The following is a 52,914-nucleotide window of genomic DNA, read 5'->3' on the forward strand; positions in this document are numbered from 1 at the left end:
ATATGCTTGTGTTGCATTATTATTGATATAGTATTGGTCCATAACAGATTGTGAATCTGCTGTGTTTGGACTTTGAGCTGTGGACTCTTGGCTTTGGGTGTTAGCTTGCAAGGTAAGCTTTCGTGTCCTCGGTTTAGCCATGTTGTGGTTCCACCATGTCCCATAGGGGTGTGGTTGTATGCATGTTGTGTTACATGCTTTGAATATTTGAAATGCTGTTGAGCTTTCTGTGTAATGGCTTTTAATATGCATGTGTTGTTCCATCTTGACGGTAAACCTAAGTATGTAGCGTCATACAAGACGGTGATCCGGGGTGGATGCAAGTAGCGTCTTGCACTAGTGTGGGTATTTGGCGTATGTAAATCCTGCATTTCTCTAGCCAGTAGAAGAGAATTGACACTCATGACATGATTATCTGCTGCATTGCACTATTTTTAAACTGATGATGATATCTGCTTTTAAACTTATATTGCACATGTAAGTGAGCTTGGGGTGGAAGATCATTGAGGACCCCTTGTCTTACTGAGATTTCTTGTTTAGAGATCTCACCCCATGTTTGGAGAATGCTTATTTTAGGTTCCGGTAGTTTGGTGACTGATGCCTTTGGCGGCAGGAGGCCAGAACTTAGTTGATGATATTATACTGTATTGCTGCCATGACTGGATATGGATGCTGTTTATGTTTTCCACTATTTATGCTTTTGTTGTTGTTGAGATTGATGTTGGGCGTGTTGCCTTATTTGAGTGAGCATGGGGATTGTCCATGACACATTATGTTAATGCTTTAGATTGGAGTTGTATAAACTGTTAGATGGTCCGGTCTACGTTGTTGTAGTTCCGTGACTAGAGCCACACTTTTATTATATATGTTATGAGGTATTTCAGTTAGCTGTTTTATTGCAATTGGATACAGGCGATGCTTTATTAATTGATTAATAAGCAAGTTGGTAATGATAATGACATCATAAATGAAAAGAAAAAGATATTCCGCTTTTTTAATTAAGCGCTGCTTAATACGATAGTATGATAACATTACCGGATATATACAGGGTGTTACATTTATGGTATCAGAGCAATGGTTCGAGGGAAAAGCCTGTATGTATTGCAATAGCTAGGATGTTTGGTTGTGTGTGTCTTGTGTGTTTACTCCGTCGAATTTTATTATGATAATGCATATGTAATCACACTGTGTGGGCCTGATCAACTCATAATTTGTGTAACTTGTGCAGAGTCATGGTAAGGTCCGGGAGAAACACGAGAGACTTCTGAGGATCAACCCGATCCTATCCTGACTGCATTGGCTGAGATGCAGGCGGCTAGGTTAGCCGATCAGGAGGCCACTAGATTGGCCAACGCGGCAATGATGGATGCTGTTCGCGAGGCGAACCGGATAGCCGCAGAAGAGGTTCGTGAAGCGAACCGGAGGACCACTGAGGATGTCCTCGAGGCGAACAGGATGGCGAACATGACGATGATGAGAGTCATGTTGGAAGAGATGAGGGCTGGTCCTGCTGTAGGCCATGCACCACCGCCACTACCGCCGCCTGCACCTAGTGTTCAGGATAAGAGCCTGAGTCACATTGGCAGTGCTGCTCATGTCGCTGAGACGAGGGAGACTCTTGTAGAGCCTACTGAGGATCGTGATGTGATAGACCGCCGGCTGAATGCTTTCAGGAAGCATAAGCCACCTGTGTTTGAGGGGTCTTTGGATCCTATTGTTTCTGCTAGATGGCTGGAGTCGCTGGACAAGATATTTCGGGTTATGCAGTGTACAGATCCGCAGAAGCTGATGTTCTCGACTTACTTGCTGGAGAGCGATGCCCATGAGTGGTGGACGAACACCTCTCGTGCTTATGAGATGCAGGGTTGTGTTTTGACATGGCCATTCTTCGAGGAGTGTTTCTTGGGCAGATACTTTCCCTATGATGCGCAGGAGAGGAAGCAGGGGGAGTTTGACAGATTGGTTCAGGGCTCGATGACTGTTGACGAGTACTTGGCCAAGTTTAATGAGCTGGTGAAGTTTGCACACTTCAGGATGGTTCCTCCTACTCCGATGTTTCTGGTTGCTAAGTTCCGTAGGGGACTTAGTGAGGTGATTGCTGAGCATTTAGCTGGAGCTGCTTTGAGAGACTTTGGTACACTGGTTCAGCAGTGTAAGGACATTGAGGATGTCTGCATAGCGAGTAAGGCCAAGAGGGCCAAGGTCGACGAGGCCAAGGGGACTATTGGTTCCACTCCTGTTTCTACGTCCTGGAAGGACAAGAGGTTTGCTGGGAAGGGCAGGCGTTTGGCCAGTTCAAGAGGACTGCTTCACAACAGGGGAGTTTTGCTTGGCCTCCTTCCACTCCGAGATGTGCGGGGTGCGGGAAGAAGCATGTGGGACGTTGTGCTTCGGGGCAGTTGGTTTGTTTCCTGTGTGGCAAGGAGGGCCACTTCTCTAGAGACTGTCCGTCGTTGACGGCAAGAGCTGCAGCTGTTCAGGCAGTTCCTTTGCAGATGGTTCCGATGGCTTCTACTTCGGCACCTGCAGTGCCACCTTCTGTTGGGCGTGTGTACACCTTGGATAGGCAGCAGTCGGACCGCGCTCTGAACCTTGTTAGAGGTACTGTGTCTATTGGTGGTATTGTTGTTGATGCATTGTTTGACTCCGGGGCTACGCATTCGTTTGTTGCTACCCCGATTGCTTTGGGGCTTGAGTTGCCCATGTTTGTGCTTTCTCCACCGTTGCGGGTGACTACCGCCACCGGAGAGATATGTGTTTCTACCACTGTACATCGCGATGTAGCGTTTCAGTGGGATGGCCGTGAGTTCTCGATAGATCTGATAGGATTGCCGATGGCCAACCTTGAGATTATTCTGGGCATGGATTGGTTGTCTAGAAACTGTGCACTGATTGATTGCTGTGCAAAGCGCGTGGTGATGTCTCCGTGTGATTCCACAGCTAGTTCCTCGCCATATATTTCATTGCTGCAGGCTAGGATGGCCTTAAGAGCAGGGGCATTTGGTTATGTCGTGTTGGGAGGTTTGGTGAGTGGGACACATGAGGATATCACTGGCATTCCTGTGGTGGGGGAGTTCCTTGAGGTGTTTCCTGAGGAGATTCCTGAGTTTCCGCCACAGCGGGAGATAGAGTTCTCCATTGACTTGTTGCCTAGTGTGGGGCCGATTTCTTTAGCTCCATATCGGATGTCGCCACCGGAGTTGGCTGAGCTTAAGAAGCATATTGAGGATCTTTCGGCGAAAGATTTCATTAGACCGAGTGTGTCTCCTTGGGGAGCACCGGTTATCTTTGTGAAGAAGAAGGACGGGACAATGCGATTGTGCACCGACTACAGGCAGTTGATCAAGGTGACGATCAAGAACAAGTATCCCCTTCCTCGGATTGATGATCTGTTGGATCAGCTCAGGGGCGCTTGTGTGTATTCCAAGATTGATCTCCGGTCTGGATGCCATCAGATTCGGGTGAAGCCGGAGGATGTCCCTAAGACCGCGTTTCGTTCGAGATACAGTCACTTTGAGTATTTGGTGATCCCGTTTGGACTCACCAATGCGCCGGCAGTGTACATGGATTACATGAACAGGATTTTCCAGCCGTATCTGGATCAGTTTGTGATTGTCTTCATTGATGATATTCTGATCTACTCCAAGACTGAGGAGGAGCATCTGAGGATAGTTCTGCAAGTGCTGAAGGAGAAAAAGCTTTATGCTAAGCCTTCTAAGTGTGAGTTTTGGCTCAAATCAGTCAAGTTTCTGGGGCATGTGATTTCACCAGATGGAGTTGCAGTGGATCCCAACAAGATTGAGGCCGTACGGGATTGGGAAAGGCCCAAGACAGTCACGGAGGTGAGGAGCTTCTTAGGTTTGGTAGGTTACTAACGGAGGTTCATCAAGGGTTTCTCCACGATGGTTCTCCCTTTGACTCGTCTTACCCGAAAGGAGACTCCATTTGTGTGGACTCACGAGTGTGAGGCGTGCTTTCAGGAGTTGAAGGAGAGATTGACTTCTTCACTTGTGTTGATCCTTCCTGATCCTGAGGAGCAGTTTGAGCTTTACTGGATGCTTCTGGAAAGGGGCTGGGCTGTGTGTTGATGCAGTCTAGTAGAGCTGTTACTTTTGCTTCGAGGCAGTTGAAGCCTCATGAGGAGAACTACCCGACTCATGATTTGGAGTTGGCTGCGATTGTGTTTGCTTTCAAGATTTGGAGGCATTACCTGTTTGGCATGCAGTTTGTGGTGTTTAGTGATCACAAGAGCTTAAAGTATCTGTTTGATTAGAAAGAGCTGAACATGAGGCAGAGGAGATGGATGGAGTTTCTGAAGGACTACGACTTTGAGTTGAAGTACCATCCTGGCAAGTGGTAGTTGATGCTTTGAGTCAGAAATTCGTGAGTCTATCCAGTTTGACGATGGGTGACTTCGACCTCTTAGTGAAGTTTCGAGATCTGAAGGTTACCACCTTGTTTGGGGGTTCACTTCTCGAGATGGAGACTGTGAGAATCAGGAATGAGCTTATGGAGAAGATCGAAGAGGCGCAAGTGCAGAGAGAGTGTCTCGACTACGTAAAGAACCAAGACGGTGTGTCTTGGAATGAGGATGGACTCCTGTTGTTTCATAAGCGTATTGTGATTCCTCGAGGTCCCTTGACCGAAGAGGTTAGGGCGGAAGGCCATAAGGGGCAGTTTACTGTTCATCCTGGAGCTACAAAGATGTACCAAGACCTGAAGAGAAATTTCTGGTGGCCAGGAATGAAGAAGGACATAGCTGTGTATGTGTCCAAGTGTTTGATCTGCCAGAAAGTGAAGATTGAAAACCAGAAGTCGTCTGGTAAACTTCAACCTCTTGAGATTCCAGAGTGGAAATAGGAGAGCATTTCCATGGACTTCGTTGTGGGTTTGCCGAAGACTCAGGTCGGCTGTGACTCGATATGGGTCATTGTGGAAAGATTGACAAAGTCTGCCCATTTTCTTCCAGTGAAGGTGAGCTTCACTACAAAGCAGTTGGCCAAGCTTTATGTTCGCGAGATCGTGAGGCTTCACAGGGTGCCCGAGAGTATCATTAGTGATAGGGACCCGAAGTTCACATCTCAGTTCTGGGAGGCGCTGCAGGGAGCTTTTGGTACGCAGTTAAGACTGAGTACAACCTATCACCCTCAGACTGATGGACAGACTGAGCGGACTATCCAGACCTTGGAGGACATGTTGCGGGCTTGCACGTTGGAGCAGGGCTCGACATGGGATAGGTACCTTCCATTGGTGGAGTTTTCGTATAACAACAGTTTCCATGCTAGCCTGTGCATGGCACCCTACGAGGCGCTCTACGGTAGGAGGTGTCGTACACCTACCTGCTGGTCTGAGGTTGGGGATCGTGAGTTGTTTGGCTTGGACTTTGTCCAAGATACCACCCTGCAGATCCAGATGATCAGGGAAAAGCTGAAGCAGGCGCAGAATCGTCATAAGAGCTACTACGATGTCAAGCATCGACCACTGGAGTTCAGTGAGGGTGAGCACGTGTTTGTGAGACTTTCACCTGTCACCGGTGTTGGACAGGCACTCGGAGTGAGGAAGCTGAGCCCGCGGTTTATTGGGCCATACCAGATTCTTGGTAGAGGAGGACCTGTTGCCTACCGGCTTGCCTTGCCTCCGAACCTGGCTAACATCCACGACGTGTTTCACGTGTCTCAGCTTCAGAGGTACATAGCAGATCCGTCGCATGTGGTGCAACCGGATGATGTGGAGGTTCGGGAGAACCTAAAGACTGCTGTCGGACCACTAAAGATTCTCGATCGTGGCGAGAAGCAGCTGAGGAGCAAGATCATTTCGATGGTCAAGGTGCAGTGGACCGGAAGGACTCCTGAGGAGTGTACTTGGGAGCGTGAGGACGAACTTCTCCGGCAGTACCCCGAGTTTCGACCAGGTATGTTTCTGATTTTGAGGTCAAAATCCTAAAAAGGTGGGGTGAATGTAAGAACCCGCACTGTTAATTAAGGAATTTAATTAATAAATTAGGAGAAAATAGGAAATGATTCCATAATTGACCCTAATAATTATTATGTGACTTTAATAATTATAGTAAGTGAGTAATAATGCTGAAAGTCGTTTTTCGGAAGAAAAGTGCAGATACTGGTTCTTCTAGTCGGTATAAATGCGTACCGAAAAAGTATCCCGGAAAATTATAATAAGTGCATGATAATTACTAGAATGATATGTAGGACTTGTAAAACGAGTTTCAAGTCCAAATAATGAGAACTGGTGCTAGAAACCGGTACTGGCTTTGAAAAGCGCGTACCGGAAAAGTGCTCAGAAAATTATAAGAAAAATATGATAATTCTTGTACTATTAAGTAGGTTAAGAATCCAGAGTTTGGGATTAAAATGCTAAGCGTAGCAATTAAAGTTAATACTGTGTGTTAATCTTTAAGTGGGCTATAAATACTCTTCTTAAGGGCACACAACCCCAGAAAACTGATTCCTACGTGAGTGCATTGGAGGCTGGTCAGCTGGTGCTCTCTCCTTGAGTTCTCTTCTCCGTTGTGAGCCAAGTTGTCATCTTTCACTTGGTTTCTTCCTCTTTTCTTGGTAAACACTTGAGGGCTATCATTGTGAGGGTGTGAGAGTGCATCATCTGGGTTTGTGACCTCTGGTTGGGGAGTGTTTGTTGCTGACTTTGGGGGTTGAGAGTGTTGAGCCACTGTGGTGGCATTTTGGAGCTCAAAGGAGCTTCCTTGTGGTGTAAAAGAACCACCTTTGTGCACTATTTTCGTGTACAGTGAGAGACAGAACCTTGGAGCTGTTGTGTGAGCTCCAAGAGCAACCTTTTTCTGAGTTTGAGCTTTGGTAAGCCTCATCACCTTTGATCTTGAGTCTTTGAGCTTAAAAATGGAACCTTGATGCATGTAAAGGTTAAAAGATGATAACTTAATGTTGGGGTTGGTCAAACACACCTAGAAATGCATGTTTAGGTGTTTAAAATCGGTAAAAACCCAACCTTGGAAGGATATCTTCACGAAATGCAGTTTCTGCATTCTGTCGTTAAATATCCAGATATCTGCCCGAGAAATATCCGGATATGTGATATCCGGATATGAGATTTGGACATCCGGATATTAGATATCCGGATATGGGATTCTGGATATCCGGATATTGCATATCCGGACATGGTGTAACGACCCGAAATTGAAAAAATTAAAACAATGGAGTCGCCACCAATTTTATTTACTTTGGAAAAATTGGAAAACCTTTATTTTCAAACTGGTCTTAAAAATTATAAATCGAAGGTTCGGGAGTCTAATTATGCGCAAGGAAGGGTGGAAACTTAATCCCACTGCACCCTTGACACATCCGTTTAAAAACGGTTACCTTGAATTAATTGTGCGAATTATTAATAGCTTTTAAAATTGTTTGCTTTATCCCTTAAAAATAAATATGATTGTTTAGGGAGTAGAAAGACTAAATATTAAAATTTTATTTTAGCTTGACGCAAAAGAGTTTCGCTCCGACGTATCCTCCGGTACAGTGAGGAATTCAAAGCTACGTCGTTCTTTATAAAAAATTTGTACATTTACTGATTTTAATTTTGAAAAATTCATTTGATTATATTCGGTGTTCCCGGATTATCAGGTTGTCCCAACCAAAATGATCCAAGCAAGATGTAGGACTAACAAGTTATCTCGACTAAGCTAATTCTTTTATTCAAAATCAAGAATCTTTGATATTATTCTTTAATTAATAAATAATTGTAAAAATTCATTGTGATTTTAACCAATTTATTTTTTTAGGGAAAATTTGGATTATCAAATTATCGTAGCCAAGATAACCTGACACAAATTTTACAAGATTAACAAGTTGTCACGACTCAGCTAACCTTTATTGTGTTTTGATTTATTTGTTTATTATTACCAAAATATTTTAAAATCATCGGGCTGTCACAGTCGAAATGATTCTATAATTAACAGGATTAACAAGCTGTTACAACTCAGCTAATCCTTCTTTTCACTACAAATACATCTCGTGATTTGTTTTCGTGATCGATTACATGATTGATAATTAAATAATAATAAAATTATAAATCAGATTGCCTAATCGCATAAAACTTTATAAAGATAAACATTAAACAACAAATTTTTTAGAATAAAAGAAAAAAAACGATAATTACCCAGCCAAATGTTCATCAATGATACTAAAATTCAATTAAAGGTTACGCAACATATTCACCATGTTATAGACAAAATAAATAACGAAGACCAAATACTATGCTGCCATCGTTATTATGATATAAAAAGGAAAAGTGAATTGAGAAATGGCAACATTATTCCAAGGAAGTGTAGGGGCATAGACCTAGAAAGGCTGAAGTTTTACTAACCTATAAAATACTCATCTAATCTTTCATAAAAACCAAAAAGTGAATAGTGCGGCGTATATTTCTAAAAAAAATACTACATAACTAATCGACAGGTGTGCATAGTGAAAGTAATATCACATGACAGCGTTATTATCCCTTTTGGATGGACATTATTTTAATCATTCCTTTAGCACCTGATATTTTCATATTAATTAACTCTACCGTATATTATAAATGCTAGAATAAACACGAAGGACAACAACGACATCAGTATATGACCTTCATAAGGTAGAATAGACCAAAAGCACATACACCCATACTAATATACGGTTGGGATCAAAAGATGAACGGTTGGGATCAAAAGATGATAGACTAACAGCTATGTGATCCAAAAGATAATACTAACAGCTAAATGGTTCAGAAAATAGTAGACTAACAATGATATGGTTCAAAGAATAGTACCACGACTATATGTTTCAAAGGGTAATAGACTAACAGCTATAAAGTTCAAAGGATAATATTAACAGCTATATGATTCAGAAAATTGTATCAGTCAACAAGAGATACAGTAATGGTATTTTAACATAGTGCAACTCACAAGCCTTAAGTCGTATGAAGGTCGCACGATGGTGACAACAAGGTGATATGTGAGCTTTGAGCGATGAAGCACAACGATGGACGGTGGAGTAGACAGAGTCTAGGTGGCAGTGAACAACCTTAGAAACCCTCTATATGGACATTTGCAACGATTTTCTTTTATGACAGTAACAGCTAGACTTGCAGTGGTTGGTGACTGAGTGTAAAAAGAGCTATAGTGGTGCGATAGATGGCAACAGTAGAATTTACGGCAAAGCCTTTTTCTGTTCTGAGAGGGTACTATTTTTTTTAGTTAGTCTTCTCTTTTTCTTTTTTCATAACCTGAAGTCCGCTCACCAAAAAAAACTCCTTCCTTTAGACGAAAAAAAAACAACCCCCTCAATCATCGAAGTCCCCTTTATTTATAGAATAAGCGTCCCTCCTCTTTTCTGGCCATCCTCCTATTATTCGATGGGTTGAGAGAGAACCTGGGTTCCTCCATAAACCCCCCGGTGGTCTCTTTAAAGTTGTCCTTCATGATCTTTTCAATCTCTGCCAAATTTTAGCTCTTCCTCCCGTGCCAATCTTGGTGGTCTCTCAGAATTCCATTTTTGTATATTGCTTCTTCTACCCAACAAATCAATCTCTGACTTTTTCCATTTTCATCCTCTGCTTTGGCTTCTCCCTTCTCCCCAATCTCTGCAAAATTCCATGCTTCCTTGCGTGAGATAGTGTCATGACAGAAACCTTCCTTTGAGCCGTGTGCCAGGTTGCGTGTCTGCACAAGCAACATCCACTTGACAGCTAGTCTTGAAAATGAAAGATTGGAGGTACACACGATGCAGAGGCCATTTTTTCCATTGATATGTATTGGGTTGGTTTCATTTGTCTCTTAGAAGAATATGGGCCAATTTTGGCCTTTGTATCATGGATCAACCCATGATATGGATTAATGGATTGAGTTGTGGTTGAAAGATAGATTTTTTTATTATATATATATTTATTACTGTTTTATTTTATTTTATTTGGGACAAAATAGGGTGTTCACAGTTGCCCCTCTTTATTTGTTTCCCGCTAGATAATTTGACAAATTGTAACTGGCATATTATCGTTGTAAAGAACAAATAAAGACATGAACTCTAATTTTGTCCCAAAAGAAAATACATGTAGGTAAGATACAACCTAAAAATAAAAAAAAAATTAATACAGTTAGCCTCTGAGCTCATAACTAAATAACATGAATTCGACATGCGAGGCCTCTAAGCCTAAAAATTAAATACAATGAGCCTCTGAGCTCAGAAATAACATGCACTTGAAACGCAAGGCCTCTGAGCCTAAAAATTAAATACAATGTTCCTGTGAGCTCGAAATTAGATGATAGGAAATTAAAGATGCAAGGCCTCCGAGCCTGAAATTGAATGCAATGAGCTTTTGAGCTCAAAATTAAGTGATAGAAATTTAAATGTGTGGCCTCTGAGCCTATAAATTAAATAACGGCGAGCCTCTGAGCTCGAGAATGGATAAATTTAGGATGCATGGCCTCTGAGCCTGAAATTAAATGCAATGAGCCTCTGAGCTCAAAATTAAATGACAGAAATTTAAAATGTGTGGCCTCTGAGCCTGAAGTTAAATGCAATGAGCCTCTGAGCTCAAAATTAAATGACAGAAATTTAAATGTTGGCCTCTGAGCCTGAAAATTAAATTGTAGTGAGCCTCTGAGCTCAAAAAAATAAAAAAAAATAAAAAATAAAAAAAACAAAAAATAAATAAATAAATAAATAGATAAATTAAAACACATAGCCTCTGAGCCTGAAATCATGAGCTCGAAATTGGATGCTTGTGAGAGAAATAAAAAATTTATAATGATGACAAAAATAAGGTAAAATTGTTAAGCTTTACTTAAACGATGAGAAAATAAGCTAGAATCAAGAAACTTTCCATTTTTCGAACGAAGCACCAAACTGACGACCAAAAAGAACTAAAGCCAATCAAACCCTCATTCGTGAGACTTTCATCAGGTCTCAACACCTCTTGTGAACCCATTTGTCCCATCCTTTTCGCCTCTTTGATCTTCCTGCCTTTTCTATGAAAATTCACTCCCAACAACATGATTATACCACTCCCTTATGACTTATGTTCTAAATTATCGGGTTCCACGATCAAGACCAATAATCGAAGAATTGCTACGAGCAATGTTAGTCACGTTGTTAAACTTAAATTACGTTACTCGAGACATAAACTTGATAAATAAATATGCATGCATGAGTGGAAGAAGGAAAGAGAAATAAAAATGATGAGATAAGCAAAACCATTCCATTGATATGAAAGTTGATTGTACATGAAACCTTTCTGGGAGGAGATATTAGGCACGAAAAAAAAAGGAAAAGGACAAGAGAAATTTTGAGACCCCACGAAAAATTTGCCCCAGTATCAGTCCCTTGTCATTCGTTGAATTGATTCTCTTCAGCTTTCTAGTTGCATCACCAATGAAGTCATGGTCTCTTCCGCGGTACAATCCTCTGTTTCCTTTCTGGATCCTGCCCCCGTGTGCGTTACTTTCTTCAAAAATCTTGGGCAGTTTAGTTTCGAGTCTTTAATGTCCAAGTTGCACTTGCGGGTTTTCAACCTAACTGATTTTGTCTGCCTAACTTTGCTTGAGTGACCTTGTCGGGTTTTCAGCCTAACAAATTTTCTTTTTATCTGTCTTAATTTTTGCTTAGACCGCCCTTCCGGGTTTTCAATCTAACAGGCTTTCCCTTTTTTTTCATATTTTTTTTTTTTTTTTTTTTTTTTTTTTTAGGCATAGAATCTTTTGACAGCATCAGTATTTATTGGTCTTCGTAACTCCTGCCCTTCCATGTCTTGTAGAATTAATGCTCCCCCAGAAAAAGCATGTTTGACCACATAAGGGCCATCATAATTTGGAGCCCATTTTCCTCTAGCATCTTCTTGATTAGGCAAGATTTTTTTTAAGACCAGATCACCTGATTGGAATTCCCTCGGCCGGACTTTCTTGTTAAAGGCTTTAGCCATTCTACCCTGATACAACTGCCCGTGACAAACAGCTGTCAATCTTTTCTCTTCAATCATGTTCAGTTGTTCATATCGTGCTTTCACCCATTCGGACTCTTCTAATTCTGCCTCCATCAAAACCCTTAATGAAGGAATTTCAACTTCTATCGGAGAGATAGCCTCCATTCCATATACCAAGGAGAAAGGTGTTGCCCCAGTACTCGTACGTATATTGGTTCGATACGCGTGTAAAGCATAGGGTAACATCTCATGCCAATCTTTATAACTCACAACCATCTTGGCAATGATCTTTTTGATATTCTTATTGGCTGCTTCAACTGCACCATTCATCTGAGGTCTATAAGGAGCTGAGTTGTGATGCTTGATCTTGAAATGCTCACATAGTTTTCGTACTTCTGCACCGTTAAGATTAGGAGCATTATCTGTAATTATCCTTTCTGGAATCCCATATCTGGAAATGATATCTCTCTTGAGAAACTTGACAAACACCTTTTGTGAAATGTTGGCATACGATGAGGCTTCTATCCACTTGGTAAAATAATCTATTGCTACCAGGATAAAGCGATGCCCATTCGAGGCCTTTGGATTGATCAAACCAATAACATCTATTCCCCACATCGAGAACGGCCAAGGAGACACCATATTGTGTAATGGAAAAGGCGGTGAATTGATACGGTCTGCATACATTTGACACTTTTGGCACTTTTGAACATGTTCTACGCAATCTGCCTCCATGGTGGACCAATAATATCCGCTCCTCATAATCTTGCGCGTCATCATATGTCCATTGGCATGAGTCCCACAAATTCCCTCATGGACTTCAATCATGATTGAGTGAGCTTCACGAGCATCTACGCATCTTAAAAGGGTGCCATCATGACTTCTCTTGTACAAAATTTCTCCGTTCAAGAAAAAGGCCATCGACAACCGGCGAACGGTCTTCCTATGGGCTTCGTTTGCCCCAGTTGGGTATTCTCTGTGCTGAATATACTGTTTGATATCAAAGTACCAAGGTTTACCATCTGGCCCGTTCTCCACACTAGCGCAGTGAGCTGGTTCATCTCTCATCTCAACTTGGATAGGTTGGACATCACTGAGGATATCCAGCTTAGTCATTGCAGCCAACGTGGCTAGAGCATCTGCAAATCGATTCTTGTCTCTAGTTAAATGCGAGAATTCTATTTCTTCAAACTCTGCAATCAATCGAGTCAAGTACTTTTGGTAGGGCACCAACTTCGCATCTTTAGTCTGCCACTCGCCATTCACCTGGTAAATGATAAGAGCTGAATCCCCAAATACTTCCAACAGTTTCACTCCTAAATCGATCGCAAGACGTAGACCGCTTGCACAAGCCTCATATTCTGCAATGTTATTGGTGCATTCAAAGTCCAGCTTGATGGCCACCGGGTATTGCTTGCCGGTTGGTGAAATGACCACTGCTCCTACACCACTGCCGTGCATATTAACTGCCCCATCAAAATACATTTTCCATGCACTTTTCTCAATCTCATCTTCTTCTACTGCCAGTATTTCCCCGCCTGGAATTTCAATTTGCATTGACTGGTCGTCTTCAATGGGATTTTCAGCTAGGTGATCTGCAATTGCGCTTCCCTTGATCGACTTCCGAGTCACGTATTGGATGTCAAATTCTGACAATATCATCTGCCATTTTGAGACCTTTAAAGAAATATGAGGGCTTTCAAATATATACTTCAAAGGATCTATTCGAGATATCAACCAGGTGGTGTAATACAACATGTACTGTCGTAGTCTTTTCGAGCTCCACACTAGAGCACAACACGTCTTCTCGATTGCCATATAACGAACCTCACATTCATTGAACTTCTTGCTAATGTAGTACACAGCTTTCTCTTTCTTACCAAACTCATCATGTTGCCCCAGCATTGCTCCCATGGAGGTGGGCAGCACAGTCAAATACAAAATCAAAGGGCGACCTGGCGTTGGCGGTACCAAGATAGGGGGGTTCAACAAGTAAGCCTTTATTTTGTCGAATGCCTTCTGGCAGTCTTCATCCCACTTCCCTGGTTGATTCTTCCTCAATAGCTTAAAGATAGGCTCACAAGTGCTAGTTAAGTTTGCAATGAATCTAGCAATATAATTGAGTCGTCCCAAGAAGCTTCTCACATCTCGCTCTGATTTAGGAGCGGGCATATCTCGTATTGCTTTTGCTTTTTCTGGATCCACCTGTATTCCTTCTCTACTAACAATGAAACCGAGCAATTTTCCTGAGGATGCGCCAAAAACACATTTGCTAGGGTTCAATCTCAACTGGTACTTTCGGAGTCGTTCGAACAACTTTTGCAGGACTTTCACATGACTCCCCCCTTCTTTTGACTTAGCAACTATGTCATCCACATACACTTCAATCTCCTTGTGCATCATGTCGTGGAATAATGCAACCATAGCGCGCTGATAAGTAGCCCCTGCATTCTTTAGTCCAAATGACATCACTCTATAACGAAATGTCCCCCAAGGAGTAATAAAAGCAGTTTTTTCTTTATCATCAACATCCATGAGAATTTGATTATACCCCGAATATCCATCCATAAATGAGAATGTATGATACTTGGCCGTATTATCAACAAGCACATCGATATGAGGAAGTGGGAAATCATCCTTCGGACAAGCTTTATTTAAATCCCTGTAGTCTACACACACGCGGATTTTTCCATCCTTTTTAGGCACAGGCACTACGTTGGCTACCCAATCTGGGTATACTGAGACTTCTATAAATTCTGCCTCTAACAACTTTGTCACCTCTTCTTTAATTTTCAGGGATATATCTGGGCGCATCCTCCTTAACTTCTGCTTTTTTGGTTCAGCATCCGGGTACAAGGGAATTTTATGTGATGCAATCCTTGGATCTACTCCAGGCATATCTCGGTACGTCCATGCAAAGACATCTAGATACTCTTTGAATAATTGAATCATCTCTTCCCGCTCGGGATTATCAACAATTTTCAATTCTTTCTTCTCTTCCTCAGTGCCCATATTGATCAACTCAAACACCTCATCATTCAAATCAAATTTCTTTTCCGAGCCTTCTAACAACTTTGAAAATTCTTCTACTATTTGCTCCTCATCAGACCCCGGATCTTCTTCATTGATAGCCACAAGAGAATCAATCGGTGAGTTTTCAAGGTCCCTTTCATGAGGCAAAGTTTCAATGAGATCAAGATTCCTGGAAAGTAATTTATGTGGAGTTGGAATACAACAGATATAATGGCACAAAAGTAAGAATGCAAGGAATAATGAAAGGATGAACGTGAGAAAAGAAGAAGAAAAATGATAATAATAACGCTGGTTAAAGAATTTAAAAAAAAAAAAAAAAAAAAAAAAACCAAATTGGATGAGAAATAATTAAAATTACTGAAAATCCATACAAATTCATTTACTTAATTAATGTCTCGCGCAACATAACATAAGTTTCAAAATGGCTCAAACAGCTGCTAATACAAATCAACTAGACAATTACTTCATAGCAATCACATCAATAACTGGCTCTGTCTGCCAATTCTTCAATGCTTCATCATTAGTGGACAGACGAATCGTGCTGCATCCTTCTAGGTCTTCATCATCCAGTGCATTGATATGTGGGAGATGAACGACCTCTTCAGGCATAATAACCTCTGCTGGCACCGGGAATGTTTCTCTTAGATGGGGAATTTGTTGCGTCTTGCCCTTGTTGCCTCTTTTTCTCTCAACTTTTTCCTCAAACGACCCTTCATACCCTAAACCAAATTTATTTGATTTTTCTGGAACCATTATAGGTGATCGGCTACCTTGCAGCTGCGAGCCCAAACCTTTACCCACCTTATATCCACTCTTGGCCATAATTCGAGCGATTATCTCATTCACACCTTGCCCCAGTGATTCATCTTTTTTGCAACTAGATTCAACAACTTCAAAACTATGCCACCCATTTCCTTCTATGGGATCTGTGTTTTCAACATACGGCACCGAGACCGGTTTAGAAACCATGATTTCTTCTTCTCCATGGATGGTGACAATCAACTCATTCTCGATATATTTGACCTTTTGATGCAGGGTAGAAGGCACAGCACCTGCTGCATGGATCCAAGGTCTACCCAGGAGCATGGTATAGGCAGGTTCGATATCCATGGCTTGGAATAAAACCTGAAAATTACTCGGGCCTATCTCTAAGGGTAAAACTATCTCCCCTAGAATTCCTCTCTTTGTACCATCAAAAGCTCGCACAATCATCTCTTGAGGGGTTAAATCATTCGTGCTCATCGATAGCTGAGACAAAGTTGACAGTGGTAGGACATTTAGTGCTGATCCTCCGTCAATCAAAACCTTGGCTATAATATACCCTTTACATTTCAGCGTTATATGCAGAGCTTTCGAGGTTTTCTCCGATGAACAGACAACTTCATCATTTGAGAATGTGATCATGTTAACATGTTTCACTGGATCTACCATGTTGACCACGTTTTCAGGAGTAACATCTGACTTGACATAAGCCTCACTCAACATATTCATGAGCGCCTTTCGATGAGATTCCGATGAGAGGATTAGTGCAGAAGTGATATCCTAGCTGGAGTTTTCTTCAACTGTTCCATCACATCGTATTCACTTTGCTTCATGATCTTTAAGAGCTCATCTTCCTCTTTTCCTTCTTTCTTTTCATTGTTGATGATTCCTTCACCTCCTTCTTCCTTTCCATTTTTCTTCATTTCTAGTTCTTTCGGGCAATAGAATCTCCCGCTTCTCGTGACTTCCCCCACTCTCATTGTGTTCATTGATTCTTCCACCGAGCGAGTATCATCAACATTGGCTCTCGAGGTGTTTCCAATTTCTTCAACACTTGTCTCGTAGTTCCACGGTACTGCATGAGTATCATTATAAGAAAAAGGCGTTGGTTTCTTCACTTTCATGACCATTTTCTCAGGCACAGGATGCTTGTTAATAGGTGGCACCCGAAGTACAAAGCGTTCTACTATATTAACCTCTTCAGGAAAAGCATTCTTTCGCCTGGCCTGTATGATACCCAATGCGATCAAGCCTTGGATTCGGACTTTGAAATCCCAGCAGTTTTCAATATCATGTCCTGTGTGTCCATTGTGGTACGCACAACTTGACTCATCATCGTATTTTTCATCATCCTTCATGAAACGCCCTGGCACCGTGATGTCATAACCAGCTTTCTTTAAACACTCCCATATACCCGACATGGGTGTACGCAGACTCAGAACTTTCTTTATCACGGTATCCTCTGTTTCTATAGCATTCACCTGATTCTTTCCTTCATGACTCGGGATGGGGTTATTGACAATATTAGGCCCAGTCTCTTCTTGGATATCCAATCTTCCGCAAGCAATCAACTTTCTTACTGCTGTTTTGAAGGCCTCACAATCTTCAATGGAATGTCCTGCCACTCCCATATGATATCTACAAGTAGAATTTGGATTATACCATGCTGGGAACGGAGGTTGCATTGGGCGCACAGGGTTTTCCGAGATCAAATGAGCATCAAACAGACGTTGGAATAAATCCGTATTGGAGATAGACAGCCTTGGAAATGGTGGAAGATTTTGGGGACGAAAAGGGGTTTGGTTTTGGGAGTTTTGCTGTGGTTGAGTGTAATTTGGACGATACTGTGGACGTGTGGGGGGACGAGGAGCATAAGACGGACGAGTTGGCACATATGGTGATGGGGTAGGTATGTTATTTACACGAAAATGTGGGGTGGGCGTAGTGCTTAAATTTGGGAAGTTTTGTGGCGGCGGCTGAGAGAATGTGGGGGTTTGGTAAGAGGGATACGGGGTAGGATGGTACGATAGTATTTGGTGGACTGGGTTTGGCATGGGGTATTGAGGAACAAAAAATTGTTGTTGTTTGACATGATTTACTTCAGATTCTCGTTTCTTGGATTGCAACCCTTTTTTAGGAGGGCTACTCTGCCTGTAGTCCATTGGCAGCTTTCCAGCCTTGGCCAATATCTCAATTCGTTCCCCTGCCGCTATGAGATCAGCAAAGTCACGATACGCAGCGCCGGCCATCGTTCCAACATATGGAGCTCCTAAAGTCCCTAGAAAATAAGAGCACATTTCAGACAGTGTCAGCGGAGGTTGGACTTGTGCAGCAAGAGCTCTCCATCTCTGGGCATACTGCTTAAAGGTTTCATCATTCACCTTTTGCAAAGCCCCTAACTGTTCCCTAGTTGGGGCAGTATCTAAGTTGAAGCGATATTGGTTCATGAATGCGTCTGCCAAGTCTTTCCAACAGGCAATTTTAGAATGATCCATCTGGATGTACCACTCTAATGCTGGACCGGCCAAACTCTCATGGAAGAAACTAACGAGGAAGACCTCATCTTTGGACCATATTGCCATCTTCGTGCAGTACGTCTTCAAGTGGATAATTGGGTTTGTACTTCCATCATACTTACAAAAATCTGGGACCTTGAAATCTTTAGGGATAATCACGTCCATCGTGGAGCATAATTCCTCCACCCCAAGAGATCCGTAAGCACTAGGGCCCTGAATAGCTTTGATCTTCTCTTCCATCTTCTCCATCCATCCATCCTTTATTTTATCCTTCTGACCAGAGATGTGACCATTCCCAGACTGGGTTCCGGTCGCCTGTCCCGCGGTGAAATCATTTGTCCCAGCTTGTATGTGTGCCTCAGCATCGGCATTCCCCATTGACTGATATCCTTCACCAATATGAATTGTATGAGTTTGACCATTAAGATCGTTCGTTGCATCTCCCATCCCATTCATCCCTTGGGTACCGCCTGGCTGAGTCGTTGACTGTTGCTGCGCATTGATGGACACTGCTAAAGCTCGCAATAAATCTTCCATCGTATTCATTCTAGCTCTTACGTCGTCTACTTCCTGGCTTATGTTCCTCCCCTCTTGATCGCCTGCTTCCATTCTAGTCCGAGATCTGGTGTTGTGAACTCGGGTTTGATTGGTATTACTTCTCCTTGGTCGCGCAATGTTTGAGTCTTAAAATATATTCTGCAAGTGAGAGCAATTAAATTTGGAAGAAAAATGTTTATTTTATTTTGTGTAAAGATGGCGTAATGAGTATTATTATCAATGTTCTTATTTTTTAGAATAATATTAATATTGCAAGTTTGTCGGAGAACCATTGATGCGTGTAAGTTTGACGTGAGTATCATTGATTGTTTTTCTTAGGACCATTTCTCGGAACGTCACGTTCGAAAGTACTAGGTCCTATCAAATATCAATACGGGATCACAAATAGGTAGCGAACAAAATATCTTCATTAAAGCCATAACATAGTACAAGTGTTTCAAAGGGATACATTGCTTTTACATGCGCCTGATGATCGATTGTTTCATTTTCACAATCAAATTCCTACAATACTCAATAAAGTCGCGAATCTCTGCAGGAGTAGTGAGGGGGTTCACCAGTGCCTCTGCCATTCCTAATTTGTTCGGGATGTTTTTAATTGCATCATTAGAGATTTCAGCTAAGTTGGAAAAACGAGTCATCCAGAATGCTACTTCATGTCTGCACGCAGCAATGATTTCATCTTGCCCTCCGATGTAATCAGTTAGCCTTTGTACTTCTTCTTGCTCTCTCCGAATTGCATCTTGGTACATCATGATCACTTCCTCTGTAGACTGTTTTTCCTTTTTTAGCCTGTCTTCATATTTTGCAGCTCTCATCTCCATTTGTCGCCCCATTTCTGCCATTTGCCTCCTTGAATCTTTATACGCCGCACTAGAATTTTTGAGTAACTCTTCAAGTTGTGTGCTCTTAGTAATAGCCTCATCTCTTTCATTTCTTCGGAGGCTTAATTCCTTGTTTGCTGCCTGAAGGCACCCTTTAGTTTTTAGCATATAATTTTCCTCAATTTTGGCCCTTTTATCAGCTCTTTCAAGAGTAAGGTTCTTCTTCATATTTTCTTGTTCAAGGGTCTCGCATCTTTGTCGAGCTTCCTTAAGTTCTACTTCAATCTTCTTCTTCTCTTCTTCAACCCTCACCAATTCTCCTTGTATTTCTCTTATTTCTTCGTTGTCGTGGGAGGCAGACATTGATGATTCACCACTTGTAGTGACTGTCAGAGCTTGGAAAGGTAGCTTCACTTCTCGTGCTCGACTTGTAACCCACTGTCGGTAACTATTTTGGACTCCACAATTTTTGGTCTTCAACTCTTTCCCCATTCTAATGACATTGTTCCAAGCATCTCGAACCCTTTTGAGGGTCTCATTATGTACTGGGTTCATATCATAAAGGACGAATGGAGTTATCATCTCCTCCGTAGGAGCTCCTCTCATAGGATAGCCAAGTTGTCGTCGTGCCAAGGATGGGTTGTAATTGATACACCCTCTGGTACCCATGAGAGGCACATTGGGGAAATCCCCACATTGGTAGATCAAATTTTCTCTTTCGACCCATCGAGGATACCATCGGACGCTCTTTTCGTCCAGCTGTGCTAAAATTTGGGCCCATTCACGACCACTCTTGACTCCTAACTGATATCTGTGAAACTCAGTGATGGGGTATGAGATCTCGTATCCTCTTTTGAAGACATGGGCAGTGAGCCATATGAATAACATCGGCAAACAACACAAAATTCTTTTTCCTTTCTTCTCATGACAGAAATTTAGAGTATAGTAGACATCAGCAAGAATGGCCGGAACAGGATTTTCACCTCTAAACTTGCGAGCAAAGAACACATCTATAGCTGCGAAGTCCACAAACTCATCAGCATTTGGAAATATGAGAATGCCATAAATGGTGAGAGCTAGCACATCAATGAAAGCTTCCCAGTCTTCAATTCCAGCTAAGTGGTGAAGGTGTTCCTCCAGGTACTTTCTTGAAAATCCATCGATCCCATTTCTGTTTTGTTTCTTCTCTTGCAAATCCTTCACAGAAACTTTGAGGACATCGGCAATAGTATGCAAAGAAGGATAATGCCCCAAGTAGCGATATGGTTTCTCATATTTTTCCAAAGACAAACCCAGAATCTGCTCGAATTCTTCCAAAGTAGGTGCTAATTGGAAATCTCGAAAGGTGAAGCATCTCAGAGGTGGGTCGTAAAACTGAGTAACCGCAGTGATCGCATCTACTTGCACATCAACTTCCAGTAGATCTAGAATTTCCCCATATTTTCTAACAAGAGTTAAACATTGTGTCTTCTTCAATATTCGACCCAAGACCTTCAAACTTTCAGTGTCAGGCTTCCTTGCTTTCAGTTGCAAAGTCTTTTTCAATACGCGTGGTGCTACCTCATCGCGATGTGATCCCGTACTATCATCCATCAATAATACTCACAATCAAACTTTGGAACTCAAAGTTTCTCTAACAAAATTCCCTGGAGGGGTTAAGGTAGACAATATGAGATGTTAAAAATGCTAAATGGTGCAAGATGAAAAAATAAAAAATAATAAATAAATAAATAAAATCCTTTTTTATAATGAAAGGTATGCGTATGCCTAAAATACTCCACTATGCAAGATGCATGAATGTTTGAAAGATAAATTTATGGAACGATGATTTTGAAATAATGCAAATATGCGAAAATGGAAGTAAGAAGTGAAAAGGAAATACGCTCCCATTGTGTCTTATATTGATTCATAGGTCATTCTATGACGTGAATACTTTCGTTGGGGTAGTTTTATAACTCTATGTATTTTGGCTACTAGAGCTAAGATCCCATTTCGAAGGAGAATAGCCAAATAGGATGTACATCCAAAATGACTATAATTCCGAAAGAGTCACACTCTAGCCGAGATTTTCGTGATAACCAAACAGGATGTACATCCAAAATGGCTACCACTACACAACCTCTCTCCTATCTTAAGTTGCACTCAGACCCGGGTATAGGGCCCCACTCGTACGTGTGTGATAAATGTATAAGTGGCGTGTGTGAAAGAGCATACAACCCTTCATATAAACCCTAGTCTATCCAATCTGCAAAACAATTGAGAGCAAGCACATAATAACATAAAAAGTCCTCCATCCTAAAGTTGAAGCCAATCATCACATCTTTCGCATAAAAATAAAAAAAATAAAAAAAATAAATAAAAATAAAAAAAATTAAAGAGAGAGAAAATAAATAAAATAAAAATAAAGCAAAATAACAGACTAAAGGGAAGCAAAGCAAATATATAAATCAATTTGCACAATTAATTAAAACAGGCTTGACTCTCTTCGGTCCCCAGTGGAGTCGCCATCTGTAACGACCCGAAATAAAAAAAATAAAACAAAGGAGTCGCCACCAATTTTATTTACTTTGGAAAAATTGGAAAACCTCTTATTGCAAACTGGTCTTTAAAACTTTAGATCAAAGGTTCGGGAGTCTAATTACGCGCAGGGAAGGGTGAAAACTTAATCCCACTGCACCCCTGACACATCCGTTAAAAAACGGTTACCTTGAATTAATTGTGCGAATTATTAATAACTTTTAAAAATATTTGCTTCATCCCTTAAAATAAATATGATTATTTAATTAAGAAAAAAAAAAAAAAAAAAAAAGACTAAAATTATTAAAATTTTATTTTAGCTTGACGGAAAAGAGTTCCGCTCCGACGTACCCTCCGGTGCAGTGAGGAATTCAAAGCTACGTCGTTCTCTATAAAATATTTGTGTGTTGATTGATTTTAATTTTGAAAGTAGTTTTAAAGAAATTAATTTGAAAATTTTGGATTTGATGGTTTCGGAATATCAAACTGTCGCAGCTAAAATAATCCGAAATGATAATTGCAGGATTAACAAACTATCTCAACTCAGCTAATCCTTTCTTTTAAAAAGAATAATAATATTCATATTATTATTTTTTGTTATCGTAAATTTTATGATAAATTTGATTTAATTTTGAATCACCAAGCCGTCACGGCAAAAATGAGTCAAAACAAAATGTGTGGGGGTAACAAGCCGTCACGGCTTAGCTGACTCCCATTTCTATTGATAGTGAACTAATTTTCTTTATTTTTTATGTTTTAAATTAACCCCAAAAACAATAATTTTAAATAAAACTTTGATTTTTTGTTTATTTGTTTATTATTACTGAATGGTTTAAAATCAAACAGACTGTCCCAGTCAAAATGATTCTAAAAATAATGAGATTAACAAGTTGTCTCAACTAAATTATCCCTTTACGATAGTTTTAATATGATAATTTTTATTTCAATTTATTGTAACACTTGGTATAGTAATATATTCGGTCCACAAAAAAGAATTCAAATCAAGTTGATTATGTACAGGTATAGTAACAACATATCATATAATAACATTTGGATCCTTGACCAAAATATCGTGAGCCGTAATTAATACCAACATTATTATACTGTGAGGAAAAAGGAATGAGTTAAAAATAAAATAGGTGTGCAGAACATGGATCAAAGAAACTGATGTTTACTATATTAAAATATTTTTTCTTTTAACTTTTAGGAATCTTATATCTTTTGCATATTTATAGTATGACCAATCCAATCCTAGCCTCCTGCAAGAAAAGATGTATTCTGTTGTCCTTCCTTTAACTTTTAGATATTTTACTTTTTTTTTCGTCACATGTGTTACTTGCACATTCATTATCTATTCTACACACACAAAATGGTCAGCTCACATTACAAGCCGTAGGTACTTTAACAAGTTCAACCAAACTGAACCTATCATAGTTATCAACTCAAAACACAAGTAAGAAATAAATTAAACAAAAACATTCTACGCTAGCCACAAGTAAAAAAACTTGCTGGTTACCTTTTTGGACGTCGCAACAGGGAAGAAAAAATTTAGCAAATGAAAGAGATACGGTGCTTTGGTCAGATACAAAGTGATGGTTCAATGGTGATTTTGGTTTGACTCACGGTGGCGTGGTATTGCGCACGGTGGTTGGCAGTGGCGGTGCTCTGCTTGGTGCACACAGTGGCTGGTAGAGGCACTAATAATCTGGCTGGGTTTGATGGTGTTTCAGAAAATGGCACCCACACACTTATTACAGTATTGTTTTTTTTTTGGATTTGGGTTTGAAGGTGTATGGGTTGATAGTGGTTGAAGATTGTAGAGAAAATTTTTATGCTTTCTCTCCCCCTCTCTTCGTTCTCCTTTTCTATATCATGGCTGAAAAGGCTATGGTGTCATTGGTACTCCATTTTCTTCCCCTTTTTTACTTGCATCTCCTTCTCTTTTATATCATGATGAAGGCGGTGGAACTTTTAGAATAACAATAATATTTTTTAGACACCCCCTGCAACCCTTCTATGGTCATTCTTCACCGCCCTATCTCTGCTATCTCGCCCCCTCTACTTCCTTTACTGTTAGCTTTTATAGAAGAAAAACATCAGCCTTTCCTCCTTAAGCCCGATGGATTTAAGAAAGAGTTGGATCTTCCATGCATTCCAAGACGCTCAGGCCTACTCAGTGTGTGGTCTTCTCCAATTTCTTCTTTTGGACATTGCTTCTAGCTTTTGATTCTGCTCCTCACCTATTTTTGCTCTCTGCTCTTCTTTGAACAAAGTGGCTCTACTTACACAGAGGCGCCAGCTGAGTTGCTCCGTTTTGAGCAGTGATATTGACACATTGATGGGGACTATGGGTTTTTTCATTATCATTTTTTTTTATTATTATTTTTTATTATTTTTTTTTTATTATTTATTTATTTTATTTTATTTGAGAAAAATGGTGCTCATAATAAATTTTTATTTAGGACAAAATTAGGTGTTCACAGCTATTAATAGGATTAATTGCTATTAGTTCGAACAATATTGGGTTAGGTACCAGAAAGTCACCAGGCAAATAATTATACATCATAAGTTTTGGGTCATTGAAACGATGTTTGCCACTAAGTCCAGTTCACCATTCTTAAGTTCAACCCCATAGTTATGCATGAAGTGCTCTTTCCTGCATTAAGTTCAACCCAATAGTCATCCATATTCATTTGGCACTGCAACTTCTGCATCGGAAATGTTGTGCCTTTTAATATTGCATATTATTATGTTGAACACGTTTTTATATAGCAATGAAAGGAAGTGCTTAAAGTGTCTAAAAACAAAACGACACATTAACATAGAAATTACTAGAAGTTGTCATAATTATTATAACAGTTAATATTAATATGTATGGAAGTACCCAAATAACATGGGTTAAATTCAACCGTCGGATGTGAATTGACTTATAATGAAGTGAATAACATTTAATGTCTTAATTGACCATAAAATGATAAAATTGCTATGGTAACTTAAAAGACTCTGTTATTGAAAGCCTCTTAAAATTGCTAGAACAGTCTGTTGATGGTTGCATTGGAAATGACAAGCCTAACCTAAATGAATTGTTATGATGTCTATTAGGATTCTTAAAACCATTAATTAGTATACCAATAATTATTACATCTATTAGGAATGGGAGCATGTAGTATGTGTAAAAATGAAATGACACACTGTACAATGCAAGGATGCAAAAACATTGATTATCTTTGATAATGATTAGAAGTGTTGCAGTTGCCAGTTAGTCAGTCATAAGTGAAACGACACTAGGATTTTAAATGTTATTAAATGCAATTGCCATATTAAATAATGATTGCAGATGCCACCATATATTTTAAATTACTTTACTAAGGAGGAAAACGGAACTATACACTCTAATACAAAGGATGTTAAATAGTACAGTGTTCGGTGTTCGCGGTCTGGATTTGATCGGTTTTGGAAGTAAAAATATCTGATTCAATCTTTTTGGTGTGGATTTTTTTTTAAATCCGATCTAATCCAATTTTTTTCGATTTGAATTGGATCGATTTTTGATTTTTTTAAAATTTTAAAATTTATTTTATGATTATTGTGCAAATAACATCTTTTGTATATATTGACTTTGTAATTTTATTTTATTTTGAGATACAAAAGCATTAGTAAACTATAATATAGTTTTTTTTTTGGGTAATGAGATATAAAACTCTACAAAGATAAAATTTTGTTGATGAGATGTGACTAGATTTTTTCTTGGATTTAGTTGATAGGTTAATGGGTCTTGGGTTTAGAAATTTGTAGGCTATGATTAGGGAAAAACCCAAATAGGTAGAGAGAAATTAATATATTGGATCGATTTGGATTGAATCAGTTTTCACCAACACATCCAAAAACCGATCCAATCCGATTAAAATTTGCAGGTTTTTTTTTTATTTTCAATTTTTCGGTTTGTTCAATTAGCGATTTTTCGATTCGGTCACCGCAATTTGAATCAGTTTGAATAGATTGATGAACACCCCTATTCAACACACTTATGCGAATTGCTATATACGAGGAGTTCAATTGTTGTATACCAGGAATGGAATTTTAAATTTTAAATTTTAAATGAGAGGCTAAACAATTGTGTCATTTGGAATTTTAAATTTTAAGATAAAAGTCTAAACAAACATATTGAATTGGAATTTCAAAAAATCAAATGTAAAGAAACAGATTTACTGGAATTTAAAAATACATACTGGTGTTTGGAAAGGTAGTGTCTCATTCGATTGAAGACATCTGCAACGTCCAAATGACCTATAAAGATTTTCTTCATTTGGCCAAGGATAATTATGTGTATGAGCATGCATCAATGGACAAGTTTGCATTGGAGCCACTGGAATAGATTAACGAAAAGAAAAGAAAAAAACAATTTTTTTTTCATGAAGTAGAGGATAATTGTGAGAATGAACATTATTCAAGGTACAAGGCAAAAGTGTACGAGTTTAAATTGTCGCCACTGCAAAGATTTAGCAAGTCCTTCCGTCAAATCCACACCCAACTAATAAAGATTGAAGCTGTCGTGGCATACATATCTCTATCAGTACTTATTAGTTATTAGACATTATAGACTGCTTAAATAAAATTTTAAATATGGGATTAGAGGATTATATGAAACAGTGATCAAATACCACGGTTTACCGGACTGGTCACGCGACATAATTTGTTGCGACTAGTAACAAACTTTGTTGCCTATGATTTCATGACATGTGAGCATGTTATGTACCAAATTCGCTAACACTTTAGCGAACTTTGTCCGGTCAGCTTTTTCTGTGAAAATATGTCACGTGTCACGAAATTATTGACGAACGTAATTCGTTATCAGTCTGGTAAAAAATACTATTAGCGAACTATTTAGATAAAAATTTGTCAACACTTTGGTCGATGTTTCCGGATTATCTCACGTGCTATATACGTGAGAAATCCATCTCCAACCCTGTTGTGATTTTCCCAAATTGAAGGGGGAACAGCATTGGACTGTGATGGCCCCCTAGAGCCTTTGCTGTTTTCTTGTAAATGTTGGGAAGAATTGGAGATACGTATTAAGTGACTTTTGTTTGGACTGAATCAGGAGTGATCCTGGTATTATTCCATTAATCTGAAATACTGATACCATCAGACTGCGACAAAGATAGAGGCACCATAGTTGGAAGAGAGCGTTAAAGAATTAATGGACCCAAACTCACGAGAAGTGCCAACACTGAAAATCATCGGATGACCTTCGATCCCAGTGACCCCATATTTTTGGGAGGTTCAAAATTCTTTTTGGCACGTAAATTAAGATAATCTAGTAAAATGACCGTGTAAGCTACCACACCTGACTGAAGTGAATAAAAATTATGGAATACAAAATGTTTCTTATGCAACACAGAATTTGTCATACATAAATTGCATTAGATAAAAAAGAAAAGGTATACAAGGACCCAACTTAAGACCCCAAAAAAATTTGTTATAAGACGGTATTAATATTAAGAAACTTCTGAGGAATCTTAAGTTCAGAAACATGAATGACGGTGGTTCTCATTTCTCAATTCTATTATCGAGTGGCAACTATATACTATATAGAATCCAAAAATAATTGAACTAAACAAGGAGTACAAATTGGTAGAGGAGAAAACTTTTTTTATCCGAGAATCACGATTTCCAAGAATATGAATGGAAGATGAATTATCTGACAATGTTAACAAAAAATTATTTGGTAGACTAAAATATTTCTGAGAGTACTGGATTAATTTTCTTAATTCTATAATAAATCTAGAATACCATACTGGATTACTAGACTAAGTTATTTAGTTGTATTAAATTTTCCTTTGCCATAAAAATTCTAGAATACCACCTCCTGGATAGTAATTCTGGATGGTATTTTCAAAAAAAATTACACACAAAATAAAATCTCGATAAAATCAGATTCCCGAGAAAATTTTAAAAATCCTGAACTAATCGTGAGTAAATATGGTTACCACTTTCAATTTCACGGGAATTCTAAGGAATACCTTGTACCAAACGGCAGCTAAAAAAAAGGGATATATGAGAAGAAATGAACCTCTAAATGAATTGCAGTCACGATCCTCAACAACATAAAACATGATCCTCATCAGTTCATTCAGCGGTACATCATTAACAAAAATGCCTAACACGTACAAACAAAAATGAATCTTCGCAAGGGGCTCACTTATTTCCACCTTTTAAGTCGATGTTTAGTTTGTCCACTATATCAAGTAACAAAGCTTGGCTTCAGCAGTTAAACAACTAACCACCCCTTCAATTAATCTCAGCTCCTCATGAAACTGTTGATGTAACACCAATGAAGAAAAATTCTCATCAACCACCAAACCAAGACATTTTACAACATCTTCAAGTTTAGGAACCCAATTGCACGCCTTCAAACCAAAAACTGATTTGGCTTTTGGACACGGAACTGCTTGAGGAAACCTCTCATATTTCTTCAACCACTTTGATAAATAGCGAATCAAATTTATCAACTCTTTGCCGCTCAACTTACGGAATGAAGACGATAACATCACATCGTTGATGTTTGACGATGCAATCAGATAATGCAAACAAAGCTCAGATGCAGATAAACCATCATATGCTATCATAAGCAAAATGGAAGCCTCCTTTGCCAGAAGCAAATTCTTCCACTTGAGGTTGCTATCACTTACTTTCTCAATGGCTAACAGTGCTTGGTCCTCCCACTCCTTCTTTACAGTTACCATACTGCTATAAGCATCATCCTTGGACGGAGAAAGAAAATGCCTCAAAATGCTGAGTATTTCAGATGAACCAAGATCGAAAGCATGCTTAATACATAAACAGAGCAAATCAGACCTCTTTTTTTCCGCTAATCTGTTAACCAGGTTTGAATAACAAGAATGCTCAATAACACCATTAACAATCAAAGCCTCAACTACTTCCCAAATCTCCAAAGAAACACACCCATCCAAAACCAGGCTAGCAACATCTTTACACATGAAAAATCCAAGCTTGTCAATCAAGAATCTGCTATAACCACTACAAGATGAATCAATCCCAATTAAAACCCCAACTTTATCACTGATGTTTTCTAGATAGTTATTCAAATCATCAATAAATTCACCCTTTTCCAAATCATTAATGTTGTAGAGCTTCAACTTTAGCAGTGCAAAGAACTTTTTGCTAATGTCAATGATTTCAGTATCAGTTTGTGAAATATTCCATCCAATAAGGGGCTTTATGAGAGATGAGGAAGATTCCTCTTTAGGTTCGGACCTCAAATTACGTATGATATTATCTGAATTTATAATAATAGGATAGTCTGAAGGTAAATCAAGTGATTTTGAATTGATTGTAGCATCCCTGATGACTTCCACTAAAGTCATCATTGAAATTTGGAGAATGATGTCTGCAACGCAACCATAAAAATAAACCTCAAATTAACAAAAACACTCATGTGAAATTATCTACGAGTTTATTATAAACCTCAAATAATAACAGTTACTCATTGAACTAATATCAAGTGACAAAAGCTCATAACAAAAGAAACAAAAAAAAAAAAAAAAAAAAACAATTAAAACCAATTTTAGAAAATACTCATAGAACGCAACATTAAGAAAATAATCAGGTGTACCTGGAGTGGAAACCGTGTGATGGTGTCCCTGGCGACTAGGGTTTGGCGCGTAAGAAATGAGGAGCGAAACTGGAAGTGATAGAACTAGAAGCTCTGCATGTTAAGTGGTGGTGGTGGTAGGGTTTATGGGTCATCTAATCGGCCACAGATCGAAGAGTATCCATTGGGCCGAGAAGTGTGGAATGAGCTTAGCCATTTTGGGTTATCAGAAACTTAGAAAATCTCAAATGATACAAAACTGGACTTTTGGCACGTTTGAGAAATTTTTATTTATCCGAGAATCTTGAATTTCAAAAATATGATTTTTATATTTAATTTATCATAATATCTGAAAATTTAAAATTTAAAAAAATTCAATTTTTCGATAATTCTACGAAATGTCGCGTACCAAACGGTGATTTTAATGTTTCCTTGAGAGATAATTTTATGAATTTAATGTTTGTCATGACATAATTTTAAGAGAGAGATAGATACAAAAAATAAAAATAATGGAAGAGAAAGTGGTTAGTTTTTTTTTAATTCAAATTTTAAATAAAAAATTTATTATTTATCTATTTCTCTCTTAAAATGACATAATTTTATGTCATTTAAAATGAGAAATACTTTTCTATAATTTTATCTCTTATATATATAAGTGAAGGAGGAAAAAAAATTAGATTCATTTATTTACATGTTTGTACAAAAGATAAAATTATTTTATAGTTTCAAAATTTAATACTTTTTTATATTTGTAGGAAAAAATGTAAGGAATACAAACATAAGAAATTTTAATAACATAATTTTTTATTGTATGTGAAAAGTTAAAAAGGTGTCCAAATAAAACACGGAGTTAATAAGAGGTTAACAATCGTAAAAACTAGTGAGCATGATGCCTTGCCCAGATTTTTCCAAATTTAGTTGAAATTTAAGACAGCCATCTAATGACATAATTTAGTATTCATTCATTGAATATATTAAAGTAGGCTTTCCAAAATTATTTGTTGTCTCATAATTTCAAATGATACTTCAAGTTATATAATCACATCATATGAATGTTGCTGGAAAATAATATTTTTTTATTTTTTTATTTTAAGAATAGTTTCCGGGGGGATAAATATATATTTTTGATAACCCAATTTATTTTTATATACGAATATATATATATATATATATATATATATATATATATATATATATATAGAGAGAGAGAGAGAGAGAGAGTATACTTAATAAAGAGTATTTTTAATAAATAATATATATATATATATATATATATATATATTTAATTCTGATAATAAATTTTAAAATTTTTATATTTAAAAGATAGTTTGTCAGGAAGAAAAACAAACAAAAAAGTATTTCTTATTTCTGTTAAGTTATGTTCGTGGCCAACTGATTTATTCTTCAGAAAAGAAAAATATATTAATTTTATCTAATCTTATTTCTAACAAAAAATTATTTCTGAAAATATTATCGTACCTTAAATATTGAGATCACAATCATCTCCCCTAAAATAAGGTCAGGTATGTAATGTTATGGTGTACCGACACAAGATAAGGAACAAGACACGATAACACATTAATTTAAAAAATATTAGATTTGATATGTTAGAACATATTTTAATATTAAATTATATTTTTAATATGGGTTAATATTTTCTCATGTTATTATTTTTCTCCTACACAAAATTTAAAAGTGGAGTCCACTCTATACTTTTTCTCTCTCCTCTATTTTATGAGTGTAGGAGATTAATCTTTTCTCATGTAACATGAGAAAAATTATTCCTTTTAATATATGGGAAAAATATTTCTATAGTTATCGGAGATAAAGTTATCTCCAGTGAGCTCAAGACGATGTCGTTTTGAGTTATAAATTAAAAAATTATAATGATAAAGACTATGCAATATATTATAAGGGTTTGTTTTTTCTAAAGTTACTTTAAATAACTTTATCTAATGTTCATCGAAACGACGTCGTTTTTGGACAGAAATCATGGTGTTTTTATAATTTTAATTTATTTCAGGGTTATAATAGTCTTTATCATTCTAATTTTTTAATTTTTTAACCTCAAAACGACGTCGTTTCGATGAACATTAGACAAAGTTGTCTAAAGTAACATCATAAACTTTTTTCCCATATTATAATTACAAAAACACATTGATTTCTGTCTCAAAATAACGTCGTTTTACGCTCACCGGAAATAACTTATCTCCATTGACTAGAGAAATCCTTTACTCTTAATATATATATATATATATATATATATGTATATATATATATATATATATATTAGTACTTTTAGAAACTCATAATATGTTACGTAATCAATCAAATATTCCAATTTCGTAACATAAATATAAAGTAAAAATAATTTTTCATATCTTGTTAAATTTTTAGGTAAATTCCATAGCAGAAAATATTTGATTTATAAATTAATTTTTTATATTTAATTAAAAAGATAAAATAAAATTTAAATATTAAAAAAAATATGTCAGAACATGTTGAAGTGTTGATCGCGTGTCAAGATATATCAACCGCTTGTCGTAATGTCTGACACGTTTTTTTTCTACAAAAGAGTCCGTGCATCAGTGATGTAATGTTTAGTATTTTTGTAATTTCTTTTAAACTAACCTAACATTTTATTTGAAAGAATAGACTTTCAATACTCATCGTTGATTTGTATTAATGATAAAAAGGATCACAACATAAACTGTTTGGTGGTTGTTTAATTTTTTTAATTTAATCCTATATAGTTATCGAAAGATAACCTATGATACAAAATTATGGTTCCAAACATTTGGATAAGAGTGTTAGATAAGTGGCCTTAAATTTAAGAGGAGTGAATTAAGTTTTAAAAATATTTTCGCAAAATGTCTTACTTCTTTTTTTGAAAATAAATTTCTTGAGTTTATATGATTTAATATAAGTAAAGTGAAATAAATAGAAATTAACACAAGCAAATAATAAGTAAAATATAAATCTAAATATGTTCAAGTGTTCTAACTATGCTTATGTAAAGAGATAAGGGTTACAGAGATTGCAAAAAAGATGTATCTTGATTCGGATACCACCACCGGACCTACGTCAAGATTGAAGCCACTCGATCAACTTTCCACTATTGGTCAAGCTTCAAGGATACTTGACAAACCACTACAATCTTCAAGAATTTTGGTTCTTGAAACCTTTACACCTCTACTCACTTTCTTAGGCCATGAGCAACCTTTCCACTAGGATCTCATTACCCTCAACTTAAATAAAAAGTAGGAGAGTGTTTAGAAATGGAATAATACTCTTAAAGTACAGATTATACAAGTTGAAGCTTATGGGTATTGATCAATATCACAAGAATGAAGCTCAAAGAAGATTTGTGATCAATATGAGTAAAGATAAGTAAGGAATATGTTTTATTTAAGAAGAATAATTAAGAATGGTTGTAAAATTAATAGAACAATGATTATTTCTAGTTGGGGACGAAATAAATGGGTATATATATATATATAAATATATATTTGTGTGTGTACTGGGATGAAACTAGTCGTTTATAGCCGTTAGAATGCTTTCTGTACAGTAAGTATTCAAATATTTTTTGTAAGGTATTCAAATACTTTAACTGGTATTCGAATACTTTACTAAGCAAGAAGTATTCAAATACTTTTCATAAAGTATTCGATTACTTGTTAAGAAAGTATTCGAATACTTTCTTTACAACTAGAAAATGAAGTTTTTCAGTTTAAACACATTTCAACTTGTCTCCAACCACTTTAATGCAGTCCCTTGACTTGATAGATATGTTTTGAGGTTATGGAACATGTCAAGGGTCCGAATACTTTTCATAAAGTATTCGATTACTTGTCAAGAAAGTATATGCTTTCTTGACCGCAACTAGAAAATGCAATTTTTCAGTTTAAACACATTCCAACTTGCCTCCAACCACTTTAAATGCAGTCCCTTGACTTGATAGATATGTCTTGAGGTTATGGAACATGTCAAGGGTTTGAATACTTTTCATAAAGTATTTGATTACTTGTCAAGAAAGTATATACTTTCTTGACAACAACTAGAAAATGCAGTTTTTTTTCATTTTAAACACATTCTAACTTGCCTCCAACCACTTTTAATGCAATCCCTTGACTTGATAGATATGTTTTGAGGTTACGGAACATGTCAATGATCTTTTCCATGAGTTTTTCAAAAACTTTCAAGTGATTAGTGTCATGATAATGCATGCATAAAATTAAGTATCCTTTGAGCTCATTCATGCAATATTAATCAATTACCTTTACATTTAGGTCTTAGTCCTAAAGATGTACTACTTGTATGTTCTCGGACTTAGGTGCTTTCGTTGTAGCTTGATTCTTGATCTTTCATTGGACTTGATCATATGTTTTGATGGTTTTGCATCTGTTATCTTGTTGAATTGCTTCCTTATACTTTATTTTTTATTGTTGTGAGTAGTATCACTCTTGAAGTCTCTTCTAAGCTTGTTTGTTATCAACAAAACTCTTGTATTATTGAAATCTTCATTTTGTGGGCATTGGTTCCACAAAGGGCACATAATTTAAAAAAAACTAATATTAAAATTAAAACAATTTCTACTATGAGAATATTGCAAGTCATATTCTCTAATGCACCCGCGGAACTATGAGGTGTCCAAGGCCAAAATGGACATTAACAAAGGGCCAACCATGTCCGAGGAACAACTGTGTGTTTCCTATTGTCTTGGTTTACACATAATGTTGATGTTTACAAAGCATCGCATCCACCGATTGATCGACTAAATCTGATAGGTCTCACTAGGGAAGGTTACAAGGCATTGCGTCCATCGAGCCAGATGCAATTGTTACTCATTTAACAATCGCACATTACATTGAGTCTCATATGCATATGGCCTTGATAGTTGATTTCTTATTCATGCGAGGGATTGTTAGAATTTATTTTTGAATTAATTATGTTTATGAATAAGGAGTTTGATTTGAAAAATGTGTCTTTTTGTCATTGATATATGTCTTTTAAATTATGACCTTATGTGTTTTATAAATAAATAGAGGTCAGAAATTTAAAGTTGAGTTCTTTTCCTTATTAGTTTTGTACGTGTATTTTCATCCTTCTACTTTAGTGCGATTGGTCATATATAAGTTGTGTTCGATAGGGTTATTATATGTGGAAGTATGTCACAAGAATAAAGGTAACTCGTTCTATCTTGTGGGTCAATTGTCCACGAATCTTAGGCACCTTAAAAAGGGGAGAAATGTCTTAAGGACATAGTGTCTAACACTAGGCTCGAATTTTTCCTTCTTTCATTCTTATGCTTTCGTAGGATATGCGTTAACTTTGTGCTATATATTGCATATTTCGTTTTCTTAAGTACATTTTCATGGAATTGCTTATGTTATTGAATTAATTTCTTAAACAAAGATCATTATCTCAATTATTTTAACGTCCCTTTAAACCTAGGGTGATGAAATGTATCAACCCTTGCGGTTTAGGGTAAGCTTTAATTCAAAATAGAGAATCTTCAATTTACTGACTCTAAAGGCAGATCATCTCATGATCTCTTTTACTATGCATAGATTCCCGAGTCTGTAAATGTCATCTCGATTTCTCCGGTTTACAGATAACCTAATCCCTTACAGAGATTTGACGAATTCCTTCAGCTTATCACCCTAGGCCTATGCTCTTTCAGACATGCCCAAAAGTATACCTATGAGTCTCCATGTTTCAGGAAGACGAGGTATACAATCAAAACATGCCTTCTAGAACATAGTCTAGGTGACAACTTATGGTTTAAGGAAAAACATACCCAAATATTAAGAGACTGCTCTAATGATACTTTGTAAGATTTCCTCATAGAGTCTCTTTGTGGGTCTGTTCAGTGCGAACTATACCCTTATAGGTCCACCCACGACTTTAGCTAAGACATCTCCATATCTGTAGCTCATGAGGTCTTTACCTTGTATCCGAATACAAGTAGATAAGTCGTGCTAGTCTTACCCGATATTACTGATTCCCATTCTCAGTGTCTCTAGACTAGGAACACAAAATTAGGAATAAACATCCGGTATCCTTAAATCCTCATGATCGTGATCTCATCACAGATACTCAAGAGATACCTATTTTATTCCAAGGGGTTTATCCAGTTACTCATATAATCTATTAACAATAATATTGAGACAAAATATGAAACAGGATAAAGAGTGCTTATTATTTATTTGCGACAATATAAAAAGGTCCACATATGTCCTAATCTAATCAAAAGATTTTCTCTAGGACATCTATATACTAACAATGAGATCAAGGTTCTTCGCTTAGTAGATAAAATAGTCCAATCAGGTACACAAATTTCTCTCAGAATTAAAATTGTTATGTGGTGTTTTATCTATCATACATGTATCGATCTTTATATTAAGTTATTGTATAAAAATTTCTTACATTTGGTATCATAGGAAAACATATATGATTTTAAGACCCATAAACAATTGAGATTTATTTTTTTTAAATCTGGGTTGTTGAATTTCTGTTATTGCTTCAATCAGAACTTTTTTCGTGAATATTATATGGGATTTGCATTTGTCATTTAATATGACACAACAAATTTTCTTACACACACAACATTTTGTGAGATACATACTCTTTGTATAAAAAAGAAAAAAAAGAAGAAATTACGGCACACAAAACGAATCTCTATAACATTACACAATCACTTTTCCTACAACATAACTCTTATAAACCTATATTACATATACATATTTTCATTTTATATTCATGTTATCTCGATTTTCGTGAATTACATTTTGCACTGTTTGTTACAATACACGTCTTGATTGGGTTCGATTTGTCAATCAATATATATTGACTTGAATTGCCTTATCTCAGATAGCCGTGATTTACAAATTGTTTGATTATACATATTGTCTTATCGAAAATCACAAACCTTGTTATATATATGAGAAAATATTTATCCTTTTACATGATATAACTTATATTATTTCATTTTCATAAAGAGATGAGACTGACACCTTTATTTTTTTTATCAACTCTCTCTCCTCCTTTATCTATCTCTTTCTCTCTTTTAAAATGACACAACTTTACATCTTTTAAAATGACACACACTTTACCCTATATATATTTGCTCACAAATATTGTCATGATTTACAAATCGCAAATTGCAAATTGTCGTGATTTACAAATTGTCTTGATTATATATATATATATATATATTGTTATGAACCTGGGAAAGGCCCATGTCTACGAGGAGCCCAACCAGCACGAGCCTAAAGGTAAGCTCTATAAATAGGAGCTAAAGACCACAGGTATGACTGATCTCTCGAATCCTATTTTATGCGATCGCGACAGTGCACACACACCCCTTCTGGCTAAGGCCATCGTATAAGTGTGTAGTGATTCGCTGTCCCCAAGATACCTAATTCATAAGTATCTAGAGAGAAAGCTCTAGATCCAACATCAAATACCCGACCTACGGTCGGACATCTCTGCCTCAGGCAGAACATTGGCACTGTCTGTGAGGATCGAACCCACGACCACGTGATCAAAGGCCGCGATGGCGAGGACAACAAAAAGTGGATTTCGACAACCTTCGAGATCGAACTCTAGACACCAACTTGTTCCGCCAATCAGGGAGGATCCGTTGAATCATTAGCCGATCGATACTGATGTGGTCCATGTTAGTGATGTGCATTCTGACTCGGCATCAACCCGAGCCGTTAATTTGGATGCCCCGTATGTGCAGGGCTTACAGCCGATGGAGGACCAAATAGTGAATGCTGTACAGGTCCCAAATGGTGAAGGTGGTGATTCGCGAATAAAAGATCTGGTTATTGCTGCGGTCCTACGAAGAATGGAGGAGATGGAACGAAGGCATGAGCTCGAAAGGGAGAAACCTGCTAGACAGATGCGTGAGTTGGAGGCTCGGGTAGGTCGAGTCTCTAACCCAAATTCGGAACTAGCCATAACCCGGGTCATGAATGATTTGAGGATCACGAATCCCTAGAACAATGATGGGACCCGGACTCAAAGGAGGGATGATGAAAACGTACTTGGCCGACCTCAGAGAAACACTTCCAACTCGGCTGGTAGCTGGGATGGAGAAGGAGGTATGGAACGACTGAGAGAGAATCCCGAACAGCTGGATTGGAGATGCTCATCCCGGAACCCGGATGATGTGGCCGGGGTCTATAGGAGGAAATATCATAGGGGGCAGTATAATGACAGCCCCTTCGTGGACGAGATCGTAGATGCACCCTTTCCAGAGAACCTAAACTTATTAGAGATTCCTAAGTATGACGGGACGCAAGATCCCCAGGTCCATTTGGATACTTTTGATACAGCGATGTACATAAAGGGAATAGAAGAGCCTTTGATAACCCGGTTGTTTGCAACTACGCTGACAGGAGCAGCTCAAGCGTGGTTTTCGTCTCTACCTTCGGGGTCTATTAGATCTTTTGAAGAATTCGAAGGTAGATTCCTGCTGAATTTTGCTACTAGCAAAAAGCAACCAAAATCAGAATTTGCACTGGGAAAGATAAGACAGCAACCTGGGGAAACCTTGCAGAAATATCTAGACCGTTTTAAAATGGCCTACAAGTTCCCGGGTTATTTGAGAATGTCCATTTACACTTGGTAATTGCCGGGTTGCATGGCTCTTCTAGGTTGGCTAAATCCGTGAACAAAGACCCAGTCCGGACTTTAGTCGAGTTCACTACACGGTCTAAGAAATACTTGGAGCTGGAATAAATGGAGATTGAAAATGCAGACCCAAGGCAATGCCACGGCAAAATGGAGAAACTTGGAAATCAAAAGCAAAATGATTTCTGGGGTAAAAGGTCAGAAGAGAAAGTTTCAACAAAGGGGAGATTTGACAGATATACGCCTCTGAATTCATCCAGATCACAAATCTAGAAGGAGGTAGCATCCACCGAAATAAAGAGGGTAGATAGGCCTCGACCGTTACTGAATCCAGACGGGCTTGACCAATCTCGGTATTATGCATTTCATGATGGCCCTGGTCACACTACCGATGAATGCTGGGATATCAGAGACGCAATTGAACAATATATCAGAGATGGAAAGTTGCGTCAGTATCTGATAAGAACTCAGGTATGGAAGAATAATAAGAAGAGAACAGGAAGGCGGCCTATGAGCCCGCCACAGGAAAAAAGATTCAGGGAAGAAGGACGAGGTAAGAAGCCGGCCAAAGAAGAGGACGAGTTCGTAGAACCTGAATTTGAATGCAATGTGATTAACGGGGCTTTCGGTGGAGGAGGTGATACCATGAATGCCAGGAGGAAGCACTTAAGAGAGGTGCTTTCGATACGAGAGCGGCCTAAGTTTAAAGAAGCTGAACCAAAGGCACCACTACTGTATTTCACTAAGAAAGAATTGGAGGATATAATGCCAGGACACGTTGACGGGTTAGTTATCACCGGTACGTTAGTCAACTGTAAAGTCAAAAAAATGTTCGTAGATAACGGCAGCTGTGCCGATATAATCCTATGGCAGGCATTCTAGAAAATGAACCTGGATGAAGAAGATTTGAAACCCTGCAACACAGCTTTGATTGCATTCAATGGCCATAACATCATCCATAAAGGGTACATTGACTTAAGACTTACTTTGGGAACAAAGGAGGCCTACAAGTCGGAAAGGATAAGATTCATAGTAGCTGATTTCCCTTCGGAGTATAACGTAATTTTGGGAAGGCCAACCATCCACGATTGGGATATGCTGGTTTCCACCAAACATCAGAAGCTTAAAATGATTGGTAAGCAGAACACGATCATCACCATTGCTAGAGATTAAAAAGAATCTCGAGACTGCTACTTTAAGTCAGTTAGGGCAGTGGGAAATGAACTTAAGATTCCAGTCGAGGTGAATCCCAATAATAGGCAGGATAGTTCAAGGAAGAAGGGAAAGACACCGATCAATATGGTAGAGTTGGACATGAGGGATGACACTCAGATCCCGAGGCCGGAACCCGATGGAGAGCTGGAAGAAGTAATCATTGGTGAGGAAACTCAAGCAGCCAAAATCGGAAAGGGGTTGGCGAATGAGGACAAAGTTTGACTTACTGAGTGCCTAAGGAGGAACACAGACGTTTTCGCTTGGAAATCCTCAGAGATTCTTGGGGTGGACCCTGACTTTTGTTGTCACAAGCTGGCAGTTTACCCAGGATCTAAGCCAGTAGCTTAGAAAAAAAGAAAGCTCAGCCCGAAACATCGGATGGTACTGGAAGATCATGTGAAGGAGTTGCTGGAAGCAGGGTTCATCAGAGAGATACAATACACAACCTGGCTATCCAATGTGGTAATGGTCAAAAAGCCAAATGGGAAATGGAGGGTGTGTACAGACTACACAGATCTGAATAAAGTGTGTCCTAAAGATGCATACCCCATGCCCAATATAGATCATCTCGTTGATAGCTCATCCGGATTCCATATGCTATCCTTCATGGATGCATATTCGGGGTATAATCAAATTCCGCTACATCCCGAAGACCAAGAAAAAACTGCTTTCATTGCAGAAAAGGCAAATTACTGTTACAATGTGATGCTCTTTGGGTTAAAAAACTCAGGGGCCGCCTACCAAAGAATGATGAATCGGGTGTTCGCCGACCAGCTAGGCAAGAGTGTGGAGGTATACATAGACGACATGATAGTCAAATCAACTAACTCAGTAATATACATTGAGGATATGGAACAGACCTTCAAAAAACTAAGGCAGCACAACATCCGATTAAACCCGGCTAAGTGTGCTTTTGGTGTCCTCGCAGGGAAGTTTCTTGGGTTCATGTTGACTCACAGGGGCATTGAAGCCAACCCAGACAAGTGCAGAGCCGTGCTGGAGATGAGGTCTTCGGCAAAAAAAAAAGAGATACAACCGTTGACTGGGAGGCTAGCTTCCCTCACTAGATTCCTACCTCGGTCTGCGGAAACAACATTACCTTTTTCAAACTGCTACGCAAGGAGGTGCAATATGGGTGGACCCCGGAATGTGAGGCCGCATTCTAGGAGATAAAAAAGCAACTGGCTTCACCACCGGTTCTAACCAGTCCAAGAGCAGGGGAGCCACTGATAATGTATCTATATGTGGGAGAAGTTATTGTCAGCTTGGTCCTGGTACAAGAGAATGAGGAGGGACAACAGCCGATTTACTTTGTAAGTCGTCTCTTACAAGGAGCAGAGATCCGATATCAGAAACTGGAAAATGTGGCCTTCGCCTTACTAATCTCGGCTAGAAGACTCAAAGCATACTTTCAAGGACACCGGGGTGTGATCAGTCAGACCTGCCAATTCGGCAAATCTTTCACAAGTCTGATTTGGCAGGAAGAATGATGGCTTGAGCTGTGGAACTGTAAGAATTTGATATAATTTTCGAAAGTCGAAAAGCAATTAAATCTCAAGCGTTGGAAGACTTTGTTAGAGAGCTTACTTCAATCCAAATGGAGAATTCAACAAGTCCGGACACCTGGAAAATATATGTAGATGAATCTTCTAATTCCAAAGGTAGCGGGACCGGGGTTATTATTGAAAACCCGGAAGGAATTGCAATTGAGTACTCCATGCAGATGAACTTGGAAACATTAAACAACCAGGCTGAATATGAAGCTTTCATAGCCGGCCTTCATTAGGCTAAGGAGCTTGGAGCACGAAGGTTGCAGATTTACAGTGATTCGTAACTAGTCACCTCCCAGATTGGAGGAAGCTACCAAGCTAAAGGACCATTGCTAGCAAAATACTTGGACTCTGCAAGACAATTAATAGAGGAGTTTGAAAAAGTGGAGGTCAGTCATATTCCAAGAAATGAAAATAGCAGGGCTGATATACTATCCAAGCTGGCAAGCACTGAAGGTTGGGGAAACCACAGGACGGTGGTTGAGCAAAATATCTCAGAACCTACATGTGTAATGCAGATAACAGAGGTCGATGATTGGCATGACACCATCATTGACTACATAGAAAACAGGACACTACCCCCGCCCAAAAGGAGAAAGCTCGGAAGCTAGTCAAAGATGCATCATTATACACCATGGTGGAGGGGCAACTTTACAAAAAAGGAGCTTATTCCCCTTTGCTGAAGTGTTTAAGCTCGGATAGGGCAAAATACGTCCTATCTGAAATCCATGAGGGGATCAACAGCCAGCACGTTGGAGGCAAGGCGTTGGCTCGGAAGGCTCTCAGAGCCGGCTATTTCTTGCCATCTATGAGTCATGACGCAAAGGAGCATCTGCAGAAGTGTGATCAATGCCAGAAGCATGGAAAGAACCTGCTGGCACCCCCAGAAGAGTTAAGTTTAATCACGGCTCCGTGGCCGTTCTTTAAATGGGGAATGGACCTTTTGGGCCCATTTGCAGCGGCTGAAGGGCAATTAAAGTGGTTAACAGTAGCTGTTGATTACTTTACCAAATGGATAGAAGCAGAGCCAGTGGCAACAATCACCACGGCAAGGGTGCAGCGTTTCTTCGAGAGGAACTTAATTTGCAGGTTCGGGATCCCAGCTGAAGTAGTCACTGACAATTGGACCCAGTTCACAAGCAAAGCCTTCCAAGAATTAATGGCAAATCTTCACATCCGGCATCGTTTCGCGTCTGTAGAACATCCTCAGACTAACGGGCAAGCCGAGGCCGCAAATCAGGTCACCACAGCAGGGTTACGAAAAAGAATGGAACAATGTGCTAAGGGGAAGTGGGTAGAAGAGCTATGGTATGTACTATGGGGGTATAGAACCACAATGCAAACTTCTACCGGAGAAAGCCCGTTCAGATTAACCTATGGTACTGAGGCCATGATCCCGGTGGAGTTAGGAGAATCGTCATGGCGAAGAGTTCAAGCCTTGTCACAAGATGAAAAAGAAAACAGTAAAAAAATAGTTGTGGAGCTCGATTTGATAGATGAAGCTCGGGTCACAGCTCATTGCAAAATTTTTGCAGCAAAACAGCTTATGGCAAATTGATTCAACAAGAAGGTAAAGCCAATATCATTTACTGTGGGAGAACTAGTCCTTCGAAGGGCAAATATTGGAGGACGAAACAAGGCTGAAGGAAAATTGGCTCCAAGATGGGAAGGACCATATAAAATTAAAGCAAAATTATCAAAAGGGGCTTATGTGTTGGAAACCCCAAAAGGGAAGCATGTTAGAAGAACTTGGAACGCGGACAAATTGAAGAAATATTTCAGTTGAAAAGTTTTATTCCCAAAGTTGTAATTCAAATTACAAGTTAAATAAATTGAATAAATCAAGCATAGTTTTTCAAAAATTCGCTTGCAACGTTAAATTCGAGGTATTTGAACTCGTCTTGCCTAAGGGCAAGAACGAGTTCTAGCCCGGCCAAGAACGTTGAGGTATTTGAACCCTCTTGCCTACGGGCAAGACTGAGTTCTAGCCCGCCCAATAACGTCGAGGTATTTGAACCCTCTTGCCTACGGGAAAGAGTGCGAGTTCTACCCCGGCCAATAACGTCGAGATATTTGAACCATCTTGCCTACAGGCAAGACTGAGTTCTAGCCCGGCCAAAAACGTCGAGGTATTTGAACCCTCTTGCCTATGGGCAAGGGTGAGAGTTCTAGCCCGGCCAATAACGTCGAGGTATTTGAATCCTCTTGCCTAAGGGTAGGATTGCGAGTTCTAGCTCGACCAATAACGCCGAGGTATTTCAACCCGTCTTGCCTACGGGAAAGAGTGCGAGTTATAGTCCGGCCAAGAACGTTGAGGTATTTGGACCCTCTTGCCCACGGGCAAGAACGCGAGTTTAAGCCTAGCCAACAATAAAGGATGCCGGACCGCGCCATCCTAAATGGAAAAGGCGGTGAAGTATGATTATGGAAATTAAGGGGACGCCTTTAATTCCTTAACATGCTTGCCAAAGGACGGTATATAACAAAAAAAATATTAGCAGCAATCAAGTCTAAAGCATTAGCTATAGCACAAAGCCAAAATCTGAATTAAAATGCAAAACAAAAAGATAGCATGTTCAAGGGCGGCACAAAATTCCAGGAAATGAACAAAAGTAAAATTTACAAAATACACCGGCATCCCGGCTCTTCATTCCGGAATATTATCCTGCATGATCTCCCGCATTTCGGCTTCGAATTCAACACCGGCCGCTTCCATCGCAGGGGTAATTCCAACTTGAGAAACACTGCCTCCTATCATGTTTTGGCTAACTGGAGGAGGAGGGATATAAACTCTGCCTCGAATGTAACCAAGGCAGTCCAGCTGATCCAATTTTAAAGGAAACTCCGGGTTAAAATACCTCACTTGATTAACGCCATTCTTGAAGGCACTAACGGCAGCTTTCTCAAGGGCAGATTGGTTAAAATCATACGCGGCTTGCAACTCCTGGAGATCAGACTTCAGCTTGTCATTCTCTACAGCCAACCTGACAACCCTTTCACCCTTTTCCTTCAAAGCAGTTGATTGCTCCTTGAAATGGTTCACAATACTATCTTTATCAGGAGTCAGGAGGGAGTCAGAAATGAATTCCAGGTCGGCTTGCGATTTCTCTAAAGAAGATTTCAACTCAGTTGCATTGTTTGTTAAGTTCTCATTATCAAGAACGGCCTTGTCATATTTCACTTGGAGCCCGTCCAGCTCGACGAGAACTTCGGCGTGGTTATCCAGCAGTAAAGAGTATGGCTTCAGCAAAGAAGCAGCCTTAAAGGTATACAATTCCACCTTCTGAAGCTCTTCCATCTCGGTTCTGGAAATAATTCCAGAGATGGAAAACGCAGTAGGAGGGCGGACAACACCCCGAAGCTGAGTAGTTACTCCCGAGTCCCATAACGCTCCCCTTCTAAGTCCAGCTGGGAGAGCGGCGGGAGCAGGGGCACCTCTAGGAAGAGTGATCACGGCACGAGTGCTACCCCCACTAGCCGAGATCGGTGAAGCTGGATTCGCATCAATATCCATATTCTCACAATCATTGGTGAGATCTATAATGGAGACGCCGGAATTGGAAGCAAGAGCGGCGGTAGTTGCAGCCGGACTGATCGTTCTCGGTCTTTTGGAAGGTGGTAGTGGAGGAGCAGAGGTCTAGCCTGTCAACGACAAAATGTAATCTGGCCCAGGCCCTTCATCTTCCAGATCAAAATTCATGTCGAAATCTGCAAAGAAAAAGGAAACGTCATAACAGTAACCGAAAAGTAGCAAAACAACAAAGATTTTATAGCATAAAGCATACTGGTGGGCTCGGGATTGGAATGAGATTTGGCTACTAAAGAGGCTGCACTCAGATGACCCTTGGAACCTATATGGGCAAGCAAAGCCTTAGTGTTGGCCTTATCCTCTTGTGATTGCCTTAGCTTGAAGTCGGCTGGCCTGCGAAGATGATGTTCTTGAGACCAGTAGAGGGGAAAGACAGGCTCCCCATCGTCACCAATGAACCATGGCATTTCCCCAACCTCGGCCACTACCTTGAAGAAATAGGCTTTGAAGCCCTTGAAAGAGTCGCTGTAGACGGAAAACAATTTCTTGGATGGTTTACTAGCTCGGCCTCGAATGCTGGTCCATCCCTTAAGTTTGGGAGGTTCCGAACAGGTGCGCGGAGTATAAATGTTGAAAAAATACAAGAACAGAGAAACAGTGCATGGCAAGGATAAAGAGGCGCACAATTGTTCAAAAGCAACAATGTAAGCCCAACCATTGGGATGAATCTGGGTTGGCGCGAGTAGCAGGTGATTTAAGAGCTGTATCTTAAAGGGGGAAAAGGGAAACTGAATCCCAATCTTCGTCACGAGATCTCGGTAGAAGAAGAAGGAGTGTGGTTCCTCAGGGTTCCGCCCTAAACAAACAGGTTCGTCATCCGCGGGAGTGAATGTATTAAAACCAACAGGGTTGCCAATTGGAAGCCTAGATACCTCTTCAGTGGTCATCTCGGACTCAAAACTTAGAACTTCCTCCGTAACCCATGGATGCTGAGCGCGGAGATTGTTTGTCACAGGGGCAGAACCCTTCTCGGCTGGATTCACCTCGGCTTCCTGACCTTGGCTGGTGGAGGTAGTATCCGTGTTTAATTCTGTAGAATGAGATTCCATAAATACCTAGAACAGTAAAATGGGAGGATTAAAAGGCAAGAAAAGCACGTAACCAAGATACGTACCCGAACTAAACAAACTAGTGTCGGAGGAGCTGGAGTCATCAAATCCGACAACATGAGCAGGGGTTGTAGAACCCGAAACATGTGAGCAACTGCCTAAAACTAGATCAGCCATGAAGTCATTTCCTTTCTCCACAAAGTGGGCACTAAGATAGACACAGTTGAAACAAGGTTCTGGATTCCTATTACTCGGAAGAGAAGACACTCCTGGACACGAGGTCGGTAAAGGAGCGAGGTTAGAGGTGGTATCCGGGGTGGAAGATGAAGGGAGATAGGCACGAGTCTGTCCGAACGAATTGCCTAGGTTATGGTAAAGACCCCGACTTTGGCCTTGGGTTGACAGGCGAGATGAAACCCGCATCCCTCGAAGACCCCTTCCACGACTGCGGACTATGGGGCTAGATGAAGAGGCTCCCCTGTTTCCATCACCTCGATAGTCGCCTAATAAAGCGGCTTGAGTCTCCTCCTCGGTTCGAGGTTTGCCATACAGCCAAAACCTTGGACCAAGGGGTAGGCTCTGGATGAACCTCTCTTCTTATGCGTGCCTAGCTTCCTCCTCAGCATCAATTTCATCACCCCGACCGAAAATGAGAGGGTAAGTGGGTCTTCCTCGAATAGTAAAGTTTCTCTCACCCATACCACGAAGAGTTTCAGGATAAGACACGCAAAAAATGACCAGGCAGCAGATAATCTTGTACAAACAAATATAAGGAAAACACAGAAAGCCAAATCAGATAAGACTAGTATGGCATGTTGCAGATGAAAGTTAGTGCATGCAAATGAAGACCAGGTAAATGGGAAACATCACAAAAATAGGGGCCATGAACAGAACTGAAAATAAGCAAGCAAAAAGGGAAAGAAATACCAAATAAATTACCTGCGAGAAGTAACTTCAAGAACTTGGAAGTAGGATGAACACGAAAAGGCGAAAGGTTAACGAATGCGAACAATGCAAATGATTCGGGGCAATGAAATTAGTAAGTAATATGGAAGTTGAAGTTGAAAGGTTAAGACCCGCGAAAACCAAAGGGCAGAGGCATTGCGGTAATTTCACATTGGACAAGACAGTTGAGAGATGTTTTTTCAGAAGCAGTTAATGTCAGAACGACGATGAATACACAGCGGCAGACGTCACACCTTTTCGGGGGGAATACGTGGGAAAGTAATCATTAGGTGGAAGGAAAATCATTTCTCACACCAGAGGAGCCATCTCCTACACGCCACAACCACGCAAGAAAATCTCTACTGTGTCCAACTAAACCCTCTTGACAGCCGAGGCTAATGCTCAGCAAGACAATCAGTAACCGGGGTATATTGCGGACATAAAAAGCCCAAGCATATAAAGGTAACCGACGTCTGGGCCACAATGCAGACAATGCGCGGTCCTGACTTGGAGTAACTTTAAAATTTCATCTGGGTGTTAGCCCTTTAACTTTAAAATTTCATCTGGGTTTTTTTTTTCAATTAAAATCGTGCTTTCGAGTAACTTAAGGCTTCTTGTTGAATTTTTCTTTGATTTTGTGTATTTGTGTGCAGAGGTTGATATACCAGCTTTGCAAGGGTGTTATTTTCTTGCCACTATCATCGAATCTTGCACAGGTATTTGTTGTTTTGAAGGACCAATGAGATTTTTGTATTCTGATTAACTATTTCGCATTTTTTTGTTCAAACTGATATGCTCTTGTTGCCTTGGTTCTAAAATTTTTAACGATGGTACTGGGTGATGAGTATTTTCATTACATGAACATAATGTATTAACATAAAAATGCTTTATGAAAACCTTGTTTGCTTTCTCTTATGCTTAAACTTGTGGCTTGTCTTTGATTGTTGATCCGAAAATGTTAAGAAGAGAGGAAGGTGCTGTGTTGGGAGATTGTCATTGTACTTGTATGATGTGGAAGCCACTTTTACTTCTACTAAAGGCGTCTCTTTGTTTCTTATAAGACAATTGTAATTTTCTTATACTATAGTTGCTTCCCTTAAGCTAGTTGGTAACTTTTAGCTTGTTCGTTTTATTTTCACCCATAACCTCATCCTAATTGATAACTGACAGAATATAGTTTAGCCAGCACCAAAGGTATATATTTCTAATAATGGTATTTTTAATATTCATGAATCTTAGATAAAAGTCATAATTGCATATACCCGTGGTGGGAGTTGATCGGAGAGGTTCTAAAATTGGATTTGATTTCTTAAATAATAAATAGCAAACTAGTAATAATGAACTAAACTCTTAATGGTGCTGAGGCTCATAACCCTGTTAGCCAGTATAATAAAGTAGCCCCTATCTTCTCCAATTTGTGGACCCTGTACAATAAATATGATGGCATTTTAGTTTCTGAACTATTAAACTAAATACCTTGTCAATTCAAATTAAATCAACCAACTTTTTAGAAGCCAAAAGCATCTGATGACTTTTCCAATCTGTGAATCAGTTTTGTATTATGTGGTTCAGTTTTCAGTTTTTAAGTTGAACAACCATTATGTGTTTAGGATGCTGGGTGGATAAACTCATTAATTTTTAATCCTGTGAAAATGTTATTTCTTTGTGAATGCTAGGTTTCTTTCCTAATTGAAAGAACCAAAAGAAGAAAAAAGAAAGCCACTGTAAATGTTTAGTTGTATTTGCAAAAAGAGTTGTATTTGTTTAGTTGCCATTGTAAATGTCTGATGACCGTAACAACTGAGATATAATAATTATAGAACATTAGTTGTATCTGCAGTCTTAAACGTTGTATGAATATATTGCGAATGTGATCTAACTGTCACTGTGTGACTTTATTCTAAATCACCGCAATTTTGTGTTGCGAGGAGTCTGCAAAGGAGGAGACCATTATTTGAAGGAAGCATGGGTGGAAAGGGATCTGGAATTGGTGGGTCTGAAAGCATAATTTCCAGGCATTCTTCTTCGTTATACACATCGAGGGTGAAGATGTTCTACTGTGGAGTGCCGGCTGCATTGCGTACGTCTCATACGCCCAGAAATTACAAGAGACAGTTTTTTGGATGCCCGAACTTCAGGACAACGCAAGATTGTCATTTCTTCGAATGGTTTGAAGAACCCACCTGCCGGACTTGTGTGAAGAATGAAAATATGAATAAAAGATGGATTGTTTTGGTAATAGTCATTGTCATAACTTTTGGGATTATTATGTGGAAAGCGATAAAATGTGGTTGAAGCATTAAATTGTATGGGAGGCTACAATTTAATGCATTTCGAAGTTGTAATTGTTTAGGCTTTGTTGTATATTTTTTGAACCACATAGTAATATGGTTGTTAAGTTTTATATGTGTTTGTATGTAAGTTTATGTAATTTGTCTTGAACTGTTTGTAGGTTTATGTGCAACCTTCTTTATGTAATTTGTCTTGAACTGTAATTTTTTATGTATGGTATGAACCAGTTTTTCTTATATTTGTTGTATGGATTGAACTGTGTGTGTGATGTTGTTAGTGTTGTCTCCATGGAACCCAACCAATTGCTGATACTGGTGATAATTGTATCTGTGCTACTATTTAATTGGTGGCCTCATGATAAGTGTGACTACAACAATTGCCCCTGGGGGAATTCTTCTGTCGTAAATTTGGTGAGTACTACATGAAATAGTTGTACATTATTTATATATCCCTCCCACCCCAAATTTAGTCATTATCATTGTGAACTGGTTTTTCAGGACTTGTCTCAACCTTTCCTTGGCAGAACAATTGAAGGTATGTATATTTGCATTATGTCTGTCCATATAATTCATAAAGGGGTTGTTGTCATTTTGAGAATTACTTTTTTTTCAAGGTGGTGGCCATTGCTGTATTTTTGGCTCGGGGATTTGCCTTTTATGTGTTCTTTGCTCCTTTTGTTGGGAAGAAGATGTGTCAGTATATTGCTATGGGCCTCTACACACCCCTGGTAAACCAATCTTCGACTTTTGTCTACTTTTTGATGCTCATTTTACTGATTTTAAAGTGGGTCGGTGGAAGGGGTGATGAGATATGTGATTGTTGCTTTCTGAAGCATGTTTTTGGTTTTATACTGCTTTTATATCTCTGTGTCAGTGTAGGTTCCTTCTCCTTCTCTCTTTTTTTCCGGTTGCATTTTTGTGTTGGCATGTAGACAATGTATGGAGCTGTCTCAAAAATCTAACTAGTTTGAATTTTTTTAATCCAAGGTAGCACTGAATTGTCCTTATTCTTTTTTTGGGCTTCTTGATAATTCTGGCAAACCCCACCCACTTTGGAGGGATTTCCATACATGTAGAGTAAGCCCTTGGTTGAAACTGGGACACCTTAGTGGAAGATTATCCTGTTATGTGGCTACTTAAAGAGGGTTACATCAAAATTTGCAATGATTTCTTCACTCTGCTGAAATATAGAATCAGTCAGTAACTTCATATGGGTGACAATTCACTTCTGGTTGACTTCGTGGTGTCTGCAGTTGTGTACCTAGTTTTGTAAAGGCCCCCTAACACACACACACACCAAATGTACACACACACACACACACACAAAAACACTTTACCAATGTGTGATAAATGCTTATTTTGATTGAAATGTAGTAGAGACGTGTAAAAGATGGGAAGAAACATTGTCTTTGTTTTAAACTGCAATAAGAACATTATCATGTTTTAGTTATACCTTATCACTTGCCAGCTTACTTGTGTCTTTGGACTGTACATTTGGTGCACAGCAACTGATCCAACAGATCCAAGGGTTTTTAAGTCCAGAAAGTATCTTAAAATTCCAGATAGCAAAAAGCTTCATGGACTCAAGGATTCTAAACTAGGAGGGGAATCTACTTCATCAATGCATGATGGAAATGCTTCAACAGTTGGACCAAAATCTGTGGATAAGGAAGCATTACGAACAGAAGCAAATCAGGAAGATGCTGCTATTTCAATAGAGAAGAAGAATGCATCATCTTTAAGTATAATCCTGTTTCCTATTGGTTTGCTCCCCTTGTGCTTATATCTGCAGATGCCCTAGTTCAAGGGAGGATTCTTCTGATAAACAAACAAGTACAGATGACATGTTCTATTGTAGTTTAAAACAAAGTGAAGATACCGCATGAAATGGCCTCCAGCCTGAAGATCAGGAGTGTCATGGAGTTTGTTATATATACGGGGGGTAGTAGACAGTACAATAATGTGGAGATTAGTAGATTCTTGGCCCTTTTGGGATTGGGAGATGGGGGAACCTCTCATGTGTTCCACAACTATGTAACACTGAATTTGCATTGTTAATTTCCATTATCATTATTATGTAATGGAAGTTCTGTTGTAATTGATGCTGCTTAATATATGAATGAAGAAGATTCAATAAGTTGACTTGAGTAATTTCTGTTTATTGTTTCTGCATTTTGGTCCTTATGACAAGCATTCATACCAAGTGAGTCCATAGTTCGAAGTTTACAAGCAGTTGTTTGCAACATTGAGAAGCATTTCAATTACAAAGTTACGAAATGGTCAAAATGTGGGAGGGCCACTTCTGTAGATGTGAATTTCATAATGCATTTTGATATCAATTTGAGGTAGGGTTTTATACTGCTTTTATATATGTCATGTAGCCAATGGTGAACACAAATACATTAACTAAAATATATAGTTACTTAGGAAACAATTACATCATAAAAGCTGTCAAAGATATACACACCCTAAAACCCAAAGATACACACACTGCATATTGCTGATCATTGCATCCATCTACACACATAAATACATTTGCCTAAAAGGCATAAAATTCAAGTTATACACCCTAATCATAATGCATTGTCAAGCTACTCTGGTTCTTCTTCTTTGTATTGCAGACAATATGTTAACCCCAACATCAATTCTGAATATTCCCCATAACAATGCTATCAATCATGCTATTCCAAATGCGCTACATATTACCCATGACGAAGATCAGTCCTATGTGCATGACAGAAAAACACACATAATCAGCCTTTGTAGCATCAACAAATTTAATGAAGCAATATAAAGAAAAATACAGCAGGGGACATGTACAGTTTTTCTAGGAAAATGGCATGACAGAAAAACACACAGATAGGTTCATAGTTTTAAAATTATCATCATTGACCTCATAGTAAGAAGGATTTTAAGTATAATCCTTTAAAGTAGGATTGCAATCCACACACATCAGTTAATACTTAAAACCCACCAATTTGACAGTCCACATGTAGGAATGCAATCCACACACATCAGTAACTTCACTAGTCCCAACATCAAGGATTGTACCTGCCACGAAAAGTTGTCTTCATTAATCATAATGCATTGTTCACAAGTATTCCATGAATCATAATAACAACATTATCACCACTAATGTGACCCACCTGGCATACATGACAATGGAACCTTGTCCAAAAAAGTGTTGAACCCGTTCGTAATGTCAAAGTAGCTAATTGTCTCCAGATTTGATGCCCTTCGGCTCCATTCCATGAAAGTCTTGATAGCTAAATTTATATCACTGTAAGTTCAAACACCATTGAATGACATGACTGTAACAGTTATTATATTTTTTATGTAGACAATACAATAATACCTTTTCACCTACAAAAATAATCTTAAAATAGTCCATGTCTGTTTATCACCATCATGTAACCATACAACTTTAAAGCAGGTAGGGATTACATATTGAGGTAGGTGTAATAAAAAACAGCATACCTGTTGCATCCCTAATGTGCAGGTACCCTTAACATAATACATATCAATTTATAGCATTAGTAATAGATGAGGTGTCCAAAACGAATGTGGCTGTCGTCAAGACCCTTTCCCTTGTCATATATATTCGCTTATGCAGATCATCCCAAACTTACCAAAAGCAGTATGGTTTACAATTCCAGCACATGCATCCACTGATTAGCATTATTCATGATGTGCCATTTTTCCCAATTTCTTTGTAATCTTGGTAGCACACAGTGAAGCTATTTCTACTGTCCGAAATCCATATAAAACCACACCAAAAGGTACCATACAGAGGATGGCTGTATACACAAACCCTTCAAAAAAACTTACCACCTATGTTTATAGAGAATTAGACAACAAATCAGCCAG

The 52,914-nt window shown here is 38.8% G+C and overlaps 4 protein-coding genes across 4 annotated transcripts; all 4 read right to left on the minus strand.

The window, feature by feature from the left end:
- Positions 1-11,706: 11,706 nt before the first annotated feature.
- On the minus strand, positions 11,707-16,467 carry LOC133315812 (uncharacterized). The gene is made up of 3 exons (XM_061517482.1): positions 15,440-16,467; positions 12,963-15,145; positions 11,707-12,917 (listed from the first exon to the last, which is right to left on the minus strand). The coding sequence occupies exons 1-3, from the start codon at positions 16,465-16,467 to the stop codon at positions 11,707-11,709; spliced, it is 4,422 nt and encodes a 1,473-aa protein (XP_061373466.1).
- Positions 16,468-16,499: 32 nt separating this feature from the next.
- LOC133315815 (uncharacterized) lies at positions 16,500-18,863 on the minus strand. Its single transcript, XM_061517484.1, has one exon. It carries the CDS (start codon positions 18,861-18,863, stop codon positions 16,500-16,502), a length of 2,364 nt encoding a protein of 787 aa, XP_061373468.1.
- A 404-nt stretch (positions 18,864-19,267) lies between these two features.
- On the minus strand, positions 19,268-21,226 carry LOC133315816 (uncharacterized). The gene has a single exon (XM_061517485.1). It carries the CDS (start codon positions 21,224-21,226, stop codon positions 19,268-19,270), a length of 1,959 nt encoding a protein of 652 aa, XP_061373469.1.
- A 6,967-nt stretch (positions 21,227-28,193) lies between these two features.
- Positions 28,194-29,900, minus strand: LOC133315814 (uncharacterized). The gene is made up of 2 exons (XM_061517483.1): positions 29,787-29,900; positions 28,194-29,561 (listed from the first exon to the last, which is right to left on the minus strand). The coding sequence occupies exon 2, from the start codon at positions 29,539-29,541 to the stop codon at positions 28,390-28,392; it is 1,152 nt and encodes a 383-aa protein (XP_061373467.1). The 5' UTR covers positions 29,542-29,561; positions 29,787-29,900; the 3' UTR covers positions 28,194-28,389.
- Positions 29,901-52,914: the final 23,014 nt, after the last annotated feature.

Source organism: Gastrolobium bilobum, unplaced genomic scaffold (genome assembly GCF_033153095.1).
Source record: "Gastrolobium bilobum isolate Gb01-03AN ecotype WA unplaced genomic scaffold, APGP_CSIRO_Gbil_v1 utg63074, whole genome shotgun sequence".
NCBI lineage: Eukaryota > Viridiplantae > Streptophyta > Magnoliopsida > Fabales > Fabaceae > Gastrolobium > Gastrolobium bilobum.

Coding starts and splice junctions, on each gene's coding strand:
- LOC133315812 (XM_061517482.1), bottom strand. CDS start 16,467: ATGAATATGTTGAGTGAGGCTTATGTCAAGTCAGATGTTACTCCTGAA. Junction 15,146..15,439: donor ATTGATGTGATTGCTATGAA/GTAATTGTCTAG, acceptor ATTACTTTCCAG/GAATCTTGATCTCATTGAAA. Junction 12,918..12,962: donor TGTGGAGAACGGGCCAGATG/GTAAACCTTGGT, acceptor TTCAGCACAGAG/AATACCCAACTGGGGCAAAC.
- LOC133315815 (XM_061517484.1), bottom strand. CDS start 18,863: ATGGAAGCAGGCGATCAAGAGGGGAGGAACATAAGCCAGGAAGTAGAC.
- LOC133315816 (XM_061517485.1), bottom strand. CDS start 21,226: ATGGATGATAGTACGGGATCACATCGCGATGAGGTAGCACCACGCGTA.
- LOC133315814 (XM_061517483.1), bottom strand. CDS start 29,541: ATGATGACTTTAGTGGAAGTCATCAGGGATGCTACAATCAATTCAAAA.